The sequence below is a fragment of the Suncus etruscus genome, chromosome 13, assembly GCF_024139225.1.
Source record: "Suncus etruscus isolate mSunEtr1 chromosome 13, mSunEtr1.pri.cur, whole genome shotgun sequence".
In the NCBI taxonomy this organism is placed as follows: Eukaryota; Metazoa; Chordata; class Mammalia; order Eulipotyphla; family Soricidae; genus Suncus; species Suncus etruscus.
Genome location: NC_064860.1, coordinates 67,463,661 through 67,535,749, shown reverse-complemented (window position 1 = coordinate 67,535,749; position 72,089 = coordinate 67,463,661). Strand labels below are relative to the sequence as shown.

Genomic DNA, 72,089 nt, shown 5'->3' with positions numbered 1-72,089 from the left:
GTCCCTCCTGCCTCACGCGGGAGCCTAGCCGGGCACATCCCCCGGAGACCCCAGACGCCGGCCCGAAAGGCCTGCGCGGGTCCCTGCTCCTCCACACAGGCGCCTAGCCCGCCAAATCCCGCGGAGACTCCAGACGCCGGCCCGGGAGGCCTGCGTGGGTCCTTGCCCTTTCACACGGGCGCCTAGCCCGCCACATCCCCCGGAGACCCCAGACGCCGGCCCGGGAGGCCTGCGCGGGTCCCTGCTCCTTCACGCGGGCGCCTAGCCCACCACATTCCCCGGAGACCCCAGACGCCGGCCTGGGAGGCCTGGGTGAGTCCCTGCTGCCTCACGCGGGAGCTTAGCCCAGCACATCCCCCAGGGACCACGAGCGCCTGCGAGAGTGATTTGGGTAAGTCCCTTCCCCCGGGTGGGCACCTGGAACGGCAACTTGAGCAACCCGAATAGATGGGGGGAGATAGGGCCAGCCTTCTGGACTCGTAGGTGACCTAGAGTAGTCCACCCCCCTGGACCCTGGAGTGGACCAGGGACTCCCCAAGGGCGAGGGCAGAGCCTGAAGGGTCGGACTGAGGGAACTCCTTCAAGGGAAACTTGGAGGGGGGCAGAGCTCCATTGACTCCCAGAGAAAGGAGGGGGGATTGGGAGCTAGGCTCAATAGCGCCAGCAACCAGTGTGGCCAGGAGTGGAACTGCACCGCTGACAGAAATAAGGAGTAGAAAAGCTATAATACCCACTGCAGGAAGGCTGAACTCTAGGTAGCAAAGGGGAGGAGAAAGAGCTAGGTTCAACAAGCCCACCCAACAGCACCCTCTAGAAACACCTTCAGGAAGGGGACCAAAGCAGGCCGAAATTAGAAGCCACAGTACTCCAAAACACACCATTAAATACAAAGAATTATGCGTAAATCAAGGAAATCCCTAATATCTGGAGACAACATGACAAACCCTATTAAGTTTCCAAGTCCACCAAAATGCACAGATCCATGGGAAGAAGACCTAAAAGCGGTCATGAGGAAGGAAATGCAAGAATTACTAAAACAGATGAAAGAAACCCTAGCAACCGAGTATAAGAAAGCCATGGATGAAAGAATCAGCCAAATTAAAGAATAAATGTCAAAGAACATGAGAGATTCCATACAAAAAGAAGTGAAGGATTTAAAAGACAAAGTAACAAGCCTTACGAGCAGAAACACAGAGTTGGAGAAGCACATCGAAGAACTCGAAGGAAAACTGCAATCAAAAAATGATCAAGAAACCAACAAAGAAATAAAAGGCAAAGCACTGGAAGGAAAAATCTAATATCTAATGAACAAAGACAAAAGAAACAATCTAAGAATTGTGGGTATACCAGAAGGGGAGGAAATAGGGAAGGGGGGAAGAACAGGTAGTCAGGGAGATAATAACAGAGAACTTTCCCACCCTCTGGAAAGACAATTCAGGACAAATCCAGGAAGTCAAGAGAGTCCCTAATAAAATAGACCCTAATAAACCCACACCAAGACACATAATAATCCAAATGGCAAAAAACAAAGAGAAAGAGGAACTCCTGAAAGCAATGAGGGAGAAAAAAACCCTCAAGTACAAAGGAAAAGACATAAGAATCAAACCAGATCTCCCATTTGAAATAATTCAAGCAAGAAGACAGTGGAATGACATATTTAAACGACTGAATGAAAGAAATTTCCAACCCAGGGTCCAATACCCAGCAAAACTATCATTCATATGGGAGTGCAGACTAAAAACATTCTCAAATATGAACGAACTTGAACTATTTGTGCAAACTAAGCAGATCCTAAGCGACTTACTCAGAGACGAATTACACAATCCAAACCCCCGATTGTAACAACAACCACCCCACACAATACAACTGCACAACAGTCCTCTCTATCAATAATTTCCCTAAATGTTAACGGACTAAACTCTCCAACTAAAAGACACATAGTAGAGAACTGGGTTAGGAAAAATAAACCGGACTTCTGCTGTCTACAAGAAACACACCTACAGTTACAGGATAAGCACAGGCTTAGAATAAAAGGATGGAAAGTAATCATCCAGGCCAATGGAAAACAAAAAAGAGCAGGGACAGCAATTCTTATATCAGACCAAATTGTATTCAACCTCAAGAAAGTGATCAGAGACAAAGAGGGTCACTACTTACTGATCAGGGGAACATTAGATCAAGAAACACTAACCCTGGTCAATATATATGCACCTAATCTAGAGTCAGCAAAATATGTGAGGCAATTACTGGCAAACCTGGAGAAACACATGAAGGGAAATGTGATAATAGTAGGGGACCTGAATACTCCACTATCACCACTGGACAGATCCACCAAACAGAAAAATAGCAAAGAAATAAGAGCTCTAAATGAAAAATTAGAAGATTTAGGGCTAATAGACTTATATAGGGCCCTCCATCCCCAGAAAGCAGAATACACATTCTTCTCAAACCCACATGGAACCTTCTCCAGAATAGACCATGTCTTAGGATACAAAGCCAACCTATATAAGACCACAAAGGTAAGGATCATTAGAAGTACCCTTTCAGATCACTATGCAACAGAGGTTAAAATTGATATCAAGAAGAAGCAATGGAGAAAAACTAATACCTGGAGATTAAATAACATGCTGCTCAACAACACCTGGATCAAAGAACAACTCAAGGAAGAAATAAAAAGATTCCTTGAGACAAATGACAATGAAGAGACAACATGTCAAAATTTATGGGACACAGCAAAAGCAGTAATTAGGGGGAAACTCATAGCAATACAGGCCTATGTCAAGAAACAGGAAAATAACAAAAACAACAGTTTAAAAGATCACCTCAAAGAATTGGAGCAACAGCAACAGAGAAATCCAACCACAACCAGAAGGCAAGAAATAATAAAAACCAGAGCAGAAATAAACAACATCGAAACTAAGAAAACAATACAAAAAATCAATGAGACCAGGAGTTGGTTTTTCGAAAAAATAAACAAGATAGACAAACCATTGGCAAAACTCACCAAAAAAAAGAGGGAAAACACCCAAATCAGTAGGATCACAAATGAAAGGGGAGAGATTACAACAGAACCCCAAGAAATACAACATATCATAAGATCATATTATGAACAATTATACTCAACTAGGCTAGAGAACCCAGTAGAAATCGACAGATTCTTGGACAAACACCCTCTTCCAAGTCTGGAAAAGGAAGATCTAGAAAGTCTAAACAGTCCAATCACCTCAGAGGAAATTGAAGATGTAATTAAAAAACTCCCTAAGAACAAAAGCCCAGGCCCAGATGGATTTACAGGTGAATTCTATCAAACATTTCAAGAAGACTTACTACCACTTTTCCATAGGCTTTTCCAAACCATAGAAAAAACAGGAATCCTCCCCAACTCCTTTTATGAGGCTAATATCACACTCATTCCCAAAGAAGGCAAAGACACCACCAAGAAAGAAAACTACAGACCAATCTCACTAATGAACATAGATGCAAAAATTCTCAACAAAATCTTAGCAAACCGAATCCAACACTTCATCAAAAAGATCATTCATCACGACCAAGTGGGATTCATACCAGGAATGCAAGGTTGGTTCAACATACGCAAATCAATCAACATGATACATCACATCAACAACATGAAAGACAAAAACCACATGATCATATCAATCGACGCAGAGAAGGCGTTTGACAAAATCCAACATCCTTTCATGCTAAAGACACTCAGCAAAATAGGATTAGAAGGAACCTTCCTCAAAATAGTTACAGCTATATATGAAAAGCCTATAGCCAACATTATACTTAATGGCGAGAAACTAGAATCATTCCCACTAAGGTCAGGAACTAGACAAGGCTGTCCACTCTCTCCACTCTTATTCAATATAACCTTAGAAGTCCTAGCAATAGCAATCCGACAAGAGAAGGGAATCAAAGGAATTCAAGTAGGGAAAGAGGAACACAAGCTATCTCTATTTGCCGACGATATGATGATCTACATCAAAAACCCTAAAGAGTCCACAGTAAAACTCCTAGAAACAATCAACCAATACAGCAAAGTGGCTGGATACAAAGTAAATACACAAAAGACAGTAGCGTTTCTATATACAAACAATGATGTTGAGGAGAGAGAGATTAAAAATACAATTCCATTCAAGATAGTATCAAAAAATATCAAGTATCTAGGAATCAACCTTACAAGAGAAGTGAAAGACCTATACCAGGAAAACTTCAAAACACTTCAGAAAGAAATTGAAGACGATCTGAAGAAATGGAAGAACATCCCATGCTCATGGATAGGTAGAATTAACATAGTCAAAATGACTATCTTACCCAAACTTCTATATAGATTTAATGCAATCCCTATCCAAATCCAGACACAATTCTTTAAAGAAATAGAACAATCAATCACAAAATTCATCTGGAACCACAAAAGAGCCAGGATAGCCAAACACATATTGAAAAGCAAGAAGCTGGGAGGCATCTCCTTACCTAACTTGAAACTATACTATAAAGCCATAGTAATTAAAACAGCATGGTACTGGAACAGAGACAGGACCTCAGACCAGTGGGTCAGAACAGAATTCCCAGACATAAACCCCCAGATATACAGCCAACTAATATTTGATAAAAGAGGCAAGAATCTGAAATGGAACAAAGAAAGCCTATTCAACAAATGGTGTTGGTACAACTGGAAAACCACATGTAAGAAAGTGAAAATCGACCCATATCTCACCCCTTATACAAAAGTCAACTCAAAATGGATCAAAGACCTTGAAATCAGACCCAAATCTATAAATTTTATCGAGAATAAAATAGGCAGAACACTCGAAGACCTATATATCAAAAAGGTCCTTGAGAATGGAGCACCAATGGCAAGAACTTTAGCATGTAATATAAACAAATGGGACTACATCAAACTAAAAAGCTTCTGCATGGCAAAACAAACCCTACTTAACGCAAGAAGACAGCTAACAGAATGGGAAAAAATCTTTTCACTCGACATATCAGATAAAGGCCTGATATCTAGAACATACAAAGCACTCAGAAAGCTGAGACCCTCAAAACCAAATAAAGCCATAAAAAAATGGGGAGATGAAATGAATAGACACTTCTCTGAGGAAGACAGAAGGATGGCCAACAAACACATGAAAACATGCTCACCTTCACTCATCATCAGGGAGATCCAAATCAAGACAACAATGAGATACCACCTTACACCAGTGAGGATGGCTCACATGAAAAATAATGGAAACAACCTTTGTTGGCAGGGATGCGGTATGAAAGGAACTCTCATCCACTGCTGGTGGGAATGCCCCCTAGTCCAACATCTATGGAGAAAAATCTGGAGAGTGCTCAAAGAACTCAGAATTGAGCTGCCATTTGACCCAGCAATTGCTCTCCTAGGCATATACCCCCAAGATGGAAGGGCATTCATTCCAAAATACGTATGCACCCCACTATTTATCACAGCACTCAGTATAATAGCCAAATCGTGGAACCAACCTCGATGTCCAACAACAGATGAATGGATCATTAAGATGTGGTACATATACACAATGGAATATTACATGGCAGTCAGAAACGATGCAATCACAGACTTTGCAGCAACATGGATGGACTTAGATCATGTTATGTTAAACGAAGTAAGTCAGAAGACAAAAGATAAACACAGAATGGTGGCACTATTCTGAAACACCTAGAACATATATTTTAAACACAACTAATACCTAACAATCAAATAACAGGGTTTAACAGGGTAGAAACTTCGAACACTGTAACACTCAACATATACGTGGGAGCAGTGTCCAAAATTCATGAAAAATGAGCAACACAAACACTTGACAACACATTATACCACAAAGAAAACTGCAACAACAGAAACAACAGCATTAAGAGAACAGGTATGTATTCAGACTTCCAAAACAAAGGCCCACAATAATCCCTTAGAGTTCGTATACAGGAACACAAGTATAGAACACCAAGGGAAATCACGACTGCAATGGCAACATACCATAACACTATGTTTTAATGCCTTTATCTTACTATATTTTAAATAACCTCTCAGCTTTTCTGCCCACAGGCGCCCTTGGATACAAAGGGCGGACAAACTAAGATGGCAACTCGGGATACCACACGAGATACCATACATAGCATGCACTACGAGAGGGCCACGAGAAAACTCTCTAACATATACTTTATCTCTAGGTTATACCTTCTTTTAGGAATTGAAGCACGTGACCAGTCAGACCACCGAAGCAGTGCCTGCGATGTACAGACTTAAACTACAGGCTCTATTCTTCGAACACATTCAACCTAACCAGCATTCCCTTGCTATTCTCTCCTCTCTTCTCACTACTTTTTTTTTTTTAATTCTATTCTTCTCTTTACTTTTTCCCCTTTCTCTTCTCCTTTTCTTTCTAAGGTATTTTCTCTTTTCTCTCCCTGCATACCCCTCCCATATACCTTCCCCTGTCTCCCCTCTGGAAATCCAACTATCCCTTCACCCCTCAATTCCATCCAGATCTCCCACCATATTAAAACTCTTCGCCCTAATCCTCAATCTATTAGGCATCAAGACCGACCTCCTACCCAACGAAACAGTACCCAGCACCCAGGCGAGGGGACACCCAGTCAAACCCACACCTCGTCTCCTGCAAGAAAAGACAGCCAACTCCCTGCGGACTCATGCTGTGCGGCCTTCCCTACCAACTCCCCCTAACGTGGACTGTTTCTTGAAACCGGACCTAGGTCCAAAAGTATCCCCAACGCAAGAACTCTTCCAAGACCTCCCTGCCGCAAATTTTTACCAATCTGAAGATGGTCAGGGGGGTGGGATAGGAAGATGCCTGGGAACCCACACACCACAAGAAACACCCAAAAGACAATGGGAAAAACTGTACCTCCAACATTGGCATAAGACTGGTAATACACCACCTCTTTACCTACTCTCCCCCAAATGTAAGGTAGTCTTTTGCACCACTTTGGTCCTTTAAAAACCTCACTAACTCACCTTAAATTTTTTTTTAATTTTTTTTAATTAATTTATTTATTTTTAAATGTTTGTCCTACATATACATTTGTGAGCGCATACATTTTTGTTTCCTTTTTTTTTTCTTTTTCTTTTTCTCCTCGCTTTTGGGTATGTGACCTCTTTCTGTTATCCCCTCTGTCCACCCACAAATACACAGACATTATAATGTAGCACCACTTCCCCCTGCAAAGGCACACCAAATAAAGGGGAAATCTTACATATAAAAAAAAAAAAGATCTCTTGTCTACTAGAGATGGGAACTCATAGTTGTTTACAATACAGGGATATCTCCTACCTTGAAAATATGTCATGTGGAATCAACTTAGACCTCAGGTGATTAGATACCATTCATCCAGCCTTGAACCCTGGATCCCAGACATAGAAACGGCACAGTTCCTCACAAAAGCGGCAAGAAACAAATCCCAGCCGGGACAGCCTTAATACTGCGGGGTCAACAACAAGGGCCAACTCTAACATGATTTCCTGACAATGAGGAAAATCCGAGCATCCTGACCTTAGAGCAGATTAACCTACCTTACCAGCTAACGACAAGACAAAACCAGAAGTCTTGGCACCCTTTGGTAGGTCCAAAAATCCAAGATCGTGATTTATAGTTGACTGGCTGCTAGAACTACGACCAGACGGTATACATCTTGGGACCAAAAAAAAAAAAAAAAAAAAAAAAAAAGCCCTAGTTTAGGGTTTGAACTATGACCTGCACAATAATCAGGATCCCCAGTCCCAAAGGTCCGGCAGAGAAAATTGTAACGAAACGGGACTTTTGGAAGCACAAAGAAAGACGCTATCCTAGGTGCCACCCTAGGATCAGTGCAAAGACCAAGATCACCAACCACAGAAGATGGATTAAAATGACACGGAGGTAACAGAACCTCTAGAACCACAAAGACTGACTTCATCATAAGTCCCACCTCAGGATCTGTGCAGATACTGAGACCTCTAAACACAGAACAGAAATCTTCCACACACCAAAAAAAAAACAAAAAAAAAAAAAAAAACACCACCGGGAGAGTAAAGGTTCCTGAGCAAAGTCTAGTGTTGATCCCATGACAGTATGCTCCAAGGACGGAGAAACCCCATATCTCTTAGGCCAAGTGAATTCCTTTTCGAATGACCCCAATATTTACTGTGCCTGGGCAGGAGGGAAAAAATAAAAATACAAAAAGCACAAAACCTTGGTTATTATCTATATATTATTTTTACCTCCATTTATTATTGTTATTATTATTTTTATTCACCTATCTATTTTGGTCGATTTCTCTGTTTGGGAGTGATTATTGAAATTGTCCCCAATCATACTTATATTTTCTCTTCCTTTCTTTTCTTTCGTTATGTGCTATGCCATGTTTCTCATTTCAAGACCATGGCGTGTTTTGTTTGTTTGTTTGTTTTTGTTTGGTTTTTGTTTGTTTTGCTTTTTGTTGTTTATTTGTTTGCCTGTTTTTTTTTTCGTGGTGCTTATCGATATAGCTCAAGCCCTCACTGGATATTTGACACTTCTTTTGGTACTGGTGGAGTGTTTCACCTTCTTTTTCTCCATCTCTCAAATCGATGATGAGAGCCTCTGGAAGGATTCCACCCAGTTTCGGGGTATTAGACCCTTACCCCAGTTTATTACTTTTCTCTTTTTCAAACAAAACCACGCAACTTGAACTAGCTAGTCCTGCCTCCAGTTATAGGGGGAACTAAGGGAGGCATCAAGACCAAACAGGTGCAAGACTACTAAGTTGTGGGTTAGATACAGAGGGGACCACATATTCTAGCCGACCTGGGGTGAGGGAAGAGGAAATGGGAGGTAGGACAGAAACGGAGGTGTAGGGAGGACAATTTGGTGATGGGAATCCCCCCTGATTTTATGTAAATATGTACCTAAAATATTATTGTCAACACTATGTAAACCACTATGATCAAAATAAAAATTAAAAAAAAATGTGTTACATCTAAAATGCATTTCGGGTGATAAGCACAAAGGAAACTATCAGAAAAATAAATTTTTGTAATGGCAAATGAAAAGAGATTATTTAGCACAATGACAGTTATTTGTAAACGCAGAAATTGATGTGTGATGTTTTTTTATGCATGTGTCTGATTTTTCATTCTGCAGAACATGAATCTGATTGTTGAGCTAGCCTTGTCTCTTGTTTGGAAAGTAGTTAAGTACAACAACTCATGTGATTATATTGTTGTTGTCATCTAAATAATTGCATTTAACATTTTTTCTTTCAACCATTTTCATACAAAAAAGCTTATGAATCGTAACATGTTTTCATTGCTTTAAGTCCTTTCCATTTGCTTAGGTTTACCAAAGTGTACCCAACTTTCAAATTCAACAGGTTTATGACACACAGCCTTATATATGCATTTTTCTATAAGATCATCTTAAAACTATAAGTACTTTAGGATAATCAGTAGTATTCGATAGGTTTTGTGATTTAATATTTTGAACACTATATTCAACTTGATCCATTGTTATTAGTAATTTTATGTTTCATCTTGAACCATTAAAATGGTGATGTCTGAGACCCATGATCTAGTAGAGATTTACCAATATTGGTTATAGATTTTAAATTAAAATATATTTAATATAAATATATTTAATTTTATTTTATTTCATACATTTATAATAGTATTTATATTTATGTTTTTAGGTGCATAGCTCATTACCTCACCAATACCAAAGTACCTAGACCCTCTGCTTTGAATTAGATAGTGTCATGTTAAGCAATGTAAGTCAGAGAGAGGAGAGATATGACATGGCCTCACTCAGATGTGGTATATGAATACCAAAAAAAAAGGGAATAAACAAAATAAAATTATTGGGATCTCTCATTTAAAAAAATATAAACAAAATAGTCTCATTGGGTTTGAAATATGTATGGCTTAAGATTAGAATATATGCCTGCAAACAAGGCCCTAACTTTGATCCTCAGTCCAATCCACTGTCCTCAAATAAGTTATACTTTATATAATCAAAATATACTAATGTGAAAGGTGAGTGTTGATGTATTACTTCTTTCTAATTTAGCTTTGTTTTAGGGACTACACTTTCCAGTGCTCAGGACTTACTCTTGTGTCTGTGCTCTGGTATCTCAGTTGCTGTGAGATAAATACCTCATTTATATTAGTGATACAATAGTAGTGGGGGAGTGGAGTGAGTACAGGGTGAATTTAGTCATTTTTAAATCTTGTCAGTTGAAAAGGGATACAATTAGAATTGAAAATCAGATGGCTGTAGGTGGAAAATGCAGCAAAGTAAAAGAAGTCCTTCTCAACCTCCTGCTTGTTCTCTCAGCATACACCTAGGCAGGTTCTGGGACTGTTAAATCATTTAGAATACCGAGACCTCTAGATACAGAGGTCTGATGTTATCACCCAGAATGGAGCAGAAGTCTTCCATACACCACAAAAGAACCAAGGGGAGAGTAAATGAACCTGAAAGGAGTCTATAGTTAATCCCATGACAATATACTTCAAGGGTGGAGAAACCCTGTATCTCTTAGGCAAAGAAAATTTCTTTTTGAAGGACCCCAATATTTACTGTGCATCTGCAGGAGGGAAAAAAAAGCACAAAACAATTTTTTTATTAATTACTTACCTATTTTTTGTTGTTGATTTCATTGTTGTGGTTTGGCTATTGAAGTGGATGTCTCCATTTATATTTATTTATTTATTTTATTTTATTTTCTTATGTGCTCTGCCACATTTTTTTTATCTCAATACCATGGCTTTTATATGGTGCTTACCCTTTTGTTTTGTTTTGTTTGTTTGTTTGTTTGTTTGGAATGCTCACTGGATATTTTATTTGACAGTTCTTTATGTACTGTTGTTTCACCTTCTTTTTCCCCTTTGTCTCTCAAACCAAGGATGAAAGCCTCTAAGGACTCCGCCCATTTCCAGAGTATCTGATTCTTTTTTTCTTTTTTTTTCTCCAGGTTATTACTTTTCTCTTCTTTAAACAAAACCGCATGACTTGAACTATTTAGTCCCGCCTCCCAATTGGGGTGGGGGGATTAAGGAAGGTACCAAGACCAAATCCGTGTAACACCACTAAGTAGTAAGCTAGGCACAGAGGGGACCACTCATTCTAGCAGCCCTGGTGGGTAAGGGAAGAGGATATGGGAAGAAGGACGGGAACGGAGGTGGAGGGAGGACAATTCGGTGATGGGAATTCCCCTGATTTTATGTTAATATGTACCTAAAATATTATTGTCAACGATATGTAAGCCACTATGATTAAAATAAAAATTATATTTAATAAAAAAAATTCCTGCAACTGGACATATTGTGCAGTCAAGTGGGGCCTGGAGGCCCAAAAATTGACCAAAACTAAGCAGAGGGGTATCACACACAATCACGTGTTTGTGTTTTGAGACTAGGAAAACCAAGACAGATCAACCAACCAGAAACATTAGGATGCAGACCAGCAGAGGCCAAGGGATATGATTTTAGTCTAAGATACATACACTGGCTTGAGAGCATTAGAAAAAGACCAGGTCATGTTAAACTGGAGGCATTGAACAGTTTCAAAATATTTGAATGATTATGCTTCAATTAATTAAGAACTTCACATACTTTATTTATATATTTCTAAAATTAAATGTTTTAATTTAATACTTCAAAAATTGCTTTAGTGAAGTAAAGTCCTCACTTTTAAATACATTAAAATATAGAGCAAGACATGGAGATATGTTATGTATCCTATAATGATATAGGGCAAGGAAGATTAAACAGCATGAACAGCATGATATCAAGCAACATGGTGTTCATTTCAGTTGGCATTGATAGACTATATATATACATTTTATTAAGTATATATATATACACTTAATGAAACTTTATTAAGAGGGCATTACAGTACAAAGTATAGATTAAAAACAGAGACAGAGAAAACAGAGGTAAAGCACTTGGATTGCACATAGTCCACCCCATATCCATGCTCATATCCATGCTCCACCTGGACACTGGACACTGTGACCCCTGATAACAGAGCAAGCAGAAAATCCTGAGTATATACTGCTAGATATAGTCCAAAGAAGCTCACACCAACTAATTAAATGAGTAATAAACTGTCTATACTTACAAAAGGTATACAGAGAAGAAAGTCACTTTTCCTTCTTTATTTTTTTTTCCGTTTTTGGGGGGCCACACCCATACGATGCTCAGGGGTTACTCCTGGCTTTGTGCTCAGAAATTTGCCCCTGGCTTGGGGGGACCAAAAATCACCCTGGGGGATTGAACCAAGGTCCGTCCTAGTCTAGCACTTGCAAGGTAGACTCCTTACCTCTAGTACCACCTCTCCGGCCCCCACTTTTACTTTTCTAAAAAATAATTTTAGTTGTTGGATTTTTGTTGTTGTTAGTTTTCAGTGATCAGGGGTTACTCCTGGCTCTGCACTCAGGAATCATTCCTGGAGGTGCTTATAGGAACATATGAGTTGCGAAGAATCAAACACGGATCAGCTACATGCAAAGCAAGCACCTCAATGCTGTACTGTTGCTCTGGTTCCTCACTATTACCTTCATTTAGGACAATTTATTGGTTTCTTATAAGTTTTGGAGTACTTCTATGCAATCATTTGCATTGTAATTTTACTGCTTTTGAATCCTATTAGAAAACCATTTGTTTAGTTTTTCTGACTTCTCCATCTATTTTTGCTATCTATTCATAATGAAAATTCAAGTAATTTATGAAAGAATTTTAGTGATCAAAATGATGAAATATCAAAATTATCATTTTATTCTTAAGTATGTAAAATATTTTTCTAAAAAAATGCCCAAACATTAATAAAATTTTTGAAAACATGTTTTTAATCACTAAACAAAAAAACAGAAAAATTAGCAAAATGGAAGGAAATATTTTTATTTTTGAAAATTAACCATATAAAATATCAGGTATAGTAAATGATCTAGAAAGTTTCAATATACTTTTATAAAATATGATCAAGGAAAAACTGAAGAAAAAAAAACTAAGTTATAGAAATTCTATTATAACAATTCATATTACCCAAGAAAATGATACAAATTAGACAACATTCTTTTTAATCTAGATATATAGAAAAATAAAATTAAGTTTGTTATGATATTTATGTGTAAATTCTTTAATTGACACAAAAATTAGCTGTGTTGGGTAAACAATTAATATATAATCTACCCTTTTATTCTAAATAATTTATGTCCTTTTGAACTCTCAAAATGTTTCCTTATTTAAACAATCCAATATACACTTTATTCATAAGCCACATTAGCTTAAGATACTTTTGGAAAGCACAATACTAGTGTATCCAAATAAATTTTAATATATGATTATAAACTTTTGCACATTTCAACTATCCAAAACTCTAACATATACCTTGTTTTCTTATAGCAATCATTTAATATTTTCCTGCAGGCATATTTACATCATTTTGTTGTTTGATCTTCATTATAATAAAGAACAGGTTTATAATATTACCTTTAATTTAGGAAATACATATACTATAGAGAAAATTGAAATTATCCGCAATACATTAGGAAAGGTATTTTGTGATTCTCTTTAAATTGCCAACATTACTCTGTTGGCAATCACCTATTGGCCTTCTCCTAAATGACTTGCCTGTGGAAGAATGACAATGTTTTTCTTCCAGTCTCTAAACTTGGAATTAAAATTAAGTCAAATATTCACAAGTGCCAACATCAAAGCAAATTTACCATGGTAACAGTACCTCAAAAGCCTGTGGTTGCAGATTTTTTGCCAATTAGCAACTCCAAAGGGTGCTATTAGTTCTTTCAAAAACATAAGGGACACGGATTTCATCTGTGATTGCTATTCGTCTTTAAAACATGTCATGATAAAAGATGGACTACAAAAGGGCATATTCTTGTCTTCTAACTTATTCTACAACTGTGTCATAAAGAAAACAACGCATGTTACGTTGTAATATTTTTCAAAAAAGAATAACCACTCATTCTAAATAATTGATTTTTAAGTAGACTATTCTATAACAAAATTTAAATTTTAAGCTACATTAAATACATAGCTAGTTAGCTGTTTATAATATGTATATTATATATTATAAAGTAGATAATAGTCATTATATATAAAAGCATCTATAAAACAATCTTTTATACTCAACATTGAAACTGGGAATGGCATAAAAATTGTTCTTTAAAAGTAAACATCACTATGTATTTAGATTGTCATTGTATACATACTGGATATCTAATACTTCTTTCTTTTATTACATTTGTTTTCCTTGATATGTTATATATATTTCTCACCTTGATGCTATAACTTTTTAAAGAAAATTCACTTACAATTATAAATGATTTCTAATATGCTGCATTTATAAAAATTATATTATGAAGCCACAATCAAGCATACTGAAAATTAAATAAAATTAAAAACATTATTTCCTTTTTAGAAGCAAATATTTAAAGCAATTTAGTTGTTTATTTTTGGCAAAGTACTGATTCATTTACACAGTAAAAATATGAAAAACTTATAGCAACAATAATTGTTTTTAGATATTTTTAAATGTAGTGAGAAATATCCCCATAATAGTCAAGAAAAAATTTAGAATGTTAATGTTTATTGAACTGATATCTTATTATGATGCAACTTTTTCCCAGAACTCAAATAAATCTGAAGAATTATTTCAAAATGCAGATATGTAAAATGTAAACATAAATGAAGGGAAAATTTTCTCTGAATAATTTTCTTGTAATTTAATTTGAAATTTGGAGCTCAATTCGCTAATCAAATTTGTTATTTTGTTTAACTGCTTCATAAATCAATATAACTATCTTGCACTCAATACTAATTATGAACAAGCTCTGCTATTTTGAAATGTCAACCCTCCAAACTGTCACAAATAAAATACTGGAAAATGCCTGTTAGTTTTCAAATTCAACCTTAATTAAGGAAAAATCAACATTTTAATAAGATCCAAGAGAAAGGAAAACATTTAGAAGGGACAATTTTTGAACACATTTATTTTAGCATGTATGCATAAACATATATGTTATATACATGTATATAAATACATAGTAGATTGGAAAGAAATAATGTTCAAAGTAATAAAATTATACAAAATTAAATGTCCAAGAAACACTATCAGAGAAAAAAATAGTAGAAAATTTTATTATTCTGGAAATAACTTTCAAATATTTAAAATGTGTAATATGGATTTTATATAAAAATGAGTTTTATAATAAAATAATATTGATCCTTAACTACTTTTGTTTTTCAAAATTCTCAAATAGTAAAGAATATCCTTGAAAACAAGTCTATCTGAAGACTAAAAAATAATAGAAAATACAGTAATATGTGCTTTATGATTGCCTTTGATAAGAAAAGAAAGACAAGAAAGAACTTTGGTAGCCCTTGTTAAGTTTTATACATGGTATATATTTAGATTGTTTCTTATACTATTTGTCTACATGTATTAAACTTATTTTGAAGATATTATTAATTTTAACCCAAAATTGCTTAATATATAAATTGGTAATATATTAATATTTACTTCTGTGTGAAGAAAATTATTATATAAAAACTACAAACAGTTCTTGAATCATCAGATGGATTTAGTTTTGTTGGAAAAAAATGATGCTAAATCAGTATGTTAACTGTTGTGACATTGCTTAAGCAAACTCAGTGACACTTTTCTGAAGCAACTCGTGTTAATGAGTGGAAAGATGGAAAAAGGCAATGAACAGCAGATTTTACAAGAGGTCACACATAATTTTTATTTAAAAACATGGGGATATCTGACCAAAAGATACTATATTTCTTAGTGTAGTTCATTTATTTTCCTTACAAGAAGCTCACATGGTCTAATCCCCAGAACCACATTTGGATCTGGGAGCCCTAGCAGAATCTTTTTGAGCATAGAATCAAGAATAGGTCTAAATGCTGCTGAGTACAGTCATTAAAGAAGGGAATATTAGAAAGCAAACTTTGGGGCTGGAGCAATACGTAGCAGCGGGTGTTTGCCTTGCACACGGCTGACCCAGGAGAGATCTCAGTTGGATCTTCTGCATCCCATATGGTCCTCCAAGCCAGGAGTGATTTTTGAGGGCATAGCCAGGAGTAAGCCCTGAACATCACGGGGTATGTCCCCAAAACCAAAATAAATAAATAAATAAATAAATAAATAAATAAATAAATAAATAAATAAAATGCAAAATTAAAGTGAAATTAAAAATCATGGGGATATAAATACAATTAAAAATAAACTTAAAATTCGGAGAGATAGCACAGCAGCGTTTGCCTTGCAAGCAGTCGATCCAGGACCAAAGGTGGTTTCCCGGTGTCCCATATGGTCCCCTGTGCCTGCCAGGAGCTATTTCTGAGCAGACAGCCAGGAGTAACCCCTGAGCAATGCTGGGTGTGGCCCAAAAACAACAACAACAAAAAAAATCCAAAACATGATATTTTGAAAGCAGAGATTATTTATATTGTGTTTGGCTTGAGCAAAAATCATTATTTTTGGTTTATTTATTGTGAACATCAGAATACTAGCAATAAATATTTATGATTGATTAATCATTTTATTTTATTTGATCTCAACAAGATGTGTTCTACTCCACTTGTAACATTCAAGCATATTGAATTTTGTGGACATAAACGTAAAGTGCCTAAGCAAGAAAATGAAAGGGGAAGAACCACTTACAATTTTGTAACAATTGTAAGGTTAACTAGCTTTTATCTTCTTTCCTACTATCATTTAATTTAATTCAGAAAATTGTTATTTGGTTTATTAATGGCAATGATGGTAAAATTTTCTTGGCCAGAATTCTGTATTTATTTACTCCAAAGACTAACCAGTATACACAGTTTGTACAAGCTGGTGTTAGACGCCAGAATTCATTTTTATCCATGAGTAGTTTACTGCACGTTTTTTCCTCAATAAATTCATATCTATATATTTTGTTCTACATTGGTAACTCTCAATGATGGTAAGGTAATCATGCCTAGCACATGGTAGATGAACATTTTTGATAAACACTTATCAAATATTAAAATATGTTCAAAGATAGGTTTATGTGTGGAGCACTATACTGAGCCTAACAAATATCTAGTGAGGAATAATGTGTTTTTCCTTAACTTTTTGAGTATAAGAAATGATACCAGCATGATGCATGTATCATTTTTATGACAGCCTACAAGATAGGAGTGATTATGACCTTTTACTAAGGTGAGTAGGAGATAGAACTGTCATACCCCTTCCATTAGCTCTACACTCTTGAACTTAATACATGGATTAACTTTATGAGTGGCCAGCATGCTACATAGCTTGTCATTTTTAAACATCAATTATCCCAGTGAGATTTGGATAGAAACCAGACAAGAGCAATTCAAGTTTCAGCTTGAATCTTTTTTCAGGACTTAGAGTTACTTTGCCCTGAATGGAGTGATATCTAACAGTTTTTTCCACCTTTAAAACTTATTCAAATATCTTTTAAAAGTTAATGTTAAGCAATATGATCTTTTTAAGAAATAAAGTTAAATAAATTATATTTAATAAAAATGTTCATACCTTTAAAAATAAAGTTATTAACTAAATCTTTGCTTCTTTCCCTATTCCCAGAATGATGTACATCTATATTGACTATAGAAAATATTCAAAATGCAACAAGTGTAAATAGAGCAAAATGGTTGTTTTTTTTTTTTTTTTTTTTTTGTTTTTTTTATCAAAACTGTGTCTTCAGGGGTCGGAACTGTGATGCAAGCAGTAGGAATTTCACCTTAAACAAGCTAACCTAGGACAGACCATGGTTTGATGTTCATCATCCCATATGGTCCCCCAAGCCAGGAGTTATTTCTGAGCGCAAAGCCAGAAGTAACCCCTGAGCATCACCAGGTGTGGCCCTAAAACCAAAAAAAAAAAAAAAAGGCAAAACAAACAAACAAAAAAAAAACTGGTCTTCATTTCTTCCTGAGGCTATTTTGATTTATTTGATATCTGGTATATTCTAACAATAATTTTGTTTCTTTTATTTAAATACTTTTATTCAAGACAAAGAAAAAAGAGGAAAGCTATGCTATATTTTATTTACTTTTCTGAGATACTAATTCTCAATATAATTTAATGTATTAATTCAAGTGAAATGTCTCTAAAGTTCTATAAGATTATTATTTTTAGTCTTCTTTACAAAAATTTTTCTCTACATGATGTTGATACTTACAGAAATGTGTATATCAAATTTAGCTTTTTATGTTTACTTTAATACAAACATTATTAATTCTTAATTTAAATTTCTTGCTGGAGTCAGTATAGCATTGAGCATGCTTATCCTGCACATATCTGATCTGAAGTTTAATTTCAGGTAGTGCCTGTGGTCTCCTGACCAGCTCCAGAAGTAATTCTTGAGCTCAAAGCCAGAAATAAGCTTTCATTTCTACTGGGTATGGCCACAAACCAAACAAACAAACAAACAAATAAGTAAATAAATATAAGTTGAAATAAAATGAAATTTAAAAACTTATGCTTCTTTTATGGAACCTTGTGTGGATTGAGAAAATGCTTTTCTCATATAATAAAGAATTTTCTTCATGAACCAGTGTGAGACAATTCACTGTAGAAAACATAACAACTTTTTCAAGTATAGTTGTTTCCTCTTAAAAATTTCTTCTTTTTCAAAATTTGTATAGTATATGAAAATTCTAAGCTGGCAAATAATCAGATTAGGCTAGAATAAGAAATAATGTTTTTATCTAAATTCTTTATAATGTTCTACCTAACAAATCATTATTGATAAATATCCACACAAACTTAAAAATAACAATTAAGGAAAATAATAAAAAGTGAGAGGAAAATTAAGGAATATGGTTTCAGGGGCAGCTCTGGAACACAAGTTTCTTCAGAGAATTATTAAACTTAGGGGAAAAAAGTTGAATATCTTTTGACTTGAATATCTAATTATGGGTAATTCTGCAGAATTTGGATCTGGAGAATAGGTTCAAAGGTTTGTAAAAGGTCTATAAAAATATCTATAAAAGGATATCTGGGAGTGTGCCACACGGCCACTTCCCCACATGGAGCCGTACATCTGTGCTCAGCCACAGCCCCCGCCTGTCTGCAGAGAACCCTGACCAGACTCCAGACAGGGTGAGTGCACCACCCGGACACTTCCCCACGTGGACTGCCAAGTAACCCTGTGCCTGATCCACTCTGAGCTGCTGGGATGGACTAGACTCTATAGACTGGGTGAGCTTGGGTCTACTTTCCAGACCTTGGGGTAACCTAGAGCAGCCTGCCCCCCGAGCCCTGGAGTGGAGGGGCAGAGAGAGGCTGCCAGGTGAGTCTGGCTGAAGGAATTTTCTTGGCTGAGGCCCAGAGAAGGTGGAGCTTCGCTGACTCCCAGGGAAGGGAGGGAGGACACAGGGAGCTAGGCGCAACAGCACCCTCCACCATTTGGCCAGGAGAGGAACTACACTAGATGGCAACAAAAGGGAAGAATTGACCGGGCCCCACTAGAGAGCACACAAGGAGCCAAACCTCAGGGAGCTCACCCAAAAGACCCCTCTAGAACCACACTCAGAGAGGGGACCCATCCCCATGCCACAGGGGGCAAAAGCAGGCTGAACTTGGAAGGCACTGCACTCCAAGCCACACCACTAAATGCAAAGAAATATGGGTAAATAAAAGAGAACTCTAACATCTGGAGATATGGAGAGAAGCTCTAGCAAGTTTCCAAGTCCACCAAAATGCACAGATTTTTGGAAGAAGACCTAAAAGCAGCCATGAAGAACAAAATGGAAGCCATGATAAAGGAAATGAAGAAAACGCTAGTCACCGAATACAAGAAATCCATGGTTGAACATATCAGCCAAATTAAAGAACTGTCAAAGTATATGAGAGATTCCATAAAAAGGGGAATTAAAGGAGCTAAAAGGCACCGTAACAAGCTATATGAGCAGGACCACACAGTTGGAGAACTACACTGAAGAACTCCAAAGAAAACTGCAAACAGAAAACAACCAAAAAAGCAGCAAGAAAATAAAAGGCAAAGCACTGGAAGGAAAAGTACAGTATCTAATGATCAAGGACAAAAGAAATAACCTAAGAATTGTGGGTATACCAGGAGGGGAGGAAATAGGGAAAGAGGAAGAGCAAGTAGTCAGGGAAATAATAACAGAAACCTTTCCCACCCTCTGAAAATAAGATTCAGTGCAAATCCAGGGAGTAAAGAGAGTCCCTAATAAAATAGACCCTAATAAACCAACACCAAGACATACAGTAATTCAAATGGCAAAAAAAAAAAAAAAAAGAGAAAGATGATCTCCTTAAAGCAATAAGGGAAAAAGAACCTCAAATACAAAGGATGGGACAGAAGAATCAAACCAGATCTCCCATTTGAAATAATTCAAGCAAGAAGACAGTGGAACAACATATTTAAATGCCTGAATGAAAGAAATTTTGAAACTAGGGTCCAATATTCAGCAAAACTCTCATATGGGAGGGAAGACTAAAAACATTCTCAAACAAAAACAAACTTGCATTATTTGCACTAACAAAACTGATCCTAAATGACCTACACAGAGACAAATTTCACAATACAAACCACTGATTGTAACAACAAACACCAAACACAACACAACCACACAACACTCCTCTCTGTCAATAATCTCTCTAAATGTAATGAACGAAACTCTCCCATTAAGAGACACATAGTAGAGAACTGGATTAGAAAACATAAACCGGACTTCTGCTGCTGTCAAGAAACACACCTACAACTACAGAACAAAAACAGGCTTAGAATAAAAAGATGGAAATTAATTATACAGGCTAATAAAAAAACAAAAAAGAGTAGGGACAGCCATTCTTATATCAGACCAAATTGCATTCAACCTCAAGAAAGTGATCAGAGACAAAGATGGTCACTAATTACTGATCAGGGGAACACTAGACCAAGAAGTACTAACCCTGGTTTATATTTTTGCACCTAATATAGAGCCAGCAAAATATGTGAGGCAACTGCTCGCAAACATGGAGAAACACATGAAAGGAAATGTGATAATAGTAGGAGATATCAATACTCCACTACCACCACTGGACAGATCTACCAAACAGAAAAACAGCAAAGAAATTAGAGCCCTAAATGAAAAATTAGAAGATCTAGGGCTAATAGACCTATATAGGATTCTCCATCTCCAGAAAGCAGAATACACATTCTTCTTAAGCCCACGTGGAACCTTTTCCAGAATAGACCATGTTGTAGAATACAAATCTAATATATATGTAAAAGACCAAAAATGTAAGAATCATTAGAAGCACTCTATCAGATCACTATGCAACAGAGGTCAAAATTGACTACAATAAGAAGCAATGGAGAAAAATTAATAACTGGAGATTAAACAACATGCTGCTCAAAAACAGCTGGATCAAAGAGCAAATCAAGGAAGAAATAAAAATATTCCTTGAGACATAATAATGAAGAGACAACTTGTCAAAATTTGTGAGACACAGCAAAACAGTGATTGGGGGAAACTCATAGCAATACAGGCCTATGTCAAGAAACAGGAAAATGACAAAACCAACAGTTTAAAGGATCACCTCAAGAAATTGAAACAACAGCAGCAAAGAAATCCAACCACAACCAGAAGGCAAAAAATAATAAAAACCAGAGAAGAAATAAATAACATAGAAACTAAGAAAACAATACAAAAAATCGAGACCAGATGTTGGTTTCTGAAAAAATAAACAAGATAGAAAAACCACTGGCAAAACTCACCAAAAATAGAGGGAAAACACCCAAATCAGTAGGATCACAAATTAAAGGTGAGAGATTATAACAGAACCCCAAGAAAAACAACATATCATGAGATCACATTATGAACAACTATACTCAGGCTAGAGAACCCAGAAGAAATTGACAGATTCCTGGAAAAATACCATCTTCCGAGATTGCATAAGGAAGACCTAGAAAGCCTAAATAGACCAGTGACTTCACAGGAAATTGAAGATGTAATTAAGAAACCCCCTAAGAACAAAAGTCCAGGTCCAGATGGATTTAGAGGTAAAATCTATCAAACATTCTGAGAATAACTCCCACTTTTCCACAGGCTCTTCCAAACCATTGAAAAAACAGGAATCCTCCCAAACTTTTTTATGAGGCTAATATCACACTCATTCCCAAAGATGGCAAAGATACCATCAAGAAAGAAAACTACAAACCAATCTCACTAATAAACGTAGATGCAAAGATTCTCAACAAAATTTTAGCAAACTGAATCCAGCACTTTATCAAAAAGATCATACATCATGACCAAGTGGGTTTCATCCCAGGAATGCAAGGTTGGTTCAACATACACAAATCAATAAACATCATACATCACATCAACAACAAGAAAGACAAAAACCATATGATCATATCAGTCAATGCAGAGAAGGTGTTTGACAAAATCCAACACTCTTTCATGTTAAAAACACTTAGCAAAATAGGGTTAGAAGGAACCTTCCTCAAGGTAGTTACAGCTATCTATAAAAAGCACACAGTCAATATTATCCTTAATGGTGAAAAACTAGAAGCATTTCCACTAAAGTCTAGAACTAGGCAATGCTGTCCACTCTCTCCACTCTTATTCAATATAATCTCAAGTCCTAGGAATAGCAATATGACAAGATACGGGAATCAAAGGTATCCAAATTGGGAAAGAGGAACTCAAACTATCTCTTTTTGCAGACGATATGATGACATACATCGAAAACCCTAAAGATTCCACAGTAATACTGCTAGAAACAATTAAGCAATACAGCAAAGTGGCTGGCTACAAAGTCAATACACAATAGACAGTAGCATTTCTCTATACAAATAATAAAGATGAGCAGAGAAAGATTAAAAATACAACTTAATTTAAAATAGTATCAAAAATATAAAGTACCTAGGAATCAACCTTACAAGGGAAGTGAAGGACCTATACCAGGGAAAATTCAAAACACTCCAGAAAGCAATAGAAAAGGCTCTAAGAAAATGGAAGAACATCCCATGCTCATAGGTAGGTAGAATCAACATATTCAAAATGACTATCCTTCCCAAACTACTATATAGAATTAATGTAATCCCAACTCAAATTCAGACATCATTCTTTAAAGAATTAGAACAATCAATCATAAAATTTATCTGGAACCACAAAAGATCCAGGATAGCTAAACACATATTGAAAAATAAGAAGCTGGATGGCATCTCTTTACCTAACTTTAAACTAAACTATAAAGCCATAGTGATCAAAACAGGATGGTACTGGAACAAAGACAGACTGAAAGAAAGACAGACTAGTAGGTTAGAACAGAATTTTCAGACATAAACCCCTAGATATACAGTCAACTAATATTTGACAAAAGAGCCAAGAACTTGTAATGAAACAATGAAAGTCTTCAACAAGTGGTGTTGGTACAACTGAAAAACCACATGTACGAAAGTAAAAATTAACCCATACCTCACTCCTTATACAAAAGTCAACTCAAAATAGATCAAAGACCTTGAAATTACACCCAAATCTATAAAGTTTATTGAGAATAAAATAGGCAGAACACTCGAATACCTATATATCAAAACAGTCTTTGAGGATGTAGCACCAATGGCAAGAACTTTAGCATTAAACATAAAAAATGAGACTACATCAAACTACAAATTTCTGTATGGTGAAAGAAACCCTACTTAAACAAAAAGACAGTTAACTGAATGGGAAAATATCTTTTAACTTAACATATCAGATTAAAGGGCTGATATTGAGAATATACAAAGCACTCAGAAAGCTGAGCCCCCCAAAACCAAATAAAGCCATAAAAACTGGGGAGATTAAATGAATAGACACTTCATGAGGAAGACTAAACTATGGCCAACAAACACATGAAATATGATAACCGGGTCCTGAGAGATAGCACAGCGGCGTTTGCCTTGCAAGCAGCCGATCTAGGACCAAAGGTGGTTGGTTTGAATCCCGGTGTCCCATATGGTCCCCTGTGCCTGCCAGGAGCTATTTCTGAGCAGACAGCCAGGAGTAACCCCTGAGCAATGCCGGGTGTGGCCCAAAAATAATAAAAAATGAAAATATGATAACCTTCACTCATCATCAGAGAGATCCAAATCAAAATGACAATGAGGTACCACCTAACACCAATGAGAATGGCTCACATCAAAAATAATGGGAACAGTCTCTGTTGGTGGGGATGTGGTATGGAAGGCACTTACATTCACTGCTGGTGGGAATACCCCCTTGTCCATCCCCTATGGAGAACAGTCTGGAGAGTGCTCAAGGAACTCAGAATTGAGCTGCCATTTGATCCAGCAATTGCTCTCCTAGGTATCTACCCCCAAGTTGGAAGGACATTCATCCCAAAGTATTTGTGCACCGCACTATTTATCGCAGCATTCAGTATAATAGCCAAGTCTTGAAACCAACCTCGATGTTCAACAACAGATGAGTGGATCATTAAGATGTGGTTTCTATACACAATGGAATACTACATGGCAGTCAGAAATGATACAATCATAGACTTTGCAGCAACGTGGATGGACTTAGAACATACCATTTTAAATGAAGTAAGAACCAGGAAGATGAAAGATAAACACAGAATGATAGCACTATTCTGAAGCACCTAGAACATACAGTATATATACAACTAATACTCAATGATCAAAGCATAGATTTTAACTGTGATAGAAACTCCCAAACACTGTAACAGTCCAACATATACTGGGGAAGTAGTGCCCAAAACACATGAACGAGGAACAGCACAAACTCTTTGACTACACATTATACCATAAAGAAACTAGCATACAGCAAAGAGAGCAGCGTAGAGACGAACAGGTATGCAATCAGTCTTTTACTACAAAGGCCCACAATAATCTCTTAGGGATCCTATACAGGATTACAGGTAAACAATACCATGGGAAATCACTGACTCCAAAGGAATCATTTAAAAATAGTATTATTTAATGCTTTAATCTTACTATATTTAAAATAAACCCTCACCTTTTCTGTCCACAGGCGTTCTTGGATACAAAAAGGGTGGACAACCTAACATGCACCTTGGGACTCAGTCACATAAGATACCATACCCAGCTGGCGATATGAAGAGGGTCTCGATAAAACTCTTTAACATACCCTTTATTTCTAGGTTTTTAACCTTCTGTAAGGACCATGAAGTATGTGACCAGCCAGATCACTGAAACAGCAACTGTGACCTACAGATTTATACTACAGGGCCTACACATTGAACACATTCAAGCAAACTAACATTACTTTGCTCCTTTCTCCTCTCTTCTCACTACTTTTCTTATTCTTTTTTTTTTAATCTTATCTGCTCTTTTCTCCTTTTCTGCCCCCTTCCTTATACTTCCCCCCTTTCCCCCCTGTTAGAAATCCGACTATCCCTTCACCCCTCAATGCCATCCAGATTTCCCACCTTATTAAAACTCTTCACCCTCAGTTCTTAATCTATTAGGCATCAAGACTGACCTCCTACCCCAACGAACCAGTATCCCAGCACCCAAGCGATGGGACACCCACTCAAACCCACACCTTATCCCCGGCAAGAAAAGACAACCAACACCCAGCTGACTCACGTGTTGTGGCCCTCCTTACCAACTCTTTCTGGCGCGGACTCTTGCTTGATACTGGACTTAGCTCTAAAAGAATTCCAATGCAAGAACTCTACCCAAAACCTCCCTGCCACAAATCTTTTGCCAATCTCAGGAAGGTCAGGGTGTGTGACGAAAAGGCGCTGGGGAACGCACACCCCACAAGCAAATCTCAAAAGACAAAGGGGAAAACCTATAGCTCTTTCATAAGTATAAAGCCCTGTAACACTACCTCTTTTACCTGTTCTACCCCAAACTTAAGGTAGTCTCCTGCATCACTTTGTTCCATTAATTACTTTCTTTATTTTTTTTTAATTTATAAAAAAATTTTCTCTTTATACATATGGGAGCACATATATTTTTATCTCTATTTTTATATTTTTGGTGTGTGACTTGCTTCTGTTTTCTTCTCTTTCCACCCCCAAATGCACCGGCAATATAATATAGCACCATTTCTTCCTGCAAAAGGCACACTAAAAAAAAGGGGTAAGGTTACATATAAAAACGAGCTCTTGTCTACTAGGGATAAGAACTCATACTTTTTTACAACACAGGGGCATCTCCCACCTTGAATATATGTCATGTGGACCCAACTTAGACCCCAGGTGATTAGACGGACCGTCCAGCCTAGAACCCTGTATCCCAGACATAGAAATGACACAGTTCTTCACAACAGCTACTGGAACCAAATCCCATCTGGGATATCCTTAATACTGCTCAAACACCAACATGGCCTAGCTCTAATATGATATCTTGACAACGAAGAAATTGGGAACAACTTGACATAAGAGCAGGTTATTCTACCTCACCAGCTAACAATAAGACAAAATCAGAAGACTTGTCACCCTTTGGTGTGCAAAAGCCATGGTCATGATCTACAGATGACTGGCTGATAGAACCGTGACTGGGCAGTATGTATCCTGGGACCAATAAAAAAGCCCTAGTCTAGGGTTTGGTTTACGACGGACACAACAACCATGATCTCTAATTCCAGAAGTCTGACTGAGACAGTAACAACTGAATGGGTCTTCTGGTAACATAATGAAAGATGCTATCCCAGGCTCCATTCTAGTCTCAGTGCACAGGACCCAAGACCAACCAACCACAGAAGACAGATTAAAATGTCACTAAGGAAACAGAACTTCTACAATCACAAAGAAAGACTTCACCATAAGTTCCATCCTTGACCTGTGCAGATACCGAGATCTCTAGATACAGAGGTCTGATTTTACCACCCAGGATGGAGCAGAAGTCTCCCATACACAACAAAAGCACCAACGGGTGAGTAAATGAACTAGAAAGGAGTCTATAGTTAATCCCATGACAATATACTTCACGGGTGGAGAAACCCTGTATCTCTTTAGGCCAAGGGCATTCTTTTTTCAAAATGACCCCAATATTTACTGTGCCTATAAAGGAGGGAGAAAAAAAGAGACAAAAAGCCCAAAATAATCTTTTTTTTTTTAATCTATCTAGTTTTTGTCGATTTCTTTGATTTGGTGTGGATATTGAAATGGTTGTCTCAGTTTTTATTTATTTATTTATTTTTTCTTTCTTTTCTCTTCTTCCATTTAGTGCTCTGTCATGATTTTTATCTCAAGACCATAGCAAGTATGTGGTGCCTATCTTTATTGCTGTAGTGCTCACTGGATATTTTATTTGATACTTCTTTTTATACTGTTGTGGTGTTTCACCTTCTTTTTCCCCTCTGTCTCTGAAACAGAGGATGAGAGCCTCTAGGACTCCACCCATTATTGGCACATTTGATTTTTACCCCATTTTATTACTTTTCTCTTCTTCAAACAAAAGCACATAACTTTAACTATCTAGTCCCGCCTCCCAATTAGAGGGGGATATAATGGAGGTACCATGACCAAACAGTTGTAAGATCACTATGTAAGATCACTAGGCACAGAGGGGACCACTCATTCTAGCAACCCGGGGGATAAGGGTATAGGCTATGGGAGGCAGGACGGGAACAGGGGTGGAGGGAGAATTATTTGCTGGTGGGAATTCCCCTGATTCAATGTTAATATGTACCTAAAATATTACTGTGAAGGTTATGTAAGTCACTATGATTAAAATAAAAATGATAAAAAAAAGATATCTGGGTAAAATAACAATACCTTTCACTACATATTTCCTATTCACATCTGTGGAGCATAATAATTTTGCTGGCCAAAGTAATGCTGCAAATCAAAAGGTGTTATATCATGAAAAACCACAGATTGACAATATAAATTATTCTGACTTGATTTATAAACAACCTCTTAGAACATTACTTGGTAGAAAGAGTCTAGATTTCAAATTACAAAATTTTTATAATTTTTCCTACTAGTTTCTCAAATTTAATCTTTTTCCCTTTTTTTAAATTTATTCCATGGTCTCAGTTGTGTAGAGTTCTTGCAATTTTTTTTCATGATTTTCCTCAAAAGCCAATTTCCAATAGTTTTGTTGAGAAGTTAAACATACAATATTTGTTAATTAAAATAATCTTTGACAACTGCACTCTTATTTCTCACTGTGTTTAGTAAAATCCTGTTCAAAATGCCAAGCTAAAAGTTGTATTCTTTTTTTTTTAGTTAGATTCAGTAGTGAAATTTTAATAGATTACTGTGAACCTATTTCATTCTATGCATAGGCTTAATTTGAATACTGTACATAAGATCTCCCTGGCTTCCCAGATCATCATATCTGTATTTTAGCAAATGTTGACCACTTCTTTATTTCTAATATATCTGATTTAAAAATCAAATGCATACATTTTGTCAATCCTCCTTCTAAATTAGAAATTTCTTAACTATCACCCTATCTTTTCTGCTATACAGACTTGAATTTCATTCAAAATTACATGCTTCAACGATTTTATTTAGAGAAATTTAAGACAAAGGTTTTTGTTAAAGACAATTATCAACTATAGGAATATGAGTCAAAGTGCACATGTCGCATGCTCCTGCCTTTCAGAAAGGCAACTCTAAGAATTTTGCTGCAGGTTCTTTAAGGTTCTTTAGGAGTTTCTAGTAATAATGAACTTTAGATGTTTGAAACAATATAAAAGTTATTGTTTATGTTTAAACTTAGAATTGTCTCACGTTCATTTTCTCTGGCTTGTTGACATCTTTTCCTGCACTAATCATTTATATGTAAATTTTAGTTTTAGAGTAACCTTTGTGCCGGCATTTTCCAATTAAAAATTATCCTCAAAAATAGACTCTTGGAGAGATAGCAGAGCATTTTATAGCTAACAATGGTAAAGTGCTGAAGTCACAGCAAAGAATGAGTAAGATGCAGTGATCTCAGAAGGCTAAATGGGACTACAATACACTAAAATTTTATCTGTTAAAATGTTATATCCCACCTATAAATAATATGTGGCTCTATTTTTCTGGTTTTATGACAAGAAAGGTCAATTAATTTTTATGCTTTGTAAAAATAATGACTTTTCTAATTTCCCCATATTTAATTTGCAACCTATTTTATTATAGGTAAATTTTCAGCTGTAAGCTAAGTAAGAAATTACAAATCTTTAAAGTATAAAAAATTATTTAATAAAAATTTACAAAATATTCGGGCCAGAGTGGTGGCGCAAACCATAGGATATTTGTCTTGCACATTGCTAACCTAGGACAGACCATGGTTCTATCCCAGATATCCCATTTGGACCCCCAAGTCAAGAGCTATTTCAGAGTGCATAGCCAGGGGTAACCCCTGAGAATCACAGGGTGTGACCTCCAAAACCCCCCAAAACAACTTACAGAATATCTACAAGTATATGGACAGAAAAATACTGAGTATGACTTTTGAAGGTAAAATATAACAAGTTATGTTAGTAGTCAGAAATTTTAAAGACTCTCCTTTAAATTTTTTAGACATAGTTTAAAATGAACCTGAACACATGTTCCTAGGATGATAAAAAAAAAATCCTAGAATGCTTTGTCTCTCATATTTTATCTCAGATATGTTCTGACTCTTCCAATTTTTTAACTCAGTTCTTCTATATAAAATCATGAGAATGTAATCAAACCAGGCAAAGAGGAATATAGTCAATAAATACCCACATCATGGGAAATTTGGTCAATAAAGGGAGAAGTCTGAGTAGCTGAATACTGAATTTTTTTATTCATCAAAATGTATTTCTCAAGCATATGTCACACATTTCACCAGAAGTTTCTAAGTTGTAGTAAATATCAGAGACCAAAAAACTGACCAAGTTTTCAATACATGGTATGCTAACTTTTACTCATTTCTTATTTTATTTCCTTCTTTGGGATCATCATACAAAAAGAGTCAAATAAATATTTTATAATATTTATATTTTATAATTAACATTCTTATTTTGAATAGGAAAATTGTATGTAGTTTAAAGTACATTTTATCTTTCACAACTGTAAGAAATTTATAATATTTTTCTAAGTAGTAGTCAAATTGTGGTATATAAGGGGAAACAAATCATGGCAGGTACATAAGAGACATGAACTACTTTTGTGCCATTTTTAAAATGTATTTTTAATACCCTAAATTATTCTAAAAATTAAGGAGCAAAAGTTCAAAGGGATAAAAAATGCTGCAGTGCAAATTTCAATGTTCTATATTTAATCACAGGGCCCCATGTAACTCAAAGAGAGGACGATTTAGTTGAAATATATATTCGGGTAAAATAAAATTGAGTTAGTAATCACACAGGATACTCATCTATAACTCATTAAATTGTACAATGTTTTCAAAGATCTACTTACCAACGATTGAGCACTTCCAGGTATGAGTCCAAAGCCTGCCACACAAAGTAGAACATTCTAAAATGCCCTGATCCCTCCTTCAGACTTTAATTTGCACTCTTTATGGTCCAAGAATTTCTTAGTTGAAGCATTGCAACACATTGACTCAGGTTTAAAACCCTCAAATTCTATGTATGGACTTCCAATCCCCCACCAACAGTAATTCCTAGCACTACAGACTATGCTAAACAAACAACAAAACTTTTAAATTTCAATGCAACTTCTTTTTAGCTTTTTTCTTTATACAATGACAAAATCGTCTAAGCTACCTGAACCAGAGACCAAAGACAGCATCAGCTTATACTATTCTATTGTAATAACACATACTTCTTTTTCTATCTTTTTGTTTCTTTCTTTGTTTCTTGGTCACACTTGGTAACACTCAGGGGTGATTCCTATCTATGCGCTAAGAAATCACTCCTGGTTTGGGGAACTGTATAGGATGCTAGGGGATCAAATCTCCTTCGGTCCTAGGTTAGCACATGCAAGGCAGATACCCTACTGTTTGCGCCACCGATCCAGCCTTATTTTTCTATTTTTTTCACAAAAACAATATATCTGCTAAGTTATAACATTAGTTTGTTATTTGTATATAGTATAACCAGGAATGTTTATGAATCTACTTTACATATCCTTGATCCAACTCTGGAAATTATATTTCCAAATAAAAATATTGAATTTACTATCTATCGTCCCTTAAAGTTACCCAAAATGATCAGTTAGGAATTAAAAAAATTTTAAACTAAACATATAACCTATTATTAATTTTTTAGTTTTATCTTTTTTCCTATATAAATTCAGTTTACTTTAAGTCAGAATTAACCACATTTTTTTTCTCCCTATTTCTTACCTCCTCTAAAGCAGAAATAACATGTTGGTTAAATGAGTAATAAATGATAATAATAGTAATAAAGCAAGGTTTCCAACAAAATATAGGTGCTTTAAATTAACATTATTACAAAGTTATCCGGTGACTGCTGAAAATACATGAATACTCCTATAAGAAGGAATTAAGACAAAACCTTCAGACTGAAAATAAATTGAATATGAAATTTGTTTTTAGGGTGTAAAATTTCCTTTAAAATCAATGTTGATATCAGTTGAGATTGCTCATAAATAAGACTATTTTCTGATTTGAAATAATAATAATCTCTGAATATCAAGATATCAGTTATTAAAGGACAAGAGAGCTTTAATCTAGACAGGTAGCTCTCGAATCTATGTATTTAATCACAATAGCAGATATCTTAGAAACCAAAACTACATAATAATTTCCTTTTGAATTATATATACTGAAAAATAACCATATTTATGATTATTGCTCAGAATTTGGGGAAAGTTGTCTCGCTCCTTGCTAATTACAAAATGGATAAAGTAGATTTAGGTACTGAGCTTATTTGTATGAACAGTGAATAACATTGAGATTGTGTAACATATACTTTCATTTCCCTTACACACTACATTTTTGTACAGTTATATTTACTGAAGTTTACATCCTTTGTTATGCTGTAATGGTACCATATAATTAAATTAAGTGATTAATTCAGCCAGCTCCTGTTATTTGTATGTACTAAATACTGAAAATATATTGCAGTGTAAAAGGAGAATCAGTGATAAAACAAATGTTTATTTTCTGTGCTTTTATAATTTATGCTGTGTAGAAATACATGTGCTTCAAGAGAACAAAGGAATAAGTGAATCATTCTGCTAAGGGATCAGGAAGTTTTCCTCTGAGAGATAAGAGCTTATTTGGATTTCATATCATGGATTTCATGGGTGAGAGGATGGATTTAGAGAAAATTGGCAGTCTAGGCATTAAAGGGGTGTGAGCAGGGCCAGGAACTGTTAGTACCTTGTTTGTTTGGATAACACATGGTAATTCCATGAATTCTCAGTGTACAATTAGAAGGTATGCTAGAAAAGGAGGCTGGAGCCAAACTGAGTATTTTAGCTATGACAGGCAATTCACTGTTGCACATAGACAAGTGTGAAAGAGCAAATGCTTTAAAAAAATAATAAAGTAGAGTAATGCAATTCCAAATGTCATACATTTGTCAATCTTAGAGACAGATATATGCAACACCATGGAATCAGTGGGTAAGAAGAATATAATATGCTAGATTAAAATCACATAGACCTTTGTAAACCTTAGCTGTGGCCTTAGCTCATACAGTATAGAATCATGAGAATTTTTTTCTAGTCATATTTATTTGCATTTTACTATGCTTTGATAAATTTTGCTAGGTAATCTGAAGGTAGAGATAGCATTTTAAAACAAACCACTAACAATACACTAGACATTTAACAGGACCAGCTAAGTTCACAGTTTGGTTTCTATTAAGAGGATAGGTAGTTAAGTGGAGAAGATGTCTCTATTTAAAAGCCATGAACATTTAATCTGTACATATAATGAATATATAATTACACTTAAGTAAGTTATATGTAGACTAGAATGATATTCTAACACTTAGATTATGAAATTTAATAAAGACATAATTCATTTGAGCTGGCACACATAATCTATATTTGCATATTAATACCTTGTTCAAGATGAAATATAACATTAAAACATTTCAACTGCATTGATTCTAGTATATTTTGCATCTAAGTGACAGTTTTCACTTTTATTTAATTGACCATTATTTTTTTAACTTGTTTCTAACAGTAACACTTGTAACAGCTATGAAAAAGGTAAATATATTGCTGTTCTAGTTAACTATGTATGATAGATCACATACAGTGACTATATTATTGATTCCCACTCATTTTATTTACTTACATTTTGCTTTTTGTTCATGTTTGGCTGTGCTCAGGTCTTTACTCCTTGCTCAGTGCATAGGGATTATTCTGATGTGCCAGAGGACCTTACCAGTTTTGTTATCTCTCTATCCCTCCCACTCACTTTAAAAGTACTGAACTATGAATAACATTTGGGACTTAATCAAGAGTTGGTATAAATAGTACTATAAAATCTTATTATACAAACTTATGTGTTTTCCATTTTACATTTTAGAAATGTATGTTAGGTTTTATCAACTTAATATCTTTTCAAAAGTGGTAAAATCATATTTATTTATAGGAACTATTTGATGGAATTGGTTTCCTCTTGAACGAAATAGAAACATACTTAATGTTTCAAAATATTTTACATAATAATGGAATATTGATATTGAGAATTGCTTTTATCTGGGGAGATAGCTCAAATGGTAGAAGCATATGCCCAGCATTATACGGGGTCCTAAGTCTGAACTTTAGCACAGCATGGCCACCAATATATATAATGTTATATTATATATTATATAATTATGCATTATATTATATGTTTATATATAAATATATATATTTATAAAATATATATTATATAATTATATTATATATTATATATACCACATAAAGCCTTGTAAGTCCTATATCACTGCTAAGTGTGATTTCTGTGCTGATTTTTAAAGTTTTAATTTTAGAAGTAAACACTTTTTATTTATATACATGATTCATGTTAATTTGTTCTAAGCTTTAGTTTATAGGCTCTAAAGTGTATACCTCAGCAACCTGAGATGCCTCTTTAACTCTATTTTCTCTGTCTTCTTTCTTTCCATTCACTTATTTTGCATGTAACTGTTAAAGTGCAAGTACATTTCCATGCTCAAAAGACTATTGAGTTGAATCAACTGCATAGAATTTAGTTACTTCCCCCAGTTATTCACAGACTAATATGAAAAAACTGAAACTAATTATATGTCTTCTATGGAAACATCTTGATTTCATTATAAGAAAATTTTAATTTCTTGTCAAATTTGTTCACTTTCCTTTTAATATTTCAATAATTGTACTTTGAGATATTTGAAGATTATTAAGAAACAGCTTACGATGTTTTCATACTTTCTGACAAGCTCAAAAAATGTGACTTTGTTAAATTCAGAGAAAAAAATCGATATATTTTGAAATTTGGTAAGGATAAAACTTATTCATCCTATATAAAATTTGTAGCCAATATTTATAATATAAAATACAATTGGATTTTTTCTCTTTATGGTGTCATGGCTTATTTTCGTCTATAGAAAATATTTTTCTTCCTGCATATAATAAGTTTTGTTCTTACATATAATAATGCAATAGATGTAGTGAAGAAAGTATAATAAAATTAATTGTTTTAATGTTCTTTCTTTAATAGCATTTCTTTGAAAAGGAGTAAAGGCGGGGGTCGGGTAGGAAGGAGGGAGATTTGGGAAATTGGTGATGGGAACGTTGCACTGGTGATGGGTGGTGTTCTTTACATGACTGAAACCCAAACACAATCATGTATGTAATCAAGGTGTTTAAATAAAATATATAAAAAAAAGAAAAAAAAGAAAAGGAGGTATTTTAAAATAGTCATAACTTCTGAAAACTTGAAAATAACTGAAAAATATCCAAATCATATTTGCATATTTCATAAAATATGTGGAGGTGCTGGAAAGATAATATAGAAGGGTATAGGGGTCTCAAACTTGCAGTCCGCGGGCCCTTTGCAGTCCTCCGAACAACATTTTGTGGCCCTAGAAGAATCTTTTTTTGTTTTGTTTTGTTTTGTTTTAGTTATTTGGGTCACACCCCCAATGTTTAAGGCTTACTACTGACTTTGCACTCAAGGATCACCCCGACTATGCCTCCTGCGGCCCCCAGGTAAATTGAGTTTGAGACCCTTGGCAGAAGATAGAATACTTGACTTTCTTGTGACTGACTGGAGTTATTCTGGCATTCAATAGCATCTCCCTAGCTTGTCAGGTGTGATTCCTGAGTACAGAACAAATAGTACCCTATAAGCATTTCCGGGTGTGGCTCAAATAAAACATAAAGAAAGAAAGAAAATACAGGAAAATATTGTGTTATTATGTAAATATAAATTGCATAATCATTTGCTCTTACTCTATGTCAACTGAAAAGTTTTTGAGAAATAGCAGTATTGTTTAAAAATTTAGTACATTATACTGACTTTTCTAATGTAACAATTTATTAGAAAAATTGATTACTAATCATACATTTTAGGAAAAGGAACATGTATGTTTATTCGGAACATATGCACATAACTTAGCAGCGCAAAGAGAGGACTTTTATTAATTCTCCAGAGAGAAATAGAAATCAGTCAATATGAACCACATGGCGCCATCTGTTCTGGTTTAAAGTATGTTGCTTTGATGAAAATTACTTCATTCTCACCTGCAAAACAGAGATGAGTTGTTGAAGACTTCTTGATTTCTATGACTTTTTATTTTCAAAATGTGCTATTATTGAAATGATCAGAGAAAAATTTGCATTTAAAAACAATGTAGAATAAATGGAAATCTTTATGAAAAAAGAAAGCTGAGCTAATAATGAGATGGACCTAAGTCCATTTGATGGGAAAGTCTAATTTAAAAACAAAAGACAATTTACATAGTACAGTAGTGTGATGCATTTTTCTCTTTAAAAAAATAAAAGAAATTTGGGAAATAGATGGAAGAAAGGCGGGGAGTAGATGAAGATAGTTATACTGAGAAGAAAACATGGATTTCTCCAGAATGGGAAAAGAACAAAGGAGGAGGTACAAGCTATTTCAAAGAATGGAGACATGCACCCTAGGAAGAAAATCTACATCTTTGACAGGTTTGAGCTATGAGGCACAGCCAATACACATTTTGTAAGAGCCTTGAGTTAACAATTCTGAAGAATTTTTAAAATTATTCTGATAATGGGCTGAGAATTAAATGAGTGGGGTAAAGAAGAATTAGAAGAAACAGAGAGGTTCCTTCTGTCTGCTGAAAGGGCTTTTGATTTGCATGTGGCTGACCTGGGTTCTCCCTGATGAAGTGCCTAGAGCACCACCAAGGGTAACTGCTCAGTGCAGAGTTAGAGAGATATGGATAACCTATCAGATGTTGCAATCACCGTCAGATGTTTCCAAAACCAAACCAAACCAAAACAAACAAGCCATAGAAATCAAGAACTAGATGCTTCCCTGACACCTTAGAAAGTTGTGAATAAAATAGGAAGTCTAGAATGCAGTGTGATGGTATTATATTTCTATCAGTGAAAAGTATATGAAAACAACAATGAACTGCCATGGCATAATTGTGCAAATGGGAAAATCCAGAATAATAACAACATAAATAACAATAAGGTAGTTGTGCAACAACACAAACATGTATGTAATCAAGGTGTTTAAATAAAAAATATATTTTAAAAAATCTCTTAGCTTTGCTGGTGGTGAAGAAAATTGTATAAAAGTTTGTGAATCCCAAGTTGCAGTTTCTTATAAAACTAAAATGACCATTATTGTACAAACATAGCAATGATTTCATTTGCATTTAGTCAAAGGAATTTAAAACTGTTCACATAAAAACTAGAACATATATATTTGTAACAACTTTATTCATAATATCCAAAACTTGGAAGCAACTAAAATGCTATTGGGTAGGTAAATGGATATATAAACTGTAGCACATCCAGACAGTGCTGGAACAATCGTACAACATGTACAAAGAGTACTTACCTTGCTGACTATGTTCCATCCTAGCACCGCATATGTTAACTGGAGACCATGAGGAGTTCAAGGGTGTTCATAGTTCAGAGCTATGAGTATGCACTAAGCACCACTGTTAAAACACTAAAAATAAACAAACAAAATAAAACAAAACAAAAAAGAGAAAGAAAAGAAAGAATGAGAAAAAAATAGAAATTTTATGTTTATTTCAATCTCTGCAATAAAATGGATTTGTAAAATAAACTTAGAAAAATATTCAAAAGGAGTTTTAGTCCATACAATCAGATCATGAACTATCTACATTTGATGGGATAAGCATTTCTCTTCCCAAAGTTAAATGTTCTTAGATCAGAACACTCAAGATGAAAAGCAGATTTTCAAATTGACACTTAAGATTCAGCTCAGCAACAACCAAAAGGTACAAAGTGAAGTAGAAAATGAGAAAGAGTGAAGGCTAGTTTCTATTGATCTCAGACAGCATATTATATTGGCTGTGTTAGCTTTGAAATTTCTCCCAAAATTGATTTCATTACTCTTCTAGTCGTCAAATGGAGATGACTAAAAAAAACTTTTGAAAACACTGAAGATTTCTATTCTCTAAGTGTTATGACATTAAATTTGAATTAAAGAGAAACCACACAAGATACATTGAATATAGAGATTAAAGTTTGAAATACATAAAAGAAATTTCCAAAAAGCTTAAGAATATGACAAAAATTGCTAATAATAGAAATAATTAGTTTATAAATATGAAAACTTAATATAAAATCCATGTCAAAATATAATCATGTATCAAATGTATTGCACATAAATTAGGCAAACTTGCATTACTTTAATGTTCTCAGAAAGTAAAGTGCAATGTTAATACTGCCAAATATTGCAAGCCCTTGCAAATATCACTTCTTCTATACCATGTTAATTTTCTTTTAAAAAATTGAAAATTGAAACTTTCTATCTCTATATATATGGCTGACATTTTAATATGCAAAATTCAGCAAATAAACCCACACATCGTGTTTTGTTTAAATTTCTGGTATCCAAATAATTTAACAGTCTTTATGTCAAAAATAACCTTTGCTACTTAAAAATTCTATGCAGTACAATTAGAATATACTATGTCTACTTCAGAAAGTCCTTAGCAATTAGCAACAACCTGTCATTTTTTTGTATTAGTTCTCTCTCCAGTTTTGTTTGTTGATTTTATTATTCAAGTCACATAGAATCTGTTGATTAAAATAATTCTGTAGAGACCTCAGAGTAATTTCATAAGAAACTTGATATCTCAAACACCTAGAAAAGAAAGCATATAGAGAATAAAATATTATGCACTTGGTATAAAATAGAAGCATACAGATGTTTATGTTAATCTCTTTTTGACTCTAAAACATTATCAGCAGGATTAATAAGCATACTGATGTTAAAGTTCCTTCAATTGCAAATCATTCCATATCTAAAGCATTTTGCATTTATTTAGATGATTGCTAAGTAGTTCGTTCTGTAGTTTTAGTTTATACATGCACATATTTATTATTCAGAAAGTCATTAATTTAATTCTAAATAATTGGAATGCAGCATTACAAATCTGTAAACTAAAATGCTAGTTTTAATACTTTCAAATTGTTTCTCTGGACAATATTATTTTCCTACCTTCAATGTTATTTCTTTAAACATAAATACTTCTAAATAGTGTCATGTGTTCCATAAATACAGTATTGTTGTGGGAAGATGAGATAACAAAATGTGTTTCAACTATGTTAGAACAATCTATGCACATAGTTGGCTTGCTTAAAGTAGCTGGCACAGAATGACATGGAATATTCTCTTGTTTTAGGTTGTCAGGGTAAATGCAGAGTAGTGTGTGGCAAAAGTGGGGTTTCTATGTATCAAACCCAGTACCTCAGTCATACAGATATTTTTCCCACCCACCCCAGTCATTAAAAGTTTTAAGTATCAAACTCATGACCTCGATATTCTGAGTATATGCACCAGAATACATGCATCTTAAGTTATTTAATTTTTGCAGATGATTCCTTTTATAACATAGAGTATATATTTTTGTTTATAAAAACATAAAATGAATCAAATAGTTTCAGAAAAACATTTTAATTAGAAAATACTTTAAGATATACTTATTCCAAGAAATATTTTAAAAATAGTTCCAAAATTTATAATTATTTGAAGTTTCAAGGAGTAGAGCAATTATTTTAATATTTGTTTTATTGTAACCATTTACTCGAATCAATAATTCACCACAATCAATAAGATTTAGTTTATAAGTCAGATGAGTAAAAACACCAACATTGAATAAGTTTCTTTTCCTTTTTCAATTATACCAACGGATTTATTCAGTCTGCCTTGCTAAAATTTTACAATGCTCAATGATGGCAATGAATTGAATCCTGTCATAATGAAGCCAAGACTTTCAAAGTTAAATGATGAAAGTCTTTTCATAAGCTTGTTTTTTACTTCAATGATATATTGTAAAGTGTATTAAAATGCTTATTTTATTTCTAAAAATATTTATAAAGCATCATGAATAGTCATGTGACTTAATTCATATGTTAATTTCTATGGCACTGTATATGCTAATACAATACATAAATCTCTTGTTATAGCAGTGTGTTATAGTCAATGAGGTAAGCAAAAAATATACAGATTTTTGTATTTGTTTTATATACTATATCCAGATTGCTTTCTTTTTCTGCTGGTGGTATCAGCAGTTTTGAAATCAGTACTCAAATTATATCTATGGCCTCTTTTAGCAACAGAGAAGCCCCAGAATATAATGTTGTTAATAAATTGCAGTGATGAGGATTTTCCAGGCTTCTCAATTGCTGTTTGGTACTTTTGGTTTTCTCAGAAAACGTTGTGATGTTGTGATATTGTGACTATATACATATATATATATCAACAGATTTTTTTTCAGTCCTGTGATGCTTGAGGTCATATGAGGTGCATGAGTTACACCTGAGTTAGCTGCGTATTCTTACATTTTAAACCATATAATTATTTTTTATCAAATTACCATGCTTTACTTAGTTGCTCATAATTAAATTTCAGTTATACAATGTTTCAACACAAGTCCCACCAGTAGTGTCAACTTCCTTCCACCAATGCTCACTCCAAATTACTTTCCACATCTCAGCTTGTCTCTATTTTTTAAGTTGAATGTTATAGTTTAGATTCTATGTATACAGTGCTGTTTGGTTTGCTGATATAAATTTATATATGTACTTATATATTTGACACCTTTACATATATGTATATGTACATATATTTACATATCCCATGTGCTTAAGTCCCCTGACCACTATCCTTGTTACCTTTCATTCATGTTCCACACTGATACACAAAGAGTCAAAAGTTGGAACAAGAGCAGTGGCGCAAACTGTAAGGCCTTGCTCGTGTTAGCCTATGACAGACCACAGATTGATTCCCCTGTGTCCCACATGGGCTCTCAAGCCAGGAGTAATTTCTGAGTGCATAGCCAGGAGTAACCCTTGAACATCATCAGGTGTGACCCAAAAAGCAAAAAAAGAAAAAAATGAGGCAAAAGTTATAATTGTCAATGTTTATATATATTCATACATATTCATGCATACACATGATTCAAAATTATTTTTATAAAATAGTATAATTTTCAAATAATTAGCAATCAAACTTAAGTAAATACTCATGATTAATATATAATTTAGTGTTTTGTGGCATGATTATTAATAGTGATGATTTTTATATGTTGTGATAACAATTTTTTTTTGATGGCTTATTAAGTGAAAATTAATAAAAATTAAACTTGTTAACATTATGCTTTGCCACTACTTTATTTAAAATATCACTTATCATTGATCTTTGTTATAATTTATATAAATTCCAAAGAGAAAATTTTATTTTTGTTGATCGGCTCTCATAATCAAAAAAAATTTGATTATATCAAATATTTTTGATAAAATATTTTTGAATTACTTCGTAAAGTGAATTTTGATAAATAATAAAATGATGAGAATAATTGAATCATTAAACCACATAATGAAACACCAAACAAAAATATATCAGCAATAAGATAATGGATTTTTAAATTGTTCAGACTACAAAAATAATTCAGACTATAATATCTTATTTTCAAATATGAAAAACAATTGTTAATGTTCTTTAAAAAATAGAAACAAATTATTAAAATTGTGAAAGTGTGTTGCTTGAATTTACCAATTAAAATAGATTTATAATTATGAAAACTTTTGCACAGTGCAATCTGAACTGGTATACTAAAAACTTTAGATATGTTCAAAAAAACAACTGATGGGGCCGGCGAGGTGGCGCTAGAGGTAAGGTGTCTGCCTTGCAAGTGATAACCTAGGAAGGACCGTGGTTTGATCCCCCAGAGTCCCATATTGTCCCCCTAAGCCAGGGGCAATTTCTTAGCCAGGAGTAACCCTTGAGCATCAAATGGGTGTGGCCCGAAAAACAAAAACAAACAAACAACAAAAAAAAACCTGAGAAATTTAAATTATACAGTTGAGTGAAGGATGATCATAGAGCAGAAAGGTGATAATAACCTGTTAAAATATCCCTATGTGTTTTTCTTTAAAAAAATTAAAGAAAGTACTTTCTCTAGCTTTACAAAAAATAACCTTTTTTCTGAAACTAGATCTGATGTCAAATTTACTCTTTGAACTGTTCTTGGTAATCTGAATAAAGAAGTCTTTCACCAATTTTGTATTTTTTATCTGGAATAAAAAAGGATTTAGTTCTTCCTTATCTAAAGAAAGTTTATGTTGAAGAGAAGACACACTAGAACAATGGTGGAGGACTACTGACTCTCTGTTGATGAAAATATGTTTCCATTCTGCTTAGCACATTTGCATTAAAATTAGGTAGCTGTAGGTACTAAAAACTTACAATTCTATATTTGTTCTTTTGTTTGTCCCAACTGTCTTTGATCTGTCTGTATATTCCTCTTTCAATAAAGTGGTTGTCTTCAAGGTTTTCAGCTGTCAGGTTAGGGTATCCTGATATATTAGAGTACCCTGGTATATTATTGTCATCATATTTTCATCATTGTTATTATATCATTATCAACATTGGCATGTTGACAACACTTGGGTATGTCTGCATCTGGTTTGCAAGTCGCTTAACATTTATTTGTGTTTCTTCTAGGTTATATTTCTATTTCCCCAACTCCATTCAAGATTAAAGTCTTTCCTGTTCTATATTAAAAGCATAAATTACTTCCCTACATAAAACAAGAAAACTAAAAGGAAAAGAGCATATGAATTCTACTTGTCAGAAAACTCAAAATTCTATTTATCAAATTTTATTTGATAAAATACTAAAATTCTGTTTATCAATTTTTTGTGATAAATTATATTCTTAAATTATATTTATCAATTTATCAGGAAGTTATTTTTGTTCTTGAAGCAAGGCAACTGACACAATTAAGTACTGAATATATTTTTATTCTTTGTTATTCTTTGTTTTATTTTCAGAGTCAGAATAGGATCTTTCTAGGTTCTTGCAATAGGAAACTGAGAAATCTTGGAAGTATTTTATTTTAATATAATTTTAAGGGGAGGGTTATATAAATAGTCCTCAGAAGACATAAAAACATTTCCTGGTGATTTTTGGAAAACAGGTCTTAGCAGTTTGGTAGACGAGTCCAAAAACTAAATCCTTCTTGAAATTGCAGTGAGGATTATTTAAGGGCACTCCATTAGTGTGGGTATTCTCCAGCCATCATGTCATACAGGGAATCACTAAAACACCTGTATAGTTTCTCTCTAGTCAATTTCTAAGATCAATTTTAATTAAAAAATTATGTCTTCCATCTATTTATATCTGTAGTGACTTTTGCTCTGGTTACATAACTTATTCTAGGTAAATTCTATTCATTTTAACCCAACTATACCTGAAGCATTGGGTTTAAGAGAACTCATATTTTTATTTGGTTTTCTTTTGTTTCCAAGACATGGAAGTAATGCTTTATTACTTTTTAATTTTTGTTTTGGCAATCCCATTTATTGTCATTTATTCCAAGGAACCAAAAGCATGATTTTGAAAAGGCAGTAAACACGTACATCTATGTTCATTACAGAATTATTCAAAATAACCAAGATCTGAAAACAAAGCAAGTGTTTAGAAAAAGATGAATGAATTAAGAAATAATGCTACATATACACAAAGAAATAGAACTTTACAAGAAATGGTGAACTAATGCAATTTGCCACTATACAGAAAGATCTAGGAGTACCAAGATAAATGAAGTAAGTCAGAAGAAAGGGACAAATGCAGAAATATGTCTGATATGTAGAATATAATGAAACAACATAATAAAATACAAAAATAGCCAAAATCAAAGTTTACAGATGTAAGTTTAAGTTTGGGGCAGATGGGAGAGGACCATGGAACACTGGTGGAAAGGAAGAGATATTCTGGTGATAGATGTATTATTAGAACATTTTATACATAAAACTATCATTAACTATAGTATAAATCACAGTGCCTCATCTAAGAAAAAAATGATCCTTAGTATTTGATATGTTCTTTATTTTGACTATCCATGCCCAAATCCTGGCTATGGTATAACAGTTTAGTTTTGAAGAATAGAAAGAACTATAGGATTTCATTTATTTTTGATAACTGAATTAGAATCTATTGATATAAAATATTTTAATTAAAAGATAAAGTAAAATAAAAAGATTAACTTTTTTCATTCTTTATGTCCTCGTCTAAATATTCTCCCAGTTGTATAATTGCATTTCATGACTAAATTCTCTCTGCCTTTCCTCTGATCATTATTCCCTTTTGTTTCTAAATACTACTCTCTATTTTCATAAATGAGTCTTGGATGTATTTCTCTTTTTCTATATTGCCCTTTTCTGTACCTTAAATACAATGCTTACTTTTGCACTTCATGTAGGAAACTAGGAATTTCCTTATAATTTCTTTTATTTTTAAATTTTCCTCTATATAAGGAGAACAAACTATTTAAATTATGACACCTCAATTACTCAGGAAATATTTTGTTACTTTTAAGACTTACATGGACAGAAACAAAAAAGAAAATTCAGTTTGGTGAAATTGTCATTAAATCATAAAGATTAACCAAAATATCCTTGTAAAATATAATAAGTTAAAAACGTAAACATTATATATTTTTTCATATATTATTACAAATATACCTATATCTTCATGTGTAATCCTTAAAAATATTCATTTTGATGGAGAAGTTTCTTCCAGTGACCAAATGATTCCAGGGATTGAAACATGCAAAGCATTAGCTTTAACCCTGTATTGTTTCTCTGACCCTTAAAACAATTAATCCTTACTGATACCATTGAAATGACTCAAATCAAGAAATAAATAATCTCAATTGTTGAGACAATATATCACCTGAGTGAGAGCCCAATTTATCCCCAAGGAAACATCTTTTCATTCCTGTTCATTATGGAAGAATACAAATTAACAATATGAGAGATAAAAGGTGGAATATTACAATAAAGGGTGTAGATAGTACAATATATCCCACTGTCAAAACTTAACTTTCTTTCGCAAAGGATTGTTTGTATAACTATAAAACACATATAATTTTGTATTTCTTTCAGCATTTTAAATTTATTCTTATATGTTATTTACATCTTCAGTGTTTCAAATAGAAAAACTTGTATACCCAATAAGTGTTCCACAAATATTATTATATAGATACAGGTATCAAATATCTAAGGTAAACTGATTTTTAAAAAAAACAAAAATAATGTAATTATTTAAGTTGAAATAATTAAACAGACAATGCTTCTACCTAGTTCATGTATTTTTGTTTCTGTTTTGTTTTATTTTTGGTTTTGTTTTAGGGTGACCTGGCAGCAAATGGAGATTATTCCTAGAATAATTATTCCTAGAATTTCTCCTGGCAGGGCTTGAGGAACTAAATGGGAGGCCAAGGATAAAACTGAGGTCAACTATATGCAAGGATAATGCTCTATCACGGTGCTATTTCAGGCACCAGAGTTCATGTTTTTATTTAAAATCTCCCCATAGAGAACTGGAGTTATAGCACAGTGGTAGGGCATTTTCCGGATTTGATTCCTGGAATCCCATTTGGTTCCCTTAGCCTTCCAGGAGCGATTTCTGATGCAGAGACAGGAGAAACTCCTTGGCAATGCTGGGTGTGTCCCAAAAGCAGCTGCCTTCTCCCAAATAAAACAACAAACAACAACAAAAATTAAAACCTCCTCAGAAACACTGCCAGACTATTTTCAAAATGGCATTATCCCTTTCTCTCACAACTCAGAACCATGAATTCCCCAAGTAAAGTGTAATGCACTTAAAAGAATCCTTTGCTTATCTATCTTTATAGGGCACACACCCAGTATACTCAGCACTTACTCCTGACTCTGTGCTCAGAGATCATGTAGGATGGGGCTTTCAAGACAAGTGCCTACATTCTGACTAATGCTCCAACCCCAGCATCTCTTTCTTTATAATCTGTATCAGCGACGAATTTTAACTCATGACCTAAAATGGCAATCATACTTGTTAGCCCATTCATGAATTTTTCCTACCCCTTTTATACAGTTTAAAGTATCTTTTACAGTGGAGATTTTCAGGGAGTTTGCCACTTCACACATTCCTCTTTGCATCTCCAGATCTGAACCATAATGGACTTTCCTAGGCTCTTTCCAGTAGCCTTTTCACAGTCTCCAAAGTGTTTGAAGATTCGTTTGAAGGTTGTTTGAAGGTCATAGAATCACCTCCCTACAGAAGCATTCAGTATGATTTAAAGACCTACTTAAGTGTCTTTTAAAATCACTGTTTGTAGTTTTGGTTTAAGTTGCTTACTCTGTTCTTTCAGATCTATAAGATGTTGGAAAAAGTTGTGAGTCTGATGTTAATTCAATCCTTCCTGTCAATGTGAGAAATATTTTAATTTAAACATTCTATATCCCAGAGCAAAACCATAATAAGACTTAACTTTTACCATTTTATTATCATATTTTATAGACCTTTATCTCTCAAAATAAATCTCCTTAATTTTTCCTAGGTGATAAATTATATTCATTAATATAGGAACTCTATTTGATAATCAATTTTTAATTGACTTTCAGATTATTCCTTTTAAGAGAGTCATTACTTTTAGAGAAGCTTTTGAAAAATGTATCTCTGTAATTCTTAAAATAAAATACTGAAATTGTATAATGCATATTGGAAATATGTACTAAAATCTATAGATCTTGTCAGTTGCCAAATTTAAATGGTTCAGAAGAGAGGCTAAGGAAATTCAAGTTTGTGTACACAAATGCCTTGATCAGGAAACAGCTGATGGTACTCATCCTGGCAATACAGAAGTCCTAAAAAGACTAGCAGCAGGGGAAAATGCTGTCCTAAAAAAGGATCCTTCTCTAAAACTAGATGTAAAGGCACTGCTGATTCCAAGATTGGAAGAATCCATAAAGTTCTTGCTTTTTCTCTCCTTATAATCTTATCATCCTGGGCTCTGAACAACATATTATCAGGGAACTCACAACAGACTAGAACAGTGGTAGAATTGGGTGCAATCCCACCCTTGGTAGCAGGTGACTGTCTGTGAACATGAGTGTGAGTGCTTGGACATACAGTGTGGAATGGTCCAGAATTGATATACTTGTCATCTCAAGCAAAGACATTATCCATCTGCTTTCACTGATCACAACATTCACATTTCTGTGAAACACCAAGTGTCCGAAGTTGGGAATTATTTGTTTTACTGTTGCTTTTTAAGGGTCAGAGTCCTTGTACCAGTAGACTGGTAAAGGTTTCTGTGTTGTTCTACAGAAATGAAGCTGATGTGAATAATGACATCACAGAGAGCAGAATGCAAGCATCTTTGCTTGAGATGGCAATATTTTAATTCTAGAAGATTTCAGATATATCTTGTTAAGCACACACACCTCCTGTTCATGGACAGTCATGTGCCACCAAGGATAGGTTTGCTCCTAATTCCACTACTGCTCTAGGTTGCTCTGATTCCCTTGACAATGTTGCTTAGAGCACAGATACCATAATGTGTCATTTTCCTCTGCAATATTATTAGATTAACGAATGCCTTATAGCTATATCTTTTTTATTTCTGTTGTTTGTTACATAAAGTAGAAGTGTGTTCCAAATATCAGTGATTGTATAGAATTTACTAGGGTCTTAGTCTGTAATATTATTGATCATTTATAATGTTTTGAGATACTATGCTAATTAGAACATGTAAATAACCAAAACTACCAAGAATTGAAGTGCAAGATATGACATTAGGAAAATGGAATATTGTGATTTTGAAGATTTTTATGCATGTGTTTGTGTTTCAATAGTTAATTCAGAATGGAGAGGAACCAAAAATAAGATTTATTAACATGGTGATTTGTGCTTGGATTAAACAATGTTATTTTTCAGAAATATTGGGCAGTTTTCTTGAAGCAATATTAAGATATACCCTTCAGTGGAAGGGTCCAATTCCATTAATAAAGAGTGCTGTAAAAATACCTTGTTTATACCTGGGTCCTCAGCTGAATCCACAATACGGTGTTCAGTGTCAAAGAAATGTCTTCTTCTAGATTCACTTCTCAGCTAAAATTCTACTTGTATAATTCCAGAATAGTGCCTGGCAGATTGACATTAATATCACTGAGAAATTTGAGTGGCTACTCAGCTTTCCATTGAAACAATTTAATATTTATGTCCACTGCTGCTTTACAATGATAATATATAAAATACAATGTTCAGTCCCCTCTTCACTAATTTAGCCCCTTAGAACTGTCATAACTATACAGGTCCACAGGCTTCTTAAATATAGGTTTTATGTTTCAGTGCTGTTAGATTAAGAAAATTGTTATACTAGGAATTAAAAAAGTCAGAAAAATAATAATTATATATTCTTCTTTTTATTTTTGCTTTTTCTTAAAACCTATCAGGTAAGATACTTACCTTGTTTGTAGATCTTTTGCTTCCACCTCATAAGATACCCTGACCTGAACCACTGAGTTCTGAATCATGAATAAGCCCTTGCAAGTACTTCCAGGTGAGCACCCCCAAAATTCCCCCCTTCAGTTTTCAAATACACTTGCATTCAAACAGTTTATTCTTGCTAAATATGACCAAAATAGTTAACTCTTTACTATCACTTATTAATTATAATTAAAAGTAGTGTTGTTTTGTTTCTTCTCAGATAATGTATACTTTTAGCTTCATTAAATATATTCAACAGCATCATTTTTTGTGGGTATGCATTAAAATGATTTTGGAGGATCCAAAGACCACTCCTGATGGTGTTCTGCTTATTAGACCAGTACCTAATTCTATAATACTACCTGAAATTGTAATGTGGGCATAACAGATTCATACATAGTAGTAGTAATAGGACCATGTAGTTATAGAAATTAAATTTGTTTATGTTTTGCCTATTTTGTGTTTATCAAGTAATGAGTTATTAATTTAAAATATTTTATTTTTTCACATATTTTAAAATAATTAGTGTAAGCTTCATATCTAAATTGGAACAGGTATGTTTTTAAATAATCTTTCTCCTATTCGTTGATTTTTAAGAAAACAAAATAAAAATAAAAACTTTTATCTACCAATTATTTCAATGCAATTTCTTTTAGTAATGTTAGAATCATTCATGTGAATCTGCTAAAGAATTTGGCAGCATTAACAACAGGTTTTATTTCATCAAGATAAGTTTTTAAGAGTTTCTATGTGCTTTGGCTAAGAAGTTGCATTTTATGTATAATTAAAAGTTAACGTGCTTTAGTTTGGAATGTGAGCTACTGAACATATTGTGTGAAAACAGATCTATGCCATAAAATGTTTTGAATAAAAAATTAGTGTCAAAGAGTAATGTTTAAAGTAATTTTTTCTAAAGTAATGTCTGAATTCTGATTAGGTATCTGGCTCTTATTCCCTTTTGTTCTTTAGAGATATGGATATTTGAATTAAATAAGTAAAATTCAATCTCAATTTATCTTTGGCTTTCAATAAAGCCCAATGGAAACTAGTTAGAATTTCTACTGGTTATAAAATATATCATAGCTTTGGCATTTAAAAATGATATGCTGAACATTTACATATGCTAATGAACTTGAGTTACGATATATTGAATAATAATATTTTCAAATCTAGTAAATATATATCTGGATTAATATTTTAATCATTAATTGAGGTTCTGGCAGGGATAGTAGAAACCAAAAGCCAGAAGTAATATTTGAATATTAAATTTCATTGAACCATTTTAACAGACATATAGCAGACATATTCATGTTCTCACATAGTGTATGATATAATGGAAAAGAAGTACAAAATATAATTCAGACATCTTTTTTTATCCTAGTTTTATAGAGTAATTTTGAAAACTAATTTCTTTTTGAATTAGTAAATAATTTAAAATGTGTACAAAATCACATGTCTCAGGAAGTAAGGCTAGCATGAACTAGATATAAAAGTTTGCAAGATAAAACATCTAACCCTATCTAAAAATGGAAAAGAGAAATGTATAAACATTTCTTCAAAGTAGAAATACAGATGTCCAAAAGGTACATGAAAAAATGTTCCAGATAACTAATCATCAGGGATATGCAAATCAAAACAACAGTGAGGTATCATCTCATGCCACAGAGACTGGCACATATCAAAAAAAGAAAAAAGACTAGTATTGGCATGGATGTGGGAAGAAAGAAACTCTCATACACTGATGACGGAAATGCTGTATATTCCAGCTTTTCTGGAAAAAATATAGATATTATTAAAAAACTGGGAATTGAACTTCCATATGATCCAGTAATACCACTTTTCAGAATATATCCTAGGAACACAAAACATAATACAAAAATGCCCTCTGCATTCCTATATTTATTTGAGATTTATTTACAATAGCCAATAGCCAGAATCTGGAAACAACCAAGGTGCCTAACAATAGATGAAAGGCTGAAGAAAAGGTGGGTACATTTACACAATAGAATTCTATGCAGCTATTAGAAAAAGTGAAGTCATAAAATTTGCCTACATATGGATGGACATGGAGACTATTATGCTGAGTGAAATGAGTAAAAGGGAGAGTAGTAGACATAGAATAGTCTCACTCATGTATGAAATTTGAATATATAAAACACAGTATTGTAACAATACCTAGACACAATAGATATGAGGGCTGGAAGAACTAGCCCATCATATGAAGCTTTCCACAATGCACGATGAGTGCATTACAGTAATAGTTACACTAACAAAAAAACATGAGAATGATAGTGACAGAGAGAAATAGAATGCTTGTCTAAAAAACAAGCAGGTGGTAGAAGAGGGAAATGAAAGCCATTGGTGGCACGAAGTTGCACTAGTAAAAAGAGGTGTACATATTATGACTGAAACTCAACTAAGAATATGTTTGTAAAAATGATGCTCAAATAAATAATTTTAAAATAAAATTAAAAAAATAAAAATTACAACTTACTTAGTAAACAATCAACATATTGACAACATTTTTATAAACAATATAAAAATTATATAATCATATCAATAGATGTAAAAAAGAAGTATTTGACAAGATTCAGCACTCATTCATTATAAAAATTCACAAATTGGGAGTTGAAGGAACACAACCTAATAATATATTACAACCTACAATCTTACAGAAAATATTATATTTAATTGAAATAATGAAAGCATTCCAAAATCAGGCACAATATAAAGTTGTCCTTTTTCACCATTTCAATTCAATATAATCTTGGTTCTATCCGCTGGTGTCCCATATGGTCCCCCAAGCCAGGAGCAATTTTTGAGCACATAGCCAGTAGTAACCCCTGAGCACTGGGTGTGTCCTAAAAACAAACAAAAAATAATGATACAAAAATATGTTTAATTCATAAAATACTTGTGTTTTAAGGGGAAAATAGATTTTAAAGAATGAGTCACCACACACTGGGTTTCTAGATTAAGCTAAGATTTTTAGGTTGGAAAATAAGTTTTATTTATATATAGATTTTATTTGTACATTTTAGTGTTAAAGTAAGTAAAATATTTTAGAGGTAAAGTAGAAGTAGATCTTTTGGTTATAGATGACAAAGGGCAATATGAGCTTGTTTAACAATAAATCTGTAGACTATAGAATATTTTACAGAAAAACACAAACTTGCTATTTAGAAAGAGAAAAACCTCTGAAATATTAGTAACTATTTGTTATAATGTTCATCTATGAGTGTTTCTTGTGGGTAAAATAAATCCATAAATAAGAAATCAGATTGTAATAGTTCTGTATACTCCTAACAATTATTCATAAACCTAATAAGTTTGAGGAAAATAGAGTTGCCTCAAGTCTTTTAAACTGTTGTCCTGTATATGCTAAATATTTTAAACATTCCATAAATACATGTGTCACATATTTATGGTTCTTTAAAACAGTGAAATACTTTCAACTAATGTTGCTAATACACTAGTTAAAAATAAATGTCCTCTATCTAGAAGATATAAATAAAACGAAGGATTTGAATCATTGTGTTGGAACTCCTATTTCTATATCTTTCTATAAAATGAGAAAAGAAATAAAAAGGTGTAGGGGACCCATGGGGCAAATTGTCTCAGGAGCATTGATTAAAAAAAAAAAAAAAAAAGGTCAGGTCTAAATATCCAAGCCAAAGTCAACAATAATAGAAACAAGAGAACCAAACTATAATAAGCTAAACACAAAATGGAACTGTAACACTGGTAGTCCAGGGGGCTGAGGGTGGAGGTATAGGATGCATGCTGGGAACTATGGTGGAGGGAGGTCAACATTGGTGGTGGGAATGATTCTAATTCACTGTCACTATATGCCTGAAATACAACTGTAAAAAACTTGTAATTCACAATTGTGTCAATAAAAATTTTAAAAAGGGGTGGTGTCCTCATATTGTAAACCCTATTTTAAGCATTTAAGTACTAGTGTCACTCAATGTCTTTTAATAATATAATAAAAATTACCTAATACAATTTTACCTTGTGTAGAATAATATTTTCTCTTTATTCCTAGCTCTTTATCACCTTTTAAATTTGGTAGCATTGTACAAGGCCAGTCATGTTTCCAGTACATTCAAGTATATACCGAAACATTCTGAAACAACACTATTTTAAAATGAACCCTACTGTCAATATTTGACAACACTTAAGGAATTTCCCATTCCATTTTCAAAATTTCTCAGCCCTCAAATCTTACCTTCTTTATAGAGTACAGGGCTCCATATTGCTAATTAATAAAGAAAACAACAAGAAATCCCTACTCAGTAATGCTTGATGAACAAACAGATGAAGGTTTTCATTGCTGTTCAGCTGATGTGGACCAAAACATTTTTGAAGATAAACAATTATAACCATTGGAGAGTTAAAGAGATAGTACAAGGATTAAGCTGCTTGCCTTGCATTCAATATGCCAACTGAATCCTGACAAAACAAAACTGAGCACTTACTTTATGAGCTTTTCATCTATCATATTACTTTAATATTTTTATGAGAAATGTTGTTTGTACTCATATTTATACGTTAAATTATCAGCAAGTATGACTGAAAATATCTTTTTTTGTGTTATGTGTATTTTGGGCCACAAGCAGCTGTGCTGAGGGGGTCAATTCAAGTGAAGCTTGGGAATTATTTTATGTTGCTGGAGATTCAACCAGGGTCAGTCTGAATGCAAGGCAAGCACCTTACCTGCTGTATACTCACCTCTGACAAAATCATTTTGATAAATTTTATTGATTAATACTTAGACTATAGATGTGAATTTAATATCTGTATGCAGCCCAGTATAGTTCATCTCAAGTCGAATGTTACTTTTTGTTTGCTTGTTTGTTTGATTTTGAAGGAGGCCACACCCAGTGGCCTCCAGGGGTAACTCCTGGCTCTGTGCTCAGAAATTGCTCCTGTCAGGCTTCTGAGACCATAAAGGATGCTGGGATCAAATCCAGCTTTGTCCCAGTCCACTGCATCCAAGGCAAACGCCCTATTATTGTGCTATCCCTTCAGCTCCATGAGTTTTTCACTTTGAAATAAATATAAAAATATTTCTGTCATTTTGCTCACAAAAAAAGTTTCATTGAAAAGAAAATAGTTAGGAGAGAGCTACTAATGTAAATTTATTCTTTCAATTAAAAATAATGCACATAGAGTTAACATTACATCTTATTAATAAGCTACTAAGATAACTGATTCTCATGTAATAAAGCACACTGAATGTTTAATTAAGCAACTTTATTAAGCATTTTTAACTTAAAGAAAGGCACCCCAAGTAGAACTGCAATTTAAAATGGGTTTTATTCTAGTTTTGTTTTACATATTTTCCATGAAAGTACTTCTTTGAATTGATATGTGCATCATCTTCATTTTCCAGGACAAGACCTCTGCAATACCTGTGTTATCTTGCTTATATCAATTGATTACATAATTATTCATCATGGTTAAACTATTTTTCTCCTTTCTTAAGTTTAATTAGATTTATTTCAGTAAACAGTGATAATTTTATCCTTGTCTTGACCTTTACAGATTTAGAAAACATGGTTACATAATTTTCATAATCAAGCTTAGTATACTTGAAAACAGAACAATTATCCCCTTAACATTTACTAATTTAATGACATCTGTGACTATTCTGCATTTTTTATTGGATCACTTTAAAAAATTTTTAAGTATCTTGGTGATAGTTTATTGAAGTGGGAGAAAGTATACTGAGATAAATATATCATATGTTAGATTTTATACTATCTTAGAAAACTTAAATGGTTATACTACATTTTATGAAAAGGTTTAATTTGAGGGGACAGAGATAGTGTACAAGCATTTAAGACTCATCTCTTGCATGAAGATCACTTGGGTTTTATCCCAGGTATCACATCTAGTTCCACAAGCACCATGAAGATTAATTCATGAACATTGATGGATGTTGACCCAAAAGAAACAAACAAAATTTAATTTGAACTAAACAAAATACAAGCCTATATCCGTCAGGTTATGTGTATATTTAAGAAACTCTATATACTTGATCTAACAAAAGGAAATTTTACATGATCTCATGCAATGAAGGCATTTTTATTTAAATTTAGTGACTAGAGGAAATAAAAAAATTCACAATTAATTTTTAAGCTTGAAAAGAACTTGGTAGGTAGATTATCTGAAAAGTGAAATATGACGCCACCATAATAATATAGATTTACTTTCAAATTATTATTGACAATTAAAAAGAGTTCAACCTGAAGAGCTTTCATGTAAGGGGAATATCAGTATGTCATTCACTATTTAATTTTGCTTTATTTTTGTTCAGGGAGTTTTATATACACATCAGTGAAAGGGAAATATGGCTTCCTCTATAACCAGTGCATTTTTAATTATTTATTATAGTTGATAAACCTACATTGACTTAACATGAGATACAGATAATTTACTTTTGGTATACTCATTCTATAGGTAATCAAAGTATAAAATAGATATTTCTGAATTTATTTCAATCTTTATATATAATCAGAGTATTTTCATTGCTTAAGACTTATGAGAAGGGGGCCGGAGAGATTGCATGGAGGTAAGGCATTTACCTTGCATGCAGAAGGATGGTGGTTTAAAACCTGGCATTTCATATGGTCCCCTGAGCCTACCAGGAGTGAGTTCTGAGCACAGAGCCAGGAGTAATCCCTGAGCACTGCCAGGTGTGACCCAAAAACCAAAAAAAATAAAATAAAATAAAAACTTATGAGGAAGGAAGATAACTCAAATGATTGCAATGTATACCTTACAAGTTAATGGCATGGATTTTCCTCAGTAACACAACATCCCCAAGCACTGATGTGATTAACCCCAAATACAGAACCAGGAAAAAAATTCCTAAACACTGGTTAAGAAAAAATAAAAATTTAAATAAAAATAACAGCTGTTATTTTTGCCTTGCAATCATTCTCTCTCATTTGGTAGTTACTGTTTACTAAACTAACAAGTGGCTATAGATTTTCAGTTTTGTGTCTGTTTTATGGTTATGATAAAGGAGTAGAGTATATAGATTCATGGACAATTGAGTTATGTTTTAAGTTGTTTAAATTATATGTTCAGATTTATGTATCTATGATTACAAACTCTAATAGCTATAATTTATTATAAAATAAATATAATTTTTGGATCCAGAGTGGTGGTCTAGCACAAGGCATTTGCCTTGCATGCGGCTGACATAGGACAGACAGCGGTTCTATCCCCCAGTGTCCATATAGCCCCCTAAGCCAAGAGCAATTTCTGAGCGCATAGCCAGGAGTAACCCCTGAGTATCACCGGGTATGGCCCCAAACAAAGCAATAAAAAATAAATTAAAATTTTATATATTATAGAATAATTATGAAAAATAATTATATAAGTAATTATATAATAAAATCATTTATAAATTTTAATATCAGTTCTTCATTCTATAGTTTTAGTTCACTATCATAAGCACACACTTATGTAATCTTCATCTCTATAATATGTGCTCTACAATAGTTTCATATCAACATAACCAAATAATATAAAAATTTGAGATTTTATTATTTAATTTAACATAATAATACTATTGCTATTTATCAACATTCTATAGTATAACATATTATCAATTACATAATACACATGTATTAGATACATGAATACATAAATAAATAGTAATCATTTGCATGGATGAACCGTTCTTTAATTATTATTTATATTTAGTTGTTAGTTATATTTATATTATATATTAGTTATATTTAGTTATTTATATACACAGACATCTGTGTAATATTTGAAGTCTGTAGAATTTCATTAAAAGCATAAATATAAAAAGAGAGAGCTAGGTTTTTCTAATCACCATGGATTTAAATTTATGATAACTGCCAAATATTCTTAATTAATATTCATCAACAACATAGGTGATTTTGGGACCGAGCGATAGTACAGTGGTAGGGCATTTTCCTTGCACGTGGCTTATCCTGGACGGACCACGGTTCGATCCCCTGGCATCCCATATGGTCCCCCGATTCAGGAGTGATTTTTGAGCGCATACTCAGGAGTACCCACGGATCGACACAGGGTGTGGTCCCAAAACAAACAAAATGGCCTAAACTGGAGGCAATATTTTTGCAACATTCATCTGGCAAAATGTTAATATTAAAGATATAGAAACTACTTAAAATTAATAATAAAAAATAATCAACATTATCAAAAATGGAAAAAGAGATGAACAGAAAGTTTCTCTAAAAGTCATATAGTTGGTAAATATATATTAACATATATATATATATATATATATATGTTACATGGCTTACTGATTTAGTCTAATTAGTTTTAGGTATCTAGTAGATGCCCTTATGTTTGCAATTTTTATTTCCCTGTAAAATACTAAGTTAAAAATCTTTTTATCTTCATTTAGAATCATATTTTTAATAAAGTATATGACTATGTATTGTTTATATTTTTATCTAGGCTTGTTCAGTCTATATAAAATAAGACCTTATACATTTTTACTTTAAGTCTTTTAAGAATATCCAATTTGAAAATATTGTCTTCCACAATATGGCTTGCATTTCATCCTTTTTTCTGATGTAATTATTCCTTTATGCCTAATATATGAAAGTCTTTGAAATTATCTTATTTATTTATTTATTGGATTGTGATTTTCAAACCCACATATACATTTGTCATTTCAGTGATGAAACAATGCTCAAATTATTAGTAATAAACAAATAACTGAAAATAAAATAAAAATATCATCATCTAATATTTTCTATGTTCCTATTATAAATGACCACAGAATTAGTAACATTAAATAATAAACATTTATTTTCTTTTTTTTTTGTGGTTTTTGGGTCACACCCGGCAGTGCTCAGGGGTTACTCCTGGCTCCATGCTCAGAAATTGCTCCTGGCAGGCACGGGGGACCATATGGGACACTGGGATTCAAACCAATGACCTCTTGCATGAAAGGCAAACGCCTTACCTCCATGCTATCTCTCCAGCCCCAACATTTATTTTCTTATAGGTCTTAACATCAAAGGTCTAAAATTAATGTCACTAAAATAATGAATGTATATTTTAGGACTCTTCTTCACAAAGATTTTCTAGAAGCATTAGATTGTTGTTTTATTGTTCATTTATTTTCCGATTCATAAATTAATCACTTTTCTTGCTTCAAAATTCCTCACAGTGTTAATATTTATGCCTGTTCTATCTTTATTCTGCATAGCGAAATACCCTTCTACCTCTATTAACTACACCTTGAAAAAAAATCCCTATGACTACAGTCTCCAAGATAATAAATTGATTCTAAGATCATCAGCTTAATTAGAAATGAAAAGTTCCCTTTCCCAGGTAAGGTAACAATTATAAGATCCTGAAAATGGACATATACATCTTTGATGGTTATTATTAAGTTTTTAAACATCCATAAAATAGCAATTTGTCTCTTCTCTGGGTCTCTGTTCTCTTGTTGGAACCTCAAAAATTGAAAGATTATATATTTTTCTAATTTTAAATAGCAATATCATTCATTTTTCTCATTAGATACACCTTAAAATTGAAGATTAAATTTAAAGATTATGGATTCAGCTGTATTATTATTATTAGTAGTAGTAGTAGTGGGAGGTCCTTGACCTTCTTCTTTCTCTGTCTTTTTCTCATCTTTCCCTATTCCTGTTTCTTGATAATTTTCACCTATAAATTTCAAGCTATAAACTCAATAGAAGACAATAGATCAATGTTATACTCCCACTTGGTCTAAGTTGATTTAATTCATCCCACTAATGTCCCCCAAAGCAAGCACTAATATGAATATGTATAATTTCCTTAAAAAATGAACTAACAAATTATCAAGTATCTTATAGTTTCTATATAATTTTAAACTTAAAAAACATAAATGTTTAGTATATGTCATTCATTTTATTTACTTTCATGTAAATTATGCAGGTAGGATATGGTAAATGTTCAATTTTATTTATATACACTGTAACCACTTGATTTGTATTATATTCTAGTGATTCTTGCTATATGTACATTATTCAAAAATGTTATGTATTTAATGTATTACTGAATGATTATTTACAATATTATTACTATTAAATAAATTAGAAATAAATTAGAAATAAAATGTTACCTCTCTACACAAGTTTATTCGATCAGCTGCAAGTTCATGCTATTTAATAACATGGGAATCTATATTTCATATTTATATTATTGACCACACCCACATTAAAACAGAAGTGAATTAAGCTTAATGCTAGATATTTTATTTGTTTTTTAAATTATTGTTTTCAAAATTAACTTTAATCGATTTTTCTATTTTTAATATATTTTTATTTAAACACCTTGATTACATACATGATTGTGTTGTTTGGGTTTCAGTCATGTAAAGAACACCATCCATCACCAGTGCAGCATTCCCATCACCAATGTCCCAAATCTTCCTGCTCCCCACCCAACCCCCATCTGTTCTCTAGACAGGCTTTCTATTTCCTTCATACATTCTCATTATTAGGATAGTTCGAAATGTAGTTATTTCTCTAACAAAACTCATCCCTGTTTGTGGTGAGCTTCATGAAGTGAGCTGTAACTTCCAGTCCTTTTTTCTTTTGTGTCTGAAAATTATTATTGCAAGAATGTCTTTCATTTTTCTTAAAACCCATAAAAGAGTGAGACCATTCTGCGTTTTTCTCTCTCTCTCTGACTTATTTCACTCAGCATAATAGATTCCATGTACATCCATGTATAGGAAAATTTCATGACTTCATCTCTCCTGACAGCTGCATAAATCAATTTTTCTTATCTTGGTATTGTAATGTCAGGTGTCAGATGTATTTGTAAACTAGAATTCTTTCATTTTTACCTAAAATCTTTTAGTAAACTAAAATTCTTATGCCTGAATTTTGAAACTATCCTATTATATTTCCATACCAATTAAGATGAAATTTCATGACTGTTTTATTTTACATCCTGAAATTTTAAACAAATAATAATCAAAAGTATACTGGATAAAAGTAAAAATTAATGTTATATTAAACAACTTTTAACTAATATAAAAGAAACTGATAGATGCATTATATTAAGTAGTAATTTCTTAAACATTTGAACACATGGTTTTGTTCTAAATTCCTGATCATATAATGTAAAATGTACAAATGTAAAATGTCATGTTCCCTTATCTTAAAAAAAAATATGTGCTTAAATTTTAAATCACTGTGATAAATTCACATACTTGAAAGTGTTATTTGAATATTTTCTTTCCAGATGTTAAACTAAGTTTGAGAAATTGGCCCATTAAAAATTTATAGAACTGACTTATTGAGTAATGAAGACAACCATCACAGCAGATGGGATCAGAAAATAAAATTTGACTTTCTCAAAAATTGCTTTATACATGATATCTGACAGTTTTATTGTTCTTTTTTCAACATCTGGAGTTGAAAAATGGATTGATTTATTTATGCTGAAAACCCACTGAGACAACTCACAAGAGAAAATAAAAATATGTTAAGAAATGTCTATAAGATAAAGAACTATTGGCCATTAGTTTTAATTAGTGTAATGGTTTGACTTTTTTATGGAGGTAATGAGTTACAATAAGTAAAAATTTTTGTAATCAAATAATTAAATACTACATATGTAATAAATAATTTATTATTATTACATATATACTTTTAGAAATAAATCACTGATTTTTAAATAATATAGTTACTTGCATCATATTTATACAATCATTGAGTGACTACAGATCACTGGAGATAGGTTTATTAGAGAGCTACAGTAATTTTAGTTAATTTCTTATTGCTATTGTTCATATCAAATTTGAATAAAAAAAGAATTGTAAAAAATCCAAAATATTGAGTGGAAGTCAGAAAAAAATCAGACAATTCAAGGTCATGATACAGTTTCAGACAGTCAATATTCGTTTAAAAAAGTTAAGAGAAGTGATTTCTTTTTCTTTTCTATCTCTTTTAAAAATTGCATAGTAGACAAATGGTTACAATATTGTTAACATTTCTGATGTTATAATACAAAATCACTGCACTTCACCACCACCAAGTAAAGCAACCTGTATCTTTACTACCAATACAATTTAATTGATGGCCTATTCATTAAATTAATTTAGTGTGGGAATTTTAGGCAGAAAGATTGTGTAATGACTGTGAAAATATTTAATGATGATTATAAATAAGACATTGGAATAACATATTTTCATTTCTGTATCTTCAATACCTCTAACTGTGAATAACCTTAGGAAATTAACTTTTAGGTGTTATGATCAGTCATAGAGAAATTCAGTAAACAGGTTTGAAATTCAAACTCTGAAGGTCGACAAATAAGAATCCAGAGATTTACTGATGATTTTCCAGATACCTGAACTTGATTACCACATTCAGGACAGAAATTGCCTTTAGTGCTGAATTAACTATTCACAATCCTAAAATATTTATTCCGAAAAGTCAATTCCAAACTATTCACCTTGATTGAAAATAAAACTAACTCTCTCCATTTGGAACTTAGTATATTTACTCTAATAGACAAATCAATTTACCAGCAAGCAAACAATCAAGAAAACAAGCACCCAGCATCTTCATGCTCTAGACTCGGCTAGATATTTTTAATGATTTCACTTTGTATGTGACTAAGTAGCTAACAACTCTGCACAGAGCTATGAGTTCTTAATATTTGAAGACCGGAAATTTGCAGATATAGGAAATACAGCAAAAAAAGGAGTGGAAGATGCTTTTTTTTTATTTATTATAAAATTTCTACCTGGAAGAGGTTGGAGGGATAGATAGCACAGTGGTAGAGTGTTTGCCTTGCATGTGGACAACCCTGGAGGAGCCTCGGTCAGATTCCCAGCAGCCCATATGATCCCCAGAGCCTAACGGGAAAGATTTCTGAGAAAAGATACAAGAGTAACCTCTGAATGCTGCCTGGTGTGGTCCAAGAAATAAATAAATGAACAAATAAATAAAAAGACAGATAGATGATTAGTTAGATAATAGGTAGGTAGGTAGATGATAGATATAGATAATAATAGATAGTTGGTAGAAAGACAGACAGATGATAGATAATAGGTAGATATAGAGATAGATGATAGAGATAGATATATAGATAGATGATAGATAGATAGATGATCGGTAGATAGATGGATGATGGTAGATAGATGATAGATATATAGATTGGTAAAGGTAGATAGATATAGAGATAATCGATAGAGATAGATAGATAGATGATAGATAATAGGTAGATAGATAAAGAGATAGATGATAGATAGAGATAGGTAGATGATTAGATAGATAGATTAATAGATAGATGATAGATAAATGATGATGAGAGAGAGAGAGAGAGAATGATCGATCTCCCTGGGATTATCTCCCTGGGAAGATCTAGTAAATACTCTTGTTGTTCCAGGCTCAGGAGTTCCGAAAGTTCTGCAAGAAGTAGGTAGGCCTGCCCTTGCATCAGGAGTGTTTGTTCATCGAGGAAATGAACTTGGAAGTCTCCTTGGCCACAGTGGACTACACAAAAGCCACCATCAGCATGGCTGAGGGACATCCCGAGTTTGTGATTGGTTTCATTTCTGACTCCCGAGTAAGCATGATATCCGAATTTCTTCACTTGACTCCAGGAGTTCAGTTAGAAGCAGGAGGGAATAATCTAGGCCAGCCATACAATGGCCCACAAGAAGTTATTGGGAAACGAGGTTTAGATATTATAATTATAATATATTATATTATATTAATTATATTAATTACATTATATTATATTATATTAATTGTATTAATTACATTATATTATATTATATTATATTATATTATATTATATTATATTATATTATATTATATTATATTATATTATATTATATTATATTATATTATATTATATTATATTATATTATATTATATTATATATTATTGTAGATCGGGGCATAATAACAACTGCTAACTTACTGGAAGCAGCAGAGATGTACAGGAAAGCTGCTTGGGACACTTATCTGAGTAGCGTTGCTGAATGAATGTCTCAAATATTTTTCTAAAGGCATTGATGACACTTGGGACTTATGCAATGCACTGGTTTGAAATAACACAGACTTTATTACGCTTGGAATCTTCCATTGATTTTGTCTCGAAAATAACTGAAATTACGGTCTTTAGGAAGTATTGAAAAATTTATAAATCACTGACTTGTTACCTAAAAAAAAATCATTATATGTTATGACTAAAATATGGGAAATGTAAAACAATATTTGAATTCTGAAAGTTATGTGTCTGTTACCTTAAGAAAGTTACTTATAATCTCTATGTAGCACAGTTATTTTTACCCACAAAAGCTGTTTCAAGAACAAATAGAGTCCAGAACTCCTTCAGATAAACTGTATTTATCATAAGAAATAATACGATGATAATAATGTAGTGGATGGTAAGATAAAAATTAGCCAGTAAACTCCTTTTAGAAAGCAAATAATGCAAATATTTGCATTTCCTTATGATCACGGAAATGAAAATCCCAGACCTGTCAAGAAAAACACTTCTCTCTAATTTCCTCTGTATAAAAAAGGAATTTTAATAAAACAGTAAACATTTAGCTGTGATAATATGAAAACAATAAAAGCTAGACTATCAAGTTATATGGTTCCCATTATTTTTCTTTAACAATATTAAAAAGTACTAGCTCATTATATCTGGTTGAACTCACCAGCTTTGCGAAAATATATTTTAAAATCCAATGGATAACAATATAAAACCTTATACAACAGAAGTTTGAAAACAGGTTAGCGAAAGTCAGTGCTTTCTTATAACTTAAAGTCTTCCATAAATCCTTCTTCCACTTTCAAGATAGAATAAGTTTCAAAAGAAAATTGCTTTCACACATGATAAAATTATGGAAGCTTGCTGGAGTGATAATTTTAACCAAGTTCAAAATAGTGTAATAAAAATAGTCTCACTGCTTTTATTGAAAATTTTTTCTAACAGCCCATTTTTTAAAGGAACAATAGACTCTTAAAAGTAATGAAGAGCTATATTGTCCAACATTTCTTTTTGTTTTAAAATATTTAATGAAATATCAATGAATAGATAAGTCACCTTTTCATTCTCACTTTGACAAAGGACATACATCAAAGGGCAATATTTTGAGTGTGGGTGTAGGAAGGCCAAACACATCTTGAGCAGAGAGAAAGAGATAAACTTAAGCAAAGGGGATAAAATAGGGCCGGAGAGCTAGCATGGAGGTAAGGCGTTTACCTTTCATGCAGAAGGTCATCAGTTCGAATCCCGGCGTCCCATATGGTCCCCCGTGCATGCCAGGAGCAATTTCTGAGCACGGAGCCAGAAAAAACCCCTGAGCACTGCTGGGTGTGACCCAAAAACCACAAAAAAAAGGGGGGGGGGATAAAATAAATTTAACAGGGCTGGAGCAATAGCACAGTGGTAGGGCATTTCCCTTTACAAAGCCAACATGGACCGACAAAGTTTCGATTCCTGGCATCCCATATGGTCCCCCAAGCCTGCTAAGAGTGATTTCTGAGAACAGAGCCAGGAGTTACCTCTGAGTGCTGCTAGGTGTGATTTTTTCCCCCACAGAAAAAAAATTAAAGAAATATGTAACAAGGTAAGGTATCGGAGAAAGAAAAAATTTAAGGGAAGAGAAAAGGAAAAGGAAAAGTGATGATTATAAAATATTGGGTGGTAGGTGGTAATTAAATTTTAAGTGCAAAAATAAGAACAAGTAAACATGTCTTATTATAAAGCAGTTTGATTAAAATGAAAACTGTGGATGAATCTATTGTTTTTTCTATTTTCATTTGGGGGCCACAACTGACTGTCCTAGAGGCACTATATTGGATGCCACAACTGAATCTGGTTCAAACTCCGGCAAGAACCCTACTTACTCTACTATCACTCTGGTATATGGATGATTAAATTTAGAGAAATGAAATGACTACTTGAAATATATATCCTTAGAAATAACTTTAAATACTAAATTTAGACATAGAGAATACTTAATTATAAAATCAATATTTTCAGATTAATTTACAAAAAATAGTAATTTGCCTTAAATAAAGACAAAAATCATAGCAATTAGACACCATTAATAATTTACAAAGAAAGAGGTCTGATATTAGTTACTCACTTTTTGACTATCACTAATTAAAATATGATGATAAGTGGAGAAAAAAGGAAAAGAAAAACTAGGTAGATTCCAGCATTATGTCTTAGCTACTCTTCATATAATCTTCAAAAATTAAAAATAGTTGTATAACAAACTAAAATAAAGATGAAATCTTGGGCCAAAGCAATAGCACAGTGGTAAGGTTTTTGCCTTGCATGCAGCCTATCCAAGATGAACCTGGTTTGATCTCTGGTGTCCCATAGGGTACCCCAAGCCAGGATTTCTGAGGGCTCAGCTAGAAATAACCCCTGATAGTCACAGGGTGTGGCCCAAAAAACAAAAGCCAAAAAAATGAAAAATAAATAAATAAAGATAAAATAATTAGGGGCCGGAGAGATAGCATGGAGGTAAGGCGTTTACCTTTCATGCAGAAGGTCATCGGTTCGAATCCCGGCGTCCCATATGGTCCCCCGTGACTGCCAGGAGCGATTTCTGAGCACGGAGCCAGGAAAAACCCCTGAGCACTGCCGGGTGTGACCCAAAAACCACAAAAAAAAAAAAAAAAGATAAAATAATTAACTCAAAGACAAAGTGACAATATTATTCAGAACACTGTATGTAAATAGTCTTTATTTTTGGCTGCTTTCTCTAATGATTTTCTGTGTTTCATATTAAGTATGAGAAATAAAAGATTCCTCAGTACCATTTCTTATTGTAAGCATTATATAATTTACTATAAATACCTCACTTTGTTAGGATCTTCTCCTACATACAAGAAGAGGCAAAGGATTGTTCTCTCCTCTTTCTCACTCACTCTCTACATTTTCTTCCACACAATCTTGCTACGGACATGTTTGCGTCCCTAAGCAAAACCTTAGTGGGTCAGATAATCCTCACTGGGAATAAGCAAGTACACAAGGCGGACGAATATGAAATATGAAAATGAAATAAATGAGACCTCACAAAATGCATTGTAAGGGGACCCACGTCCAAGGGACGAGAGACAAATTTACTGTTCAGCCGATGACATTTTTAAGCACAAACTTTGATATGCAAGGTATTTTCAGGGAAAACCAAGAGCAAGGATCTTCCCAATGAGACCAGGCCCTAGAATTTACATATCAAATAATTATTTGATGTAGGTGAGAAAGAGCCCTGCTAGAGAGCTGTGAAACAAGAGCTAGAGCAAGTTTTTCAAGAAACCAGGAGGAGAAAGAAAGAGATATTTATGATGTTTATGTAGTTGCTGAAAAATAGATTTTTGGGGGGACAGAAATAATTATTTACCATCATAGAGCTAGACTCAGAAAAAACAAGCTGCTGGCGCCAGTTTATACTAGAAGTAAGAGTCACAAATAAACTAGCCAGTGGGGAACTTATGGCAGGCTTTTTTGTACCAACATTTCTTTGTCTGCAGGATAGCTAAGGCAGAATTTCTGTAGTGGCAAAAGAGATAAAATTCAAATAAAGAGAAAATGTAATGTCACAGCCGTGTCAGAATTATAGCCAATAATCCATGCAAAGGGTCAATGATTGACTTCTCTGAACGGGCCTTTTGACAGATAATTCTTGGGAGAAAAATTAGGCACTGCACCAGGAAGGCAAAAGCCACATCTGGTGTGTGCTTCTTTTTGCGGGTGGTAAAACAATCTAATGTTAATACATTTGGGTGCCTTAGTATTGGAATTAGATGCTTGAGCATATTAAACACTATTCTCTTTCTTCCTTTGATACCAATGGTTAAATTCATATGGAGTCTACAAATATTTTGTAGAAATATTGTACAAATATTCTACAATATTTTCCTATAAGGAAAATATGTCAGTTATCTACTATGAAATTTTAGGGAAAGTTTATTTCTATTCTAATTTTGTATTATGCATTTGTTATGTATTTTTTAATTTTCCATGATAAACTGCCTCTGGGGTATGTTTCTCTAACAGAAGATATCACAAATGCTCAAATATCCATATTATATATTATGCATATAAAATAAATTTCAAAAAATTAAAATACAGTCTTCAATCAAGTCCATCTTAACATTGATTTATCTTGTTAATAATTATGTCATCTTAGCCCAAATATCATATGCCATTTTTTATTTATCTCATTTTATCAGTTTCTAGAAAATACTAAGCCTCACAATAAAAGAAGTATTTTTCAATGACTTAATTTATTTTATCATTTTTTTATTTAAAGAATTATTATTTACAAAGTTTTTGATAGTTGAGTTTTAGGCACATATTTTAACACCACCAGTGTCAACTGCCATCACCCATATTATTATACACAGTCATCCCTCACTCTCCCAATCCCTGTTTATCTTGACAAGCACACCACAAAGTTGAGTGGTTGCAGCTTAAAATTTGTTTTCAAGTTGTAGAGTCTGTGCTTTTGTTTTATATTCATACCATTCTCCCATGTCATTAATATAAATGAAGACCTGTGTTCCCTCATTATTATTCTTTCTGATTTTCTTTCTTCCCTCCTTGATTCCTTTGTGTTATGTATGTAAATATTTTAGGGGATTATTATGTTACTGACCCTAACCTGATCGGTGATTGTGCCCTACCCTACAGTGTGACCTGGCATTCTACCCCCACCCTAGGGTGGTACCTGATTCTACTTCCACCATTGGGTGGTATCTGATCCCACCATTGGGTGGTACCTGATTCTGGGGGATAAAAACAAGGGTCTGTGGAAGGCGAGAGGCTTTTGGCTGGAACTTATGCTGAGTCTTTGGACTTCAGTCTTGCCCACCGAATAAAGCTAATATTTCCACAAGCCTGACTGTCTGCGAGCTGTTTACCCACCATTTCACTTCAGAATTGTCAGCTTGACAGGCACCCTCCGAGCTGGAGGGAAATGACATCATCCTCCATTCATCCATCAGTCAACCTCTTCAGGGGCTGACTTGCAACATAATGGCGCATGAGCAGGCTGAACCTGGACCCTCAATAACTGTAAGTAAAATATTCATTGGAAATTTCCTCTGCTGACCAATAAATGGTTTCTGTGGTTAGTCATGTGGATTCTGCCACCTTTTTGCTTACGCATTTGTTCTCTAGTATACAAGTGGATTATTCCATTTTGTTTAAAACTAATTGGTTTTGATCTAAGGACAATCACTGCAGTTGGATGGTTGTGGTATATATTTCAAATGAAAATTGCATTGTCTCCAGCCATCATAATTTGGGGAATTTCTGTGTTGGCTCACGTTATTACTGTGAGCATTATTGGCTGGTATTTAGGAAATAGAAAGTGTAGAAATGGTGAGTGTAAAACCAGTATGGATAATAAGGAAATATTTCTGATGAAAAATCAGACCAAGGTGTGGGCTAATGAATCCAGCCCCACCATCAACAATATAGAAATTTTTGCTGGAAGAAAAACAACTCGGAAAGTTAAGCTTGATTCTAGCAAATCACATGACAGTAGTAACTCAGACAATGATCAACCTCCAGTGCTAACTCCAGAAGGGAGGCCTCATTCTATTCACAAAATTGAATCTCACAACAGTGCAGATTCAGATGATGAACCACACACACAGCCTCAGAGCTCTATTCAGAGTAATTTTGCTAATCTGGCCTCATCCCCTTTACACGGGGTAAATGTTTCTAACTATGTACCCTATCAGATGGAAGAATTAGATCGGTTTAAAAAAGCATGTAAAGAGTATGGCCCAAAATCGCCATACAGTGTGGAGTTACTAAGTCGTTGGAGTCATAACTCATCTTGGACTTTGTATGATTTTAAAAGAATCACTGAAATATGCCTGTTGTCTAAACAGCGAACTGAATGGGAAATGTACTATTCAGAAGGCGTAAAAGCCAAATTATATAGCCCAGATGGTACAAAAAAGCAAGTGGCAGGTGTTACTCTATCATATAAATTATTGATGGCAGAAAATCAATTTTCAAATATTCAGACACAAGCAGCTTTACCTAAAAAAAATCTTAAATTTAATTATAAATATTGCATTGTCATCATGGGAAAAATTGATTCTAATGGCATTGGTAGAGGAAACTTTAAAAATTAACCAAGGCCCTTATGAGTCATATGCAGAGTTTGTAGGTAAGATTAAAAATGCTCAGAAGTTACAAGTTGAAGATGAGGAGATGAGAAACTTCCTAATAAAATCTTTGGCTTATCATAATGCAAATTCGGCCTGTAGATTAGTATTGAATACATTAAATGAAAAGGCAGATGTGAATGATTTCCTTTATGCCTGTCAGAATGTCTATGGAGAACCCCAACACCCACCCCACTTAAACTCAGTACAAACCTTCCCAGTTACCAAGGAAATGATGCCTTACTCCCCTTGGGGACAGGACACTTTCCATAAACCAGGTCTTTGCCCAAAATGCAAAAGGGGTCACCACTGGGCGAAAGATCGAAGGACCTGAAACCTCTTTGATAATAACATAAGTAGATGGTTCAACACAACCCCCAAGAGGCAAATTGCCTGCTACCATTGTGGAAAACAGAGGCATATCAAAAAAATGTTGTTTTTCTTTCTAGGTATACTCACTTAACGATTTTCACTCTTTTTATTTTAACATCATTGCTTTAGTTCCCTCAATTTAGGTTTTAAGACACTGACATAATGATAATTTTTAGGTGGACTTTCTTCACAGTGGTTCTTGCCTATGATTTATTATCGTAGAGTTACTGTTATACAATAACTTTGTATATATACTGTTATACACTTATAGCAGAGTTTTCCATGTTTGTATTATGCATGAAATTCTCTTTCAGATCTGCTCTGTCATACAATTTTTTTTTTGAATTTGATATGATATATCTAAACAGTTGCTGGCTATTACATTTTAAGGCGCTTTTAGTTGATTCAGCTGAATTCTCTTTTCTTTTGCTCTACTTTGGATCTTTTCAACAAATATTTTTTGGTACGAGTGAGTGTTATGGGCATATTTTTGGTGAAGTCTGTATGTGTATGTCTTGTTCAGTGGCTGTATGTTTTGCACATTTTGTATGTAGTTCCCTTTTTCCTAACTTTATTTTCTTCCTAACTTTATCTTCCCCAATTTAGTCTTCCTTATCCTTCCTTCCTAGTGCTTAAAATTTAATTCTCAAGATTCCCTTCACATGTGCAACTCATCTCCTTCACCTACAATTACAAGCCTCCTGATCTCGACCTGAGGAAGAAATCTGTGACTGTTGGAGTTTTGTACCACATTTGTTGCAAACTTGTTGAAAATGAAGCCACCTGAAATTTGTGTCACAATGAGACCCCAGAGAAAAGATCCATGGATAAGACCCACAATCTCTGGATCCCAGTTAAACTGTTTTATCTGAATCTCTGGTTTTCCATCCACATACATAGTGCTATTGTTGACCATCTCTACAATGGCTACCCTAAGATTGCACCAATCCCAAAGAAAATGCAGAAGCCCAACCAAATCATGATGGCTTCAGCCCACTTTTCCAGACCCATCAAGTGTCTTTGGCGGGTCTTTTTGGAGTTCCAGACCCCTCATCTTTACAGATTGGTATTGGACTCTGTAGAAATTTCACCTTTTGTATTTTTCTTATAATTGTAATCCTTTGAATTTATATTTGGTACTACACTTCTTTTGACTATAGTAATTAATGTTTTTCTATTTTATTTTTTAATCTTAGGAGTTGATGTTGTATTACATTAGGGTTCTGCTTTCTTGACTTTAGGTTAGATATTGTTGTCTATATTTTCCTAAATGATATTTTTGTCTGGCCTCAGGGCTTTTTGCGTGGGCACATCATAGGCATTTTGGATGGGCCCTCAAGTTGTTTATTTACACAGGGAGGGTTTCTGCCTTAAACATTTTGTTTTGGTTTGTGACTTAAGCTCCCATCTATAAATAATCGACCTTATTGGTACATCAATTTCGGACATCATATGGACTTCAGCCTGGATTAAGAATTTGGATTTTCAGAAGCCTATTGATCATCATTGCAGTGGCCCCCCACTGTGCAGGGGTATATGCTTCTTCCTCCAAAATAAGGGCCTAACTCAATGACCTCAAAGATGGGCTTTCTGGTCTACCTGGACTTGAATGAAAATGGGTTCGGAGAGATAGCATGAAGATAAGGCATTTGCCTCACATGCAGAAGGTCATTGACTCGAATGCTGGTATCTGCCAGGAGCAATTTCTGAGTGTGGAGCCAGGAGTAACTCCTGAGCACTGCCAGGTGTGACCCAAAAACCAACAACAACAACAACTACTACAAATAAAGAAAAGGTGCTTCTTCTCACCTAATACACAACCTTTCTGGCCTCTTTTCAAAGGATTTATGTACATCCTACATTTATCTTTCCAGGAGCTTGTAGTTGATTCCTTGATACATGTTCTTGGTTTTAGACACCCTGTGTTTAAGTTAGAAGTTTTTCTTTATATTTTCCTGTGATGCGCTTATGCAAACAGCCGCTCTTTTATTATTGACTAGTTTTTCCTTTAATAATTGTAGACAATATTGTTTGTTTACTAAAAACAAATGGGGGAATTGTTGTGTATGTAAATATTTTAGGGGATTATTATGTTACTGACCCTAACCTGATCGGTGATTGTGCCCTACCCTATGGTGTGACCTGGCATTCTGCCCCCATCCTAGGGTGGTACTTGATTCTACTTCCACCATTGGGTGGTATCTGATCCCACCATTGGGTGGTACCTGATTCTGGGGGATAAAAACAAGGGTCTGTGGAAGGCGAGAGGCTTTTGGCTGGAACTTATGCTGAGTCTTTGGACTTCAGTCTTGCCCACCGAATAAACCTAATATTTCCACAAGCCTGACTGTCTGCGAGCTGTTTACCCTGTTTCACCTCAGAATCGTCGGCTAGACAGGGTGGCAGCTGGAGGGAAAAGACCTCATCCTCCTTCCCTCCATCAGTCAACCTCTTCAGGTGCTGACTTGCAACACCTTTGTTTCAAACTTTATTCTTCAGATTATACAGCTGAAATAATGAGTTGTATATAAGCAAAAACTGCTGAGCTGCAGTGTCCAAGAGGCTTGAGCTTAAAAATTTGTATCTAGATCTTATTAAATCCTTGAACAAAATTTTAAAAAACATTCATAAATATCAGCGCCCAGTAACTTTTTCAAGTATTCTTCAGAAGGTGACACAATTAGGTAAGTCTACATCTTAGCTATTGTAATAAGTGCAGCAATAAATAATGGTGTATATGCATTCCTTTGAATGAATGTTTTGAACTTAGGGGGAAGATACCCAAAGATAGAATTGCTGGATAGAAATACCAAAAGTTACCCAAAGATAGAATTATCCTACCCCAGAAAGCTTCCAGCCAACTCCCAAAGTGAAAAATACTCTTCTACTCCATTATGTTTCACCCTAGAAGAACCTGCATATACCACTTTCACAGACCCACTCCTAGCCCTTTTTATCTCACTCCCCACCCCCACTGTAGACTGCTGCTTGCTATGAAATTCAGCTCTCAAGAAACCCTCAGCTCAAGGCATTACCTGATGCCTGATGTCTGTGAACCAATTCTCAGACTCCTCAAGACAATGGGACAGGATGAAACTGTACTCTGGATTCTACACCCCAAAACTATATCAAAAAATTAATAGGAATTTCTATATTTTTGTATGTTTCTGTAGATGCAATTTCTTAATGGTCATAATTCTTGGTGTCTATTTCCATATGTAGCTTCCTTCATCCTTGCTTTGGTTCTGCTTAGTAGAAATTTCTTGTAGAAAACTAGTTTGGGTTATGAGCTCAAGTTACAGTCAGGTTATAGAGATGGTTTAGCTTGTTATTTTTATCCCCATACGCACCAGGAATATCATGTGGACATTGTTCCATTTTGCGTAGGGACACTAAAGTGGGAAAAACTTACAAATAGAAAGTTCTTATCTAATAGGAATGGGAACTTATAAATTTAATAGTGCAGTTCTGCCTTTCACCCTAAGCAATTGTCATAAGCACTTGTCATGGACTTAAGCCTCAATGTATCGAACATCTATTATGCAACCTCAAACCTCAGATTCTGATATTGATACTGGCACAGATTGGCAACAGAACCCAGCATCAGGATTCCAATTCTCTCTGGGGGAGGCTGAAAAGCCACCCTGGCACTAACCTGCTCCAGGGTAGACCCATAAGACAT

The 72,089-nt window shown here is 33.8% G+C and overlaps 1 pseudogene; it reads left to right on the top strand.

Moving 5' to 3' along the window:
- The first annotated feature begins 24,739 nt into the window (after positions 1-24,739).
- On the top strand, positions 24,740-61,867 carry LOC126025837 (uridine 5'-monophosphate synthase-like; annotated as a pseudogene).
- Positions 61,868-72,089: the final 10,222 nt, after the last annotated feature.